This window comes from Gordionus sp. m RMFG-2023, chromosome 3 (genome assembly GCF_954871325.1).
Source record: "Gordionus sp. m RMFG-2023 chromosome 3, tfGorSpeb1-WG-v2, whole genome shotgun sequence".
Classification (NCBI taxonomy): domain Eukaryota; kingdom Metazoa; phylum Nematomorpha; class Gordioida; order Chordodea; family Parachordodidae; genus Gordionus; species Gordionus sp. m RMFG-2023.
In genome coordinates, this window is record NC_088777.1 from 19,182,872 (window position 1) to 19,254,960 (window position 72,089).

Sequence of the window (72,089 nt, forward strand, 5' to 3'; positions counted from 1 at the left end):
GTAAATAAATATTAAACGCTCTCATTATATGATTTTCCAACATTTTTTAATTGTCATTTGATATACAGAGTTTCCCATTCAAAAAAGGAAAAGTCTCAATCAAAAAAGGAAAAGTTTCAATCATAAAAGGAAAAGGTCCGATCAAAAAAGGAAAAGGGTCAATCATAAAAGGAAAAGGTCCAAACAAAAAAGGAAAATTCCCAAAAAGAGAGGAAAAAGTTCGATAAAAAAAGGAAAAGTGTCAAACAAAAAAGGAAAAGGTCCAATCAAAAAAAGGAAAAGTGTCAATCGAAAAAGAAAAATTCCCAAAAGGAAAAGAAAAGTGTCAATCAAAAAAGGTAAATTCCCATTCAAAAAAGGAAAATCGTAATTTTTTTAAATTTTTTAAAAAAATATTATAAATATCAGAGACCTGCAGAGGCACCATTTGCACGGCCCGGCCCGGCCCGGCCCGGCCTGGTTTTAAATTTTTTAGGCCCGGCCCGGATATTTTTTAAAAAATTTTTTTACGGCCCGGCCCGGATTTATAGATTTAAGGCCCGGCTCGGATAAATTAAAAAAAAAATTTTTACGGCCCGGCCCGGCTCGGATTTAAAAATTTAAGGCCCGGCCCGGATATTTAAAAAAAAATTTCAGGCCCGGCTCGGAATTTTTTAAAATTATATTCGACCTGGTATATACAAAAATTCACATATGAGGTATTTTACCAAATTTTTCAGCGAGTATTATCGCTTATTATTTAAAAAATACATGAAAAAAGCTAATATTTTGAGAATATTATATTGAATTTATAAAACTGTTATTTATAAAAATGGATATTTTGAGCATATACTATATTTTTTGCATTTATAAAAATAAAACTAATATTCATAAAAATGGTAATAATATTTTGAGCATATACTATATTTTATATTGCATTTAAAAAAAATAAAACTAATATTTAATTTATAAAAATGGAAAATATTTTGAGAATATAATATATTGTATTTAATTTACTATTTAATTTATAAAATAAAATTAAATCGCTATTTAAAAAAATGCATGTATAATAAATAGTATTTTGAAAATATAATCTAATTGCACAATATTAATATAATTTATTTTATAATTTTTAAATATTTTATATTACATTTATAGGTTGGTTTTTTAGGTGTAAAAAAAAATTATTAATTTTCATGGATTTACCATCACATTTATGTCTTTTTAGATGTGATGGATCATGTTTATAATTATAAGATAATATACTTGAACAATTCTTACATTGTACGTAGCCAATGTTTTTTTTATTTTCATCTATGATGATGTTAAATTTAGCCCATATTTCAGATTTTAAATTATTATTTGTAGTTCTAAAAGAATAAATATTATTTTTAATTTTATTAATTATATCATTAGTATTTTGTGCCATGATATTCCTTTATTTGATTGTTTTGGTAAATATTCTAAAAATTTAGATATGAATTATAAAAAATATATTATTAATACTTGAATATTGGGGCTTATTTAAGATATTCCTTTATTTGATTGTTTTGGTAAAATATGTTGTAAAAATTTAGATATGAATTATAAAAAAATATATTAATACTTTGAATAAATTTGCAGGAAATTAATAATTAGATCGATCTGTGGGTGTTAGGTTTGTTAACCATTACCCAATATTATATTAATCATAACAATAATATAATATAATCTTATAACCATTAACTCATAATGTTAAAATTTTTATAAAAAATATTAAGGCCCGGCCCGGATATAATTAAAAATTTTTTTTTTAGGTATATTTAAAAAATTTAAATACGGCCGGGCCGGGCTTAGGGCCGGGCCTGCAGGTCTCTGATAAATATTATAAATTTTTCTTAAATTTTTAATTATTTTTGTCATTCTTTCTTTTTTATTCCTAACTTTTTGCGATTTCTTTACTTTATTTGTATCTTTTCTCAATTTATTTTTCTTACCATATCTTTTCTCAATTTTTTTCTTCTCATTTTTGATAATTCTTTTGTATTTTTAAAAATAATTGATAAATTTAGGTCCATTTTTTAAACAATTCTTTACGTTTTTTTTTCATCATACATATGTCGTAATTTTTAAAGGAATCATAACTATCCAGGATCTTCACGGGATTTAAAGGGATCCCTTTAAAATTTCAATTTTTTAAAGGATAAAGAACTATACGGCATTATCACGTTTGAACCATGATACAGAAAAATCTTATTTTATCCGCGCGTTTCGTTTTTTAATTTTAATTTTATTGTTATTCATTAATTTTCAATGTTGTTTTTTTTGGCCTTATGAAATAAGATATGTCTAATATAGGGTATCAATCGATAGCTAATCAAAAGATCTATCTGGAAGTCAATCTTTACCCATAATAGGCTGGTCTAGGTCTTAGGGTGTCAGAAATATTTTTATCGAAACAAAACAAATAAAAGCTAATTTTAATATGGTTTGACTGAAAGTCTTCATTTTCTGGATAGGTATGACTTGGTCTGAGGGTGTGTGGGGGGGGTGAATGGAGGGGGGGGGTTGTAAAAAATAATTTTTTTTGATATGGGTATCAAATAAAAGCTAATTTTAATATCTTTTGACTGAAAGTCGTCATTCTTGTTCTGGATAGGTATGACTTGGTGGGAAGGGGGGGGCGGGTGTAAAAAATATTTTTTTTGATATGGGTATCAAATAAAAGCTAGTATAAATATTTTTTTATTGAAATAATAATAATCACTCACAGAGGGCGGGTCTAGATCTTGAGGGGTCAGGAATATTTTTATCACAATATCGATATGGGTATCAAATAAAATCTAATTTAAATATATTTAGATTGAAATTATTCATTTTTTGTCTTGATGGGTATGACTGTCAGGCCCTTGACATATGGGTTTCCCATTCAAAAAAGGAAAATCGTAATTTTTTATAATTTTTTTTAAAAAATTATAAATTTTTCAATTTTTCTTAAATTTTTATTTATTTTTGTCATGCCTTCCTATTTTATTTCTAACTTTTTGCGATTTCTTTACTTTATTTGTATCTTTTCTCAATTTATTTTTCTTAATATATTTTTTCTCAATTTTTTTTCTTCTCATTGATAATTCTATTTTAAATTATATTATATTTTTTGGCAGACAATTTTTACATACATATTTATAATTACAATATTAAATTAATCGTTTGGTAAATAGAAAAATTTATATTTATCGATGAGAGCGGGTTTTCAATATCAATGAGGCGATTATATGGATATTCACAAATAAATAAAAAGGCAATTAAAAATGTTCAAGGGATAAAGACAATTAATTATACTATCATTGCGGCTCTCACAATTGCAGGAATATTTAGATTCGAAGTTCTTGATGGCCCTTGAAATGTTATATATTTTATCAACTTTATAAATGAAATATTAAATCATTTTGAAGAATGTAACATGATTAATATGATTTTTGTGAGGGACAATATTCCATTTCATCACAATCATTCAATTAGGGAATCGATCGAAAGAAAAGGACATACCTTGAAATTACCACCCTACAGTCCGTATCTTAATCCTATTGAGAATGTGTTTTTTCAATGGAAGGATTTTGTCAGAAATAAAAATACTAGTAAGGAGGAAGAATTAATTCGTTATATAGAGCAGGGAGAAAGGGGAATATCTGAAGAAAATGCAAAAAATTATTTTAGAAATATGGAGACATATATTCCAAAATGTAGAAGGGGAGAAATTATTAATGATTAATATAAATTTTTGTTTCGTACTATATTAAATATATATCGTAATTGTAATTAAATAATTTCATATGTAAAAAATTATAATAAAAAAGTTGTCTGCCAAAAATTTAGTGAAAATTAAATATACTTAAAAGAATTATCAAAAATGACAAGAAAAAAATTGAGAAAAGATATGGTAAAAAAAATAGATTAAGAAAAGATACAAATAAAGTAAAGAAATCGCAAAAAGTTAGAAATAAAATAAGAAGGAATGACAAAAATTAATAAAATTTAAGAAAAATTGAAAAATTTATAATTATTTTAAGAAAATTATAAAAAATTACGATTTTCCTTTATGAACGGGAATTATTCTTATAAGATTGAAACTTTTCCTTTTTTAGACCTTTTCCTTTTTTGAATGGGAAATCCTGTATGTTGAGGGCCTGACAGTCATACCCATCAAGACAAAAAATGAATAATTTCAATCTAAAGATATTTAAATTAGATTTTATTTGATACCCATATCGATATTTTGTGGTGATAAAATATTCCTCTACCCCCCCCCCCCCCTCCCAAGACCTAGACCCGCCCTCTATGAGTTATTATTATTATTATTACAATAAAAAAATATTTTTATTAGCTCTTATTTGATACCCATATCAAAAAAAATTTATATTTTACACCCCCCTCCCTCCACCCCTACCCCCCAGACCAAGTCATGCCCATCAAGACCAAAAATGAAGACTTTCAGTAAAACGATATTAAAATTAGCTTTTATTTGAAACCCATATCGATATTTTATATTGATAAAAATATTTCTGACCCCTGATTGGGACTTTTCCTTTTTTGAATGAGACGCGGGGAAAACGCTTTTTAAAATAAGATTCTTCTATATCATGGTTCAAACGTGATAATGCCGTATAGTTCTTTATAATTTAAAAAATTGAAATTTTAAAGGGATCCCTTTAAATCCCGTGAAGATCCCGGATAGTTATGATCCCTTTAAAAATTACGACATATGTATGATGAAAAAAAAACGTAAAGAATTTTTGAAAAAATGGACCTAAATTTATAAATTATTTTTAAAAATACAAAAGAATTATCAAAAATGAGAAGAAAATTAAATTGAGAGAAGATATAGTAAGAAAAATTAAAATAAAGAAGAAAATCACAAAAAGTTAGAAATAAATTGAGAAAAGATACAGTAAGAAAAATAACGTAAAGAAATCGCAAAAATTGAGAAATAAAGTAAGAAGGAATAACAAAAATAAATAAAAATTTAAGAAAAATTGACAAAAAATTTAAAGAAATTACGATTTTTTTGAACGGATTTTTCATTTTTGATTGCCACTTTTCCCTTCCTTTTGGGAATTTTCCTTTTTCGATTGACATTTTCCTCTTTTGTTTGACACTTTTCCTTTTTTGATTGAACCTTTTCCTTTTTTGTTTGACACTTTTCCTTTTTTGATCGGACTTTTTCCTTTCTTTTTAGGAATTTTCCTTTATTGATTGACACTTTCCCTTTTTTGTTTGACCCTTTTCCTTTTTGATCGGACCTTTTCCTTTTATGATTGAAACTTTTTCTTTTTTGATTGGGAAACCCTGTAAATTAAATTTAATATTGGCCAGCCAGGGTTTGTAATTTTTTTGACCTTTAAGTCCGATCTGGATTTTTTTTAAAAATGACCAGTACCGGGCTGGGTTCTCTGTTTAGCCTGCAGGTCTTTGGTATTATGTTTAGTAATTATCAAAATAATAATGAGCATATATCAATTTTTTTAATCTGAAAGCCGTACAACCAGAAAGGAATTTTTCCATAAAGACACAAGATTTAAAGAAATCTTTAACTTCAATTCATTCATTGATCAACAAAAGGACCTTTAAACAATATAAAAAGGATGAAGGAGATGTATGCACAATACTATATCAAACAGAGAAGGTTAATTGAATTAATAAATTAATAAGTATATTTTTAAGTGTCATAATTAGTGTTGTTAAACGTCTCGATTTTTAAAAACGGCTAACCCATTATTTTAGCCAGAAAATATTATTCAATCCTCAAAATTTCTTTCTATCTTATATATGGAAAGCGTGATAGTTTTGGCTGAAATAGTGAATTATTCGTTTAACAACACTAGCCATAATATAAAATGTTGAATATTTTAATCGATTAATAATATATAATAATCGATGCTTCGTTTTCCAAATATCGACAGGGTAGCCATTTTCAAGACTCAGGAGAATAAAAATAATTGGGATTATATTTAGACAATATTTATGCTATCGATATTTGGACCGCAAAAAAGTCGTATTTTTATATTTAACAAAAAAATGAGGATAAAATAGGAAGATAAAAGAAGTCGAATAGATTAAGAAAAAAAATCGGTAATATAATATATTATTACTAGTAGATAGCCCGTCAAAAATGACGGGGAATGAAAATTTTCTTCTTACTTTTATGCATGTTACCTGTTATTTGGAAATAATATCCAATTTTTATTCTTTTTACCCCCTCCCCCCCTTCAGGCCAGGTTCAATCCATTAAAACGAAGTGTAATACTATGGTTTGAGTAAAAATAAATTTAAAGCATTTACTTGATAATACCAATATTATTTGTTAAATATTACTGATTACTTATACCTAATATTTAATATTAAAAAAAATTCCCAGGCAAAGTTCAAAGCCATATTAATTATGAAAAATTCTTCCAAGCCCAATGAAAGTTCATAATAATTTTGGTAGTTAAGAACTGAAATAAAATATTTAAATAATCATAATTAATTTAAAAATACAATCAAAATTCAGATTTTCATGGGCCTTGGTTTTTTGTTCAAGTCAAGCCCAGGCCTGCAAAAAAATTTGTTTTGGGCCAATGTCTGACCTATAATTAATAATAAAAAAAATTCTCAAGCGTCCAAGCTCATAATAATTTTGAACCAGCCCAATATAATTTATAAAAATACTCCAAGCCCAGCCCAACCCATAATAATTTTATAAAAAAATTTTCTCAAACCTGGCCAACCGATAGTAATTTAAATTTTTTTTCAAACCTGGATAGGTAAATCTCTAAAAACATATCTATTTTTTAGTTTATTTTAACCCAGCTCACCCCAACCAAGGCCAACCCATTAAGACTAAGAGTGAATACTATTTTTTTGAATAAAAATATATTTAAATTAGATTTTACCTGAGGACCATATAAAAATTATGTGTTAAATATTACACCTATGCCTAATATTAAAAAAATTCCCAAGCCAGGTCCTCGCACTTGGTTTTCTCAAACCCGCAAAAGACCATAATAATTTTGATAGTTGAGGACTGAAATAAAATATAAAAAAGTCACAATGCATTTAAAAATACAATCAGAATATGAGAGTTGCATGGGCCTTGGTTGATCAGGCCTTGCCATGCCTTCAAAAGAAATTTTCAGGCCAATTTCTAGCCCATATTTAAAATTAAAAAATTTACAGGAATCTTAGACTATAATAATTATGAAAAATGTTTCTCAAGCTATGTCCAAGTCCATATTAATGGTGAAAAATATTTCCCAAGCCCAGGAAAACCCAAATAATTTATTTTGATCCAGAAAAATAGGTCTGATGTAAGGGGTTTATAAGAATTAAATCTGTCTAATTATAGGAGGTAAACTTTAATCATAGTCAAATTATATATAAGTAAAACAAAAAGGTTATACATTTAATCAAAAATATTATATTAAAAATGTCAACTATTAATTAATTTATGAAAGTTGCATGGGACATGGTTTTTTGATCAGGCCTGGCTATGTCTGCAAAAAAATTTCAGACCAATCTATAATCCATATTTAAAATTCAAAAATCTTAAAGTACCTCTATTTTAAATTTTATCCAATATGATTTCCATCACATTTTTAAATTTTGATATTTCTAATACATGCTCACAGTATACATTGCAACAATTTTACCTCTTTCACTCTTAAATTTTAATATTTATATAAAATTTATTAATAAAGTATATTTAATACCATACACACAAACTAAATAATTACCCTTCAACATCTATATAATTAATATTTTAAATTTAATTATATTCAAGTTGGTGTATGCGTGAAACTTTAATATATCTAATTAATAATTTATATTTAAGTTGGTACATGCGGTAAAGCATATGCCTTTGAAACGGGAGGCTCAAGTTCGATTCTTGTAGAGAGCAAAAAATTAACATTACCTATATGGTCTCCTTAAATTTAAAATACATTAGGGAGATACGAAAACGATCGTGCTTTGTTATGGAGATAAAATTAACATTACACTATATGGTCTAAATTTAAAATACATTAGGGAGATACGAAAACGATCGTGTTATGATTATGGAGATTATATATATTAGATTATCAGCAAGTTATGATATAAATAAAAAATTACCCTCTCCCGTAATAATAAAATAACCAATATTGGTTTGTCAAGAAATATATTCTCATAACTTCTTCTTTTTTAAACAATTTTTGAAATAGAATCTTGTCAACAATCATTTGATCGACCATGAAAACAGGGATACAAATAATAAATCTAAATTGACGCATTATATAGGTATATATATATTAAACATTCAAAATTCTTGCAAAAATAAATATTCTAAATTTATTAAAAATCTGTCTTTTATTAATTTTTTATAATGAATTTTAACTAAAAATGATATTAAATGGCAATGATTTATTATTAACATTAAAATCTAGTGTTCGCGAAATACACGGAAAGAGTTCTCCGAAAAGTATTTGAGTGGGTATGGGCCATAGGTAAATTATGTGACTTCAATTATTGCACTGCCTTCGCTATAGTGTTTAATTTCAGTAACTCAATCTTGTGTTTAGAATTGATTCGAAACAAAGAAATGTTAGGTTTAATATATATTCATAACATATTGTTTTGTAAAAAAAAATTTAAGATTATATAACTGGTATTTATAAATGTAATGTGATATAGAAATCTATTGATAAGCATAAGTATACATGATTATGAATATTCGCCTGAAAAATAGAGCCTATGGAGATCAGAATAGCTTCGCATATGATTGTAAGGATTGGGGGGGGGGATATTTCCATTTATGCTGATATCAAGTAATTTTTCAAAATTTTTGATAAGATTACGATCCATTAAGACCACCTGTCCAATATATTTGAAAGATTAAAAGGTCTTCAGTCATTATCTCAGATGAACATAATTCCTGCGTTATATTGTTTATTTCAATATTTATTAGAATATTGAAATCTAAATTTATCATCATTTAGGGTTAAAGTGTTTTCAGAGCCTCAGAGATGAAATGTTAAGGGGTGATATTGGCATTTAATCAGTCCATTTTATATGATATCAATCTACCTATAATTTGTTAAATTGTAAGTTTGTGGGAATGTGATTTGGAGGGGTTGGTATTCACCTAATATTAAGAATTTGATTTTGATATGTATAGAACAGTTGTTAACGCTTCTTTAGCTCCCTTTCCTACCTTCTCAAAAGATGCTAGCTACCACTCCTGCTACTACATTTTTAAAAGGAGCTAGCTCCAGCTCCAGTGACACCAATAACCGTTCCTTTGATTTTCATTTTTCTAGAAAGTACGCGAAACAAAATCATATTTTTTTTATCGAAAAAGTTTTATTTATATTAAATGATATATCATAATATTTTCTAATCTTTTATTAGCTTTTAAAAGTAATAAAATTTATAAATTTGAATCTAACAAATTTCCACGCTTCTACCCTAAAACCTGTTTAGCAATACAAAACAGGCTCTCAACAAGAGCAATAGAGGGAATCGGGGTATTGTGTTTTATAAAAAAAAGATTTGATCCAGGAAATTTATCAAAAATAGTAATTTTGATATTATTTAAAAAATATTTATCTAATATATTATCTTCCTCATGATCAATTTCATGGAATCCAAAAAAATCTTCCAGTAGCTATTTTTGCACCAGGAATTTGTTTTCTTAAAAAATTTATTAATTTATACTTTAGTTCCATATTTTGTGCACATTTTATCCATTCCCAATTGAATAATGAAGGATGGATAATAGCAGCAATGATATTTTCATCATTATAAACATTTTAAAATCTGCAATATAGTTATTTAAATAGATAATTTATTTTTTATTTCGATTTCATCTTCTATGATGTCTGGATACATAATATCAAAAACTATTTTTTATCATATATCTATAAAATGAATATTAATATGACTTACAAGATTTTCCAAGAAATTTTCAATTATAAAAAGAAAGAAAAATTTGGTGTTTAAAATTTTAACTGATTAAATGAAAAACCAATATAAAACTCGGATCAACATTTGATATTGCATAAATTTAAATAAAATAAAATTTCATTTTTTTTGAATTTTTAATTTAATATATACATTAAATTTAAAAGAGCGGTGGAGCGGCACTCATCCACTACACTAAAAGTGGCTAATTCCCACTTCCGCTCTTGATTTTTAAAAGGAGGGGCACTCCAGATGTTTTTGAAAAAGTGTAGCAGCGCTCTAGGAGCACCGCTCTTTAACAACTCTGGTTTAGAAGTATCTATGTTTTTGTTATGGACGAAGATATGATTGATAAATGTAAGGTAGCTTTTTAAGTTGTTTAGTATAAATGATAAATTTATTATTAAAGGATTATTTAAATGAGGTACGGGACATGGGTTAAATTTGATAAAGCAGAGAGTTTCAAGAGATTAAGTTTGCCAGATGATATGGCTGATAATAAGAACCATCTGGGTTTATTTAATTTTTAGGTTATGTTGGTATTATGGAAGTGTATGGGAGGAAGGATATCCTGGTAATAAGAACTAACTGGGTTTATTTAATTTTTAAGATGTTTGGATTATGGAAGGTGTATGGGAGCTCTTTAAGCTATGTCTTAACAAAGACTCTAGCGAGTTTGATTATCCTATTACAATAGGCAATAATGAGAAAAAAAGGCAAGAAATATGATTGTTTGGAATAAAGTTTTATATAAAGAGATTATCCTTTGAACCCATATATTTTGAATGGATTTTTTGACTCACTTGTACCTGGGTAGGCAATAAAACCAGACTTTCTGATTTAATTTGCCTATAAAAAAGTAAGTAAACTTTCGGTTAGAATTCTGGCAATTTCAATTAGGTAAGAATCAAAAATAAGGGTAGATAGATCCTATAATTTATTATTAACACATCTTCAAGAAAGAAAATTAAAATAAAAAATAATCGGAACACTTTATAAAAAATGATTGCAATTAACACTGATTTTCAAACAAATTTTTATAGAAGGAAAATTTAAATATGATACTTAAAGATATCATAGTTAAAAGATAACTTGTTATTCAATCTTTATCCATTTTTTAAGGTAGATTTCAATTTGCAAATTTGGGTCTACCCTACTTTAGAAATCTATATTAAAACAAATAAAAAATTTGGTCAAAATCTTATATGATCAGATGTAAACGTCTTTATTTTGTTTAATTTGATGTGGAATTTATTTATCATATATATGTATTTAGATAATTATGTTAATTCAATAGACCAAGTTTGGCATCATATGGCATCCATGCTTTTACAAGCCCATACTATTTACGAAAGTTGCAAAATAAGTTATGAAGAATATATTTGCTTAAAATTTCTAGTCATATTCTCACCAGGTTATAATCTATATATTATATTCCAAATCAGATTTGTTTAATACTAAATCGCGATCCTAACAGTAAATTACTATTGTCAATTTACAAAATCAGGATTAAAGTACTTTTGCTATTAACTGATACTTCGATCCTTCTGAACATTTAAAAGTTTATCTCTTATTTAAATATGATAAACAAATTAAATTGAAATCTTATTTATTAATTTTTAAATACCACAAATTAAATTGAAATCTTATTTATTAATTTTTAAAAATCTAATACCACAAATTAAATTGAAAATTTATTAATTTTAAAAATCTATAATACCGCAAATCGACTACCTATATAGATGGAAAACGGCTTAGTTATAGCCACGACTAAGCGATAGCTTATAAAAAATAGTTATATCTATTTCTCGTATAATATCTATAATCAATTTTAAATACCCTGATTAGACAGCCAGAAAAATTTCTTTGATCTTTACTTTTTCATGTTTTTTATAGTCATTAGGAATGTTGTTAAAAGTCAAGTTCATTCGACTCCGACTCAGAGTTGGCAGTCGTTCGACTTAGTTCAGAACTAATTATAATTTTATTTTTTTAGAAATAGATAAAATTAAGAATGTGGAAAGGGCTCAGCCTAGCAAATTATTTTATTAAAGCCCTTTTTTTCGGTAAAAACCTTAATTTTTATTATGAACTCGTGTAATTTAATTGAACATTAAAATCAAATATAAATATCTAAATAATTTAGATTTAGAATTCTTTATTTAAACAATTATTTTGCTTTGCTAACTGTATATATTATAAAAAAATACACAAAATGGATGCTTTTACCCAAACCTGTAAAAATCTTGCTTCACTAATTGGCCATTTAAACCCATCAATAGCCTCAGCAGGGGTAGTGTGATATCCTAATTAACTCCAGAAATTCTTTTAGATAAGCTAAATACCCCGGACATTATTCGGTAGGTTATCACATAAATTTTATATAATTCAGGAGAATAAAAATCAAGGTGAGAGGTTTTACTAAAATATTATCTAGGCAAGTCTTCCCGCAATCTATCTAATTCTAAAAGAAAGAAAATAAAAATTAATAATTATTTTTCAATTTAAGGTAATTATGAACTACTCATAACTACAGATTAGAAACTGAGTTCATAACTCGAATAAGTTTCGGGTCGATTTTTGGCTCTAGATGAACAACATTAATTATAATTATGAATCGGATTTTAAAAGGATAATTATTAGCCAGAACCGTTTAAAATTAATGGCTATTAATTATTTTTGTGGCTAGCTTAGCCGGCTAAACTGAGTCGTAACAATTTTACTCCATTTTAATCTTGCGCCATCATATTTTAATATTATACAAACAAATCAAGATCATAGTGATTCGCTTCGTACACAAAAATAAAATATATATAAAAACTTTCCTGAAGATTTTTTAAAATTTAACTCTCAGCAAATAAATGAAGACTAGCTGATTTCCTAATAAGTTTTCGTTCCTTTAAAATGACAGCAATATTATCAAGATAATCATTCATACTAAATTTAAACTTGAAATGACCATATAGCAATTCATGCAACTGGAAGACCAGAAGACAAAGATATAAGCTGATACCACCGAATCTTTTTGTTGCTTGAACAAATGATTGGGCTCTCTGATATTTGGGATACTGATCCTTTTAAGAACTTTTGAGATTAAATTATGTAAGTGAGGCGGCCTTTAGAATATCAGCAATGTAAAAGATGGTGTACTTTAGAATCAGATAGTAAAGAACAGTTAATACATATGGAAGAAGTAATATATCGCGCCCGAGAAAAAGCGAATTAGTGAGAAGGCCGAGATTTTTGTTTGAAATAGACAATAGCCACGTCCGATTTAAAATTCAAAATAGCTTGGCTGAGATATTGTCAGCGTCTACATGACAGGATTTTCACTAAATGCAAACTCCCTTCAAAAACCTATGCCTACCCCTCTAAAAAATTCACACCGCCTTCGGCAGCGATGTTTCCCTATTTTTAATTTTACCCTTTTAATTATATACACTATCAGAAAATTTAAGAATAACTTGAATTTATCGTTACTACCAACTATCGACATCTTGTGAATATAAAGGAGTTATTTTTTAGATAATAAATCAATTAATACCCCCATCATTTACAATGAATTCATTATTATAGCAATATGAGCTTGCTGAAAATGTATAAACCTTTTAAATTACATTTGTAATGATAGCAGAAAGTTTTATTTGGAAAATAATGTCTGATTGTTTGCAATATATAGATTTGGTTGATGAATTGTATTATAATAGGTCTAAAATAAAAGTATTAATTTTTACAGCAATAAATTTTGTCCAATTTGATATCAAAATTTAATAGATAACCCGCCAAAAAAGTATCCCACCCCCATTAAAACCGCCTACCCCACTCAAAATAGGAAACAAACTGCTCCTACCCCCCCCCCCCCCCTTCACGTTCAAGAAGACGCTGGATATTGTGAATCACTCGATAAGAAATCAACGGAGTGAGACCTAGAGGAATAACCCAAGCTTTCTGATCGGTGGATATGGGTCTGCTAATGCCAAGTTTACGACCGGTAGGTATTAAACTTGGCCTGCTTAATCTTGAAGAGATAAAGTAAGAGGAGGGATGGGGTATGGAAAGCAATAAAAAAATATTAAAAAAAACATGTTAACTATTTTTTAAATAAAAAAAAATTAAAAAATATATAAAGACAATGAATTATTAGTTTTCATCATCATAAGATAATGGCCATGAATCTTTGAATAATTTAAAATTAAAACGGATTACCTCGATGCATTGTAATATAATAAATACTGTTATCAAAAGAATATAGGTAAACTTAAAAAAATGCTTCATTGAAAAATATATTGTAATTATCATAGGCAATAAAGTAAAAGTATCGGTAACGAGATTTAATTTCTATGTAATCCACGTTATATGGATGGCGATTTTTAAAGTATCGTTTAACAACCCTGTTAAAGATAGATAGCTTACTAATTTTAGGATGTTTGCCAATGAAACTTTCAATGGCAATATTCATAAGAGCATAACTCATTATCTACCAATTTTATATAACTTCCATTACTCAAAGTATGAGTTAATGATTTATTGTTCTCTTTTATACTTTATATATAGAATGGTTAACGGATAAAAATTACTATGAGATTTTAAAAAATTACTGCTATAAATAAAATTTAATGAATACGTAATTTAAAAAAAATAAAATATTTCTTCTCTTGTTAGTAACACCCCAAGGAAAAGTAAAGTGTCTCGTTATCCTCTTAAAAATTCCTATAAAAGGTATGGTTATGAATAAGGTTAAGAAAATAATATATAAAGGTTCGGTTATGGTTCATTTTGATTCCCTTATTTCTAGAATATTGACTAGGAAACCACCGTCGTTTTACAGGAGGCAAATCAAGTGGTCATCAGTAAATACCTTTTTTTCACAGCTTGCTGGTATTATTTCAATAGGAAGAATTGAGTTACATAGTACTATTTATATTCATAATATTGAATAGTCTATTATTTGAAAAATAGAAATTCGAAGTATTACCCATAATTGATAATTTGACTATATAATGTATATATTTTTTTAAATCAGATCTGCATCCAATCATTCCTATCACCCAAACTCTATATGAAAACGCTTACACAACACTACAAAAAATAAATAATTATGGAAATCCGTATCTATGGGACAGTGAAAGATTTAAAAAATTGATAAATTTAATTTTATATTGTTCCCATATATTTTGAATGTTATGTTAGACAAAAGAAAGATGGTTAAATATAAATAATGTATATCAAATTTGACCTTTATTTTCAATTTGATTGAAAGGTAGAAATCTGCAAAAATATATTTTTTTAAATTTAATTTAGTTCGGGCTGGATCTGGCCTAAATTTTGAAATAAAATTTATGTAAAAAACAAGGAACCAATATTTTTTATTTGTTTGTAGAATGATCAAAAACTCGATTATCAGTGTAAAAATATAAAATTATATTAAAAAAACTCTTATATTTAAATCGGGCCAGGGCGACAAATATTTATTTTGGGTGGGGTTTTTCGGGGCAAAAAAAATTGGGCTTAAAAGATTAGGCCCGGTGCTGATCACTACCTTGATGTGTTGGATATTCGAAATCAGCTTAAAATTTGCTGATTCGGTTCATTCTTAAGGCGTGTGCAGTAAAAATCTGCTAAGCTTAGAGGAGCGAATTAATTTTTAATTATAGTTTTCTGCTAAAAACTCATTTTAACTTTTTTTTGAAATAAAAAAATGATCCCAATAAAAAAACAGCTCATGGTATCGCTTACTAGGCCTAAAAAACGAATTATTTGTTATTCGATATTTGATTCGTATAATCGAATAAGAATAATGAGAAAAAGTATCCGCCGAATAGTAAACTTTTTGTTATTCGATTCGAATTCTTTATAATGGAATTCTTTGAACAATTACCTACCTCATATAACATCAATACAACTTTATTAGAAAAATTTAAGTAAATAAATGAATACAAAGTTAAATATAATATTAATAAATCATCTGATAAAATAATATTCTAATCAAACATGGATAAAACAAAAATAATATTCCAGTAATATGGATAAAATATACAAACGAAATATCATTTCATCAAAATGTGAGGTTGAAACATATCTTAATAAATCAAGAATCGCTTCTAGTAAGAGCCCATTAGAATGGTGGGGATTGCATGGGGATCATTTGCCCATGTTATCGAAAATGCAACTGATTTGTCAATTCAGGGATTTTCGGCTTCATGTGAGCGGTTATTCTCAGTTAAGACAAATATGATAAAATAGAATGTCTTTGAAGGGAAACTAATAGAAAAACTTTATGCTTGAAAAACTGGTTGTTGTCAAATTCGGATAAGGCATAATTATATTTTGATGTTTATAAAATGAGATCATTGTGCATTTTTAAAAATTTTTAATAAAATTTGAGAATATTAGGACGAAGAAATAAAGCATTGACAAGAATTTCGATATTTTTATGAGCAATTCTAAATCTAAAAATCGCAGTTTTTGGCCAATTATTCAGATAACTTTATGAAATTATTGGGTTTTATTTCGATTATTATTTTCCGTAAATTTTATATGCTAATGACAATTAGTCTTAGCAGGATCCTTAAAAGTGTAATTTAAAAACATTCACATCTGTTTATTATTTGCGAAATGTAATCTATTTTTTATAAGCTTTAGAAAAATTTTCGAACTGATTATTCGATTCGATTGCTTACCATGAATGGTATATAATATAGTATATATAAAAAGTACATCTGTAAAATTATTGAGCTAATGATTATGAATTTGCTATGAGAGAAAATAAATTCTCACGCACCCTAAAATTATATCATAATTTTTTATAAATTATATCATAATTTTTTATAAATTATAATATATCCCATCATATACTTAACTTGAGGTATGTTAAATCTTCAAAATGTTATAATTTATATTCGTACCGAGCTCGACGTGGTTGGTAATAATTTAGTTCAGTGGCATATCTAGAATTTTCGGGAGGGATAATCTTTTTATATGGATTAATTACTAGACCCTCTTGAGAAAATTTTGTACAACTTATAAAAAAAATTGAAAGAAAAAAATGGCAATTTTCTTTTTATAGCCATTCCAGTTTTTGGTATTAGCTGATTCACTATCATATTAAGGTACTTTCTAGAGCTATGTAATAAAATTTAAATCAAAATCTTGCCCTAATATATGACTAGTGTTTCACTGAGATCTAAACCAAGTAATCAGTTGAATTGTTGAGAAGGACATACTTAGAAAATCGATCTACTTTTAAAGAACTGGCTCAAGGCAAAACCTCTTTTCTTAAGGTATTCAATTAACTTAGCTAATAAAATATCTGTCGAAGAGTATCAAAGTATTTAGTTTTAAGGTTTCATGTAATCTTAGGGCTATTTTGCCTTTCATGTGTAAAGTAGTATTAAACCCACCCCAAGCTCGGGCCTCAAATTTTTTAAAAATCGGCTAGAAAAATTTCAAAATATTTTTTAAGAGAATATAAAAAATGATATTTTCTCTTCCTTAATCAAAATAAAATAATTTCTCCAGCTCTTATAATCAAAATGAGACTAGCTAATTTATAAGTTATTAAATTAATTCGTTTCACTAAAATATAAGAATATCATTATATAAATGGTATATTATATTTTTATAAATTTCTGAAGAAATAAATAGTTTAAAATAATATAATTGATATAAACATTAGTAAAATTTATTTATTAAAACATTCATGACATCCGAATTTATTATTACTTATAAATGCAAAAGGTGTTTTATAAATTTATCGTTTAAGATAGAAAAGGTTGTACGTTTTTAAAAAAGTTATTCATAAATTATTGCGCAGTTAATTATTATATATTGCTTTCAAAAATGACCATTCTTATTTTTTAAATTAAATTAATCATAATAAAATATATTTGTCCCTTCATTGACAACATTAGAATTATCAGATAAAAACAAATCCTAAACTCTAAGTTTAATTTAAATATATAAAGAGGAAAAATTTTAAATATTAAAAAGGAGATTAATTTTGTGCAAAAAATTAAACCAGAGCAAAAAAAAGATTCTATTGATCCCAATTTTTCCCCCATAATATCTATGTTCAATTTGTTAACAGTTTCAAGAGTGGATTTAACATTAATATATTTTATTTTTTTATTGAGAAATGTTTCCAATTCCTGTCACCAATTTAATTCATAGATGCTTGAATAATAAAACGCGATATAAATATGAAGTTTACTTAACTTTTAGAAAAATATATGGAGTATTTAAATTAAAATGAATTTTCAAGGTCTTTAATAACAAAGTGCGACTTGAATAACAAACCCCTTGGGTATTTTAGCTTGTTCTAGTGTTATTTTGTTACTCAATACTTTACCAGCTAGTAGCCATTTTTGCGCGGAAGCTAAGCTGTTGACACTGAGTTTCGGAAGGGCCAGTCGATCGCAGGTTTCATTTTTGCCTTTGACCGAATCGAAAAGGGGAGAAGAAATTTGAAAATAAGGAAGCAATGCATCGTTGCAATGCCAAACTTTTTGAGATGAATTTGTGGGATCAGTGTGAGAAGTCTTTAATGCGTCAGCTCCGGTTTCGATGTTCTCCTTTTCATCAGACTCGCTGGCTTTAAAAGATGGAATTTAAGCAAAAAATATTAATAATTTAATATATTGGTTACCCTCGACTTCATAAATAACCTAAAATAATTATCTATTCTGTTAAAAAGAATTCTACTAAAAAGGATCTAGTTATATCTGGTAAACAGCCTAGCCATAAAGAGGTACAAATGATCTTATATATTTTTTTGAATAAAATAAAGAAATTTTTTAAAAAAGAGATTATATGTTGTTACATTCTATAAATGATAATATAAACTTTTTCTAAATTAATGTTTGGACATATATTAAGTTATGTGGATTATTTTTCCGAATCCGCGGAAATATACTTCTACAGTGGTGGAGTATTTTCAGCGATGAAGAAAATGTAGATAACAATTTAGTAGATAATTATAATAGTCCTAATTAGAGATCTGCAAAAGTAGGCCCGGCCCCGGGCTTCGGGCCGGGTTTGGGCCTACTTTAAAAAAAAATTAGGGTTCGGGTTGGGTCGGGCCTAATATTTTTTAAAAAAATTCAACCCGGGTCGGGCCGGGCCTTAAAATATTTTTAATATTGGCACTAATATTTTTTGTAAAATAAAAATATTTAATTTTATTTGAAGAAGCTAGACGCCATATGATGGCATGTATCTTTTATTCTTGGTATAAATATATAATTAAACTTTTTTTTAAGAAACAAGGCGGCAACATTTTTTATTTGTAAAATATAAATATTTAATTTTATTTATTTAGAAAGTAGACGCCATATGTCATATATATTTTATTATGGGTAAAATAATTTAAATGTTTTTTTATAAAACTAATTTTAAATATAATTTAAAAATGAATTTAATTTTTTTAAAAAAACAAATACAAAATGGAACATATATTTGTTTGCCCCATTTAGGTAAAAGCAATATATGGGAAAATTTTGAAGACATATTTGATGATAAAAACAAAAAACTTGATTACGTCCAATGTAAAAAATGTAATAGTATATTACAATATAAAAGCACATCTGGAAATTCTCATTTAAGACGTCACAAGTGCGTTAAGAATGACGATTCCTCTATTCCTAAAATAACTAGGTAAATTCAAAAGAAAATAGATCTAAATTCTTCCTTAACTATTAAAAAGAAACTATGTGATACCTTGATCTATTATTGCGCCAAGGACATGCGTGCCTTTGATTCGATAACTGGAGATGGCTTTATAAAAATGGCTCAAAATTTTATTCAAATTGGCTCCATTTACGGTAATATTGACTGTAGCGAAATTATTCCCCATCCAACTACTTTATCGAGAAATGCTATAGTTATGACGGATCAAATTAGAACAAATTTGGTTAATAAAATAAATGTTCAATTATTTGATAAAAAATGCTCTGCTACAACAGACATGTGGACAGATTCTTTTAAAAAGTTTTCCTATTTAACTGTTTCAATTCATTATATCGAAGGTGAAACCTTATATAAACATGTTTTATTTACGAATAAGTTTAAAGAAGAGAAAAAAACCGCCGCGAACATACATAAGGAAATGCTACAAAATTTTGCTGCAATTGGAATAATTCCCGATCAAGTGAAAAATATAATATTTATATCTGATCAAGGAGCTAATATAATTAAAGCCCTAGAAAAATACACCAGATTAAATTGCAGCGCACATCTATTAAATACTGTTCTTCGAAATACCTTTAAGGAACAATCTTTGAAAATTATCGCTCCTAATATATATCAAACCCTTATTTCTGCTAAAAAATTAACCATGTATTTTAAACAAACCGGCATGAATCAATATTTAGACAAAACATTACAACAAGATATCGAAACTAGATGGAATTCAAAATTAAATATGTTGAAATCTATTTATAACCAATATGATGACATCGTCAATTTTTTATCATCCAAGGGAGATATTAATAAAATAGAAAACTTGAAGAAATCTATTTTGAAAAATTTGATTGATATTTTATATCCTTTTGATAAAGCTACTAAAGAACTAGAAGGAGATATTAATCTTACTTTACATAAAGTACTGCTATGCTTTAATAATATTCTTCACGAGGATTTAAATGATTCATTTTATCAAAACAATGAAATAAAAAAAATAAAAACCAATTTAAAAAATTTTTTATTATCTAAATTTAAAATCAATATTTTGCATAAAATAGCGACATTTTTATGCCCCAAATATAGAAAATTAAGAATGTTATCATCAATGGAAATATTAGAAGTAGAGAATTCAGTCAAAAATATAATTAATTCTGAAGAATATTGTCCTTCAATTGATATTATAGATTTGGATATTCAAGGCGTTTCTCAAATTGTGGAATCGCCTAAAAGATCTAAAGGTACATTTAAAATTGTTCTATTTATATTATTTTTATATATCAGGCAATGAATATGAAAGATGGGAGGACAATGAGGAAGAATATGAAAAAAAAGAAACAGATGAGCTTGAAATTTATAAGAATTTAAACATAAAAGAGAATAATGAAAATATAGATCCAGAAAAAGATATATTAAAATGGTGGAATAAAAATGAAATTAGATTACCAAAGATGACAAAATTGGCTAGAAAAATTCTAGCAATTCCTGCAACGTCCACAACTTCAGAGAGAACTTTTTCAAAGACTGGAAGGTTATTAGACGAAAGAAGAAATAGACTGTCACCAGAAAATGTTGATGCTTTGATATTTTTAAATGATATTTATAAATATGAATCTAATATATAGTTGTGTAATTTAACATTATAATTATTTTTGGTTTATAGGTATTTTTGATAGTATTTTAAATAAATAATTAAATACTAAATAAATTTTCTGTTTACTAAGATATTTTTTGCAAAAACAAAATCTTAAATATAAAAAATAAACTAAAAGCTAAAAAAAATATAATTATTACTTTAGGATGAATTAAAAAAAATTCGGGTTCGGGCCGGGCCGGCAAAAATTTCGGGTTCGGGCCGGGCCGGCAAAAGTTTCTAAAAAAAATTCGTGTTCGGGCCGGGCCGGGAAAAATTTTTTAAAAAAAATTTTGGGCCGGGTCGGGCCTAAAAAATTAGGCCCGTGCAGATCACTAGTCCTAATATAGCAGGGAAGTCTGAAATATATTGTGATGATTATAATAAGCTTATTAGTAATGAATTTCGCTGAAGAAAAAAGAAGCAACTTTCGTTTCTCAATTAATATAAAAGCGATTCAAATGCGAATGCTTAATCATTTAGTGGAAAAAGTTCTTAAAAATTAGTTGTCTCTTCTTTTTGCTATGATAATCTCTATTCTTTTATCAATAATGCAAATCAAATGAATAGAATTGCTTATTTATTATTCCAATGATTTATTTTTAAGTGGGTATCGCGATCTTCCGCAGGAACTAATGTTAATGTCTAAGAATATAAACGTATCTATTCCTCTTATCGAAAAACTATATCTTATACAGATTTGAAATATGAAACAAAGTAACTTTAGTTTAATTCTTCTACTGACGCCCTATAAAGCCAAAAGGATTTGGACCAGGAAAACGTAGTCGATTTTTCATAAATTTTAATTTTGTAATTAAATTCGTAAGATGATTTATAAAATTTTATAATTAAAACAATTTTAAATTTTTTTGATGATTTTGATATGTGTAATAGTTTAGGTACCATAGGTATAGCTTATAACTAGAAAACCTGATAAGATATCGGGCTTATATTTTCAGGGTTTCTTATAAGTGTCATTAGTAATAAAACCTAGAAAATTAATTTTCTTTATAAACAGAAAGTAAGAGCCACTGTTAATGGGTAAGTAGTTAATTTTAAAATTGTTAACCTTCTTTCTCATTATCAATCCAAACCCATTTTATAAGAATAATATTAACTGCTAGAGCCTTGCAAGTCGGGGGGTAGAAGCAAAATAGAATTTGGGTGGGGTTTAAGCCTAATTCTTTTTAAATAGGGACCAATCGGGACTAAAAAAATATAGTCATGTTTTCTCTTCTTTTATCAAAATAAAATAATTCTAATTTCTTTGGGATTATGACAAGGCAATTAGTAATTTTTATTTCAGTTAACTTTATAAAAATGCGTATAATTTATATTAATCAATTAAAAAATTTCGTGTCAGGGTTGGGTCTAAAAATAAATTAAAAATAGGGCAGAGCCCTAGCTCGAGCCAAAAAATTGAAAGGATAAAAAAAATGAATAAACTTTTACGATTATTGAAGTTTCGATTGCCGGTCGTGGGCGAAATGAGACTCCTAGCCAAAGCCTTTTTAGCTTCACCAATAGTGCTGTGGGGGTGGCAAACCAATTCTGTGTCAGTTCCACCGGCTCCCAACCTAAGTTTGAGGATGAGAGAGGAGGGCGGAAGATGAATTTTATCCTCATTATCGCAAAGGGCGCTGACGTCTACTACGCCTCTCCTTTTGAGAAATGCTAGAGCTAGGGGAGTACGAGTCAGAAAGGAATAAAGCGGGGTCGGAAGATTCTTTTGAGGGAGGCTTTGATTATCATTATCGGGTATGCAACATTGCTTGACTTAGGATAAAAAAATGAATTTTTTTTAAAATCACATTTTATGAAACTAAAATAATTATTTTAAATTAAATCCCTACTTTGTATAGCAATAGATTACCTTATTAGTTGGTCATTAGTTTAGGAAAGAATGAAAATAATGGTATTTTATTCCAAAAATTCAATTTAAAATGATAAAGCTGAACTTGGTCAGGGTCGGTTAAACACTGGCTGTTACTTATAATTATTATGGTTCGGTAATGTTCCGGTTCGTCATTATACTGGTTTGTTTCAGGTTTCATTATAACAATTTTTAGTATTTGCATAATCCTGGTAGAGCTCTCAAACCAAAAGTCTAAAAAATCAAATAATGTTTAATATTCTTTTATTAAAATAAAACGCTATTCCTATTTCTCTAGGATAATCAATGAATGATTTCTATTTAATTTAATTTTATAAAAGACCTAGCTTTTTTTAAACTGGAAAATTATTATATTTGCAGGGCTATAAATAAGGCAATAATATCCAAATATCAAATCAAAGATTGCATAAAAATAACTATATATATCTTTTTATTCTAATAGTTGAATCTTGAATTTAATGAACCATTTAATTTAAACTAATATATGGTTATTAAAATAAAAATTACACTATAAAAAATCAATATTTTATTTTTGAGAATTTAAATTTATATCTTTCTCTTTTTTTACTTATAAATATATATTAATTAAAATATATCTTAATTTACATTGATTTAAAATTTTGAACCGAATATAACAGTTCGGTTTGTTCCTTTGGGGAAATCCGTGAAGTTTCGGAAATATGATATGACACTTATAATTTATAATGCACTATTTAATTATAATAAAATAATTAGAAAATATGATTAAGTTTAACTAATATAAATTAATGTTTATACATTCAATTTATATGCCAAATAAGATTACGAAAAAAGTATCAAAAAAAATATTTAAAATTGAAATTTTAGGAACTTAATAAATAATCGCATTTAAGAAAAATAAGTTCAAGTCTGTTCGATTTGTTTAAAAAATTCGAGTTGTTTCGGCCAAAGTATGGGCTCTGACTTAGTTAAAAACTAGGATATAATTCGCTTTATTTAAAAAAAATCAAATACGAGGTCATATAACCAAAATTAATATATGACAAACATCATTTAAGACATACTAGAAGTAGGATTAAATGAGCAAAAAGAAAATAAATGATTTATAATAATTTGGATAACACAGTGTTGAATAGTAGGGCTAGGACAGACCAAAAGCAATATTTTGTAAATATTCAAAAATAAAAATGATTTATTTAATAATTGAAGTGGAGATATTATAATATAGATTCGAAAAATTAAATAACTCATTTAAAAAGAAATTAAAATTATAGGTAATTATTGATTTTAAAAAGTGGATTAAATAATATCTTAATGTCAATAGCCTGGTTCATAATTTTTATGTGGCTTATTTATTTTGACAATAAAAATGAAAACATTTAAAAAAATATATAAAAAAAATTTAGGTTAAAAAAAAGTGAGAGTAATAAAATAATACCAATAAAAAATTATATTGTTATGTTTTAGGCAATATATCCGTTTTTTGAGAGGAGTAAAAAATTTAATATCCGTTTTTTGGGAGAAATAAAAATATTATTTTTTAATAATTAAGAGTTCATTTTAGCATCGTACAATTGGTAAAAACTAGATCTTGTTCGTGATAGTTTATACTAATGTTAGTAAAAACATAATTTTATTTTGTAAAGGTGATCCTGTAGATTTGTGGATAAAATTAGAAACAGAATATACCATTAATATAAAGATAAGTGATTTAAAACTAATAAATTATTGAAAGTATTAATTATATATTTTGTATGAAGAAGAAAAATGAAATTTTTTAAAACAAAGTAAAAAAATTAAGTAAAAGGTCATTATGCTAGCATATGAATGTTTCGTTTGTGGTGGGCATCTTTAAGAAATATATAATGTGTGATTTTTATAATAATCCTAAATAAATACATTTTAAGTTACCTATAATTTGACTTAATATTTAAAAAATATATAATACCATACTTTGCCGAGAATCCCCTTTCTTTTCCTCTTGGCACTCTTCGACATTAATTCTATCCTGGTTTCGCGATTGAGTTTGTTTAGAGGAACCGACCCCACAAGGTCCCACGCTATTGTTTTCTTCCTTGTCTTTGAAGGAGGATACGGAAGGGGAGATAAGGTTGAGAGGTGTGGTAAGGCAATAAGCCGGTACCCTATAGCGGTTTCCTAGTTCGTCGTAGCATTCAGATAGGCTTCCTTTAATATTGAAAAATTTAGCTGCAAAGATCGATATATTTTATGAAAATATGCATACATTACAAAAAAGCAGAGTTGTTAAACGCTACTTTTAAAAGTAGCGCGCTACCGCTTACTATTTTTTAAAGTAGCTTTAGCTACTTTTTATAAAAAATAAATTAGAAACAAATTTGTTTTATTTTTTGCTTATAATGTTATTGTATAATAAATATATAAAAATCAACATTTATAAATATTAAAATATAGTTAGTTAGTTTTGATTATAAAAAAATTTATGTAATAAAAATAAATATTTATGGTAATTTTTTGCATTTTATAAGTTTTTACCTTCTGTTATGTGTCCAACCATGGTACACATATATGATATCTCTGATAACTCTACTAGAGCATCTTTCATCACTTTAAAGTTATCTGCTATTTTATTCATTGTTGTACCAGGAGATAAAGTTTTAATTATCATGGTAAATGATGGATTATCAACCAAGGACATTGGCTGAACTGTATCAATTATAAAATCAACAATATATCAGCCAATTTCTGAGAAATATTGGCATTTGTATTATTGATTAATTTGGTTTGAATTGAATTAGTCTTTTTAAATGTAGAGTCGCCTATACCAAAATTATTTAGATGTTTCTTCATTTCCTTAAAACTATTGGCATGAACAGTCTTATAAAATAAATACTATTAGAATGTAAAAATGACAATTTACCTTTTGGTGTTTCTTGAGGTTATAACTGGATTGATTTGAGGAAATATTTTAAACAAATAAATTTGAAGCCAGTTTTGGTTTTTATATTTATTTTAAAAAAATTTTCAAATCTAGGGAATGGGAAATTTGTATTATAGCTATTAAGAACATTTTCTTCCCTGGTATCTTCCATTTCGTTAATATCATTGTCTGAATCACTTTCAACGATTTGGTTGGTTTTAAATTATTAACATGTGATTTAGGTTTATAAATACAAATGAAAATATAAATTACAAATTGAAAATATATTTCAATTTCAAAATTAAATAATAAATCATAAAAATTATAATTAATTATGGTATTATATTTAAATTTCATGTTTATACTTACCTTCTTTATATTTAAGTAACGCGCTACTTAGCTACTTTCAAAAAAAGTAGCGCGCTAAAAAATTAAATAATTACAAAAAAGTAGCCGCTATTAGCTATAGCTACCAAAAAAGATATTGAAGTTAATTATAAATTCCCATTTCAATGTTTAAGAATTATAGTTATCGCAGAACCTTTATAATAATTACAATTATCAGATAGTAAACCTAATTAGTAACTTATTGATTTAAAGTTTGAATTTGATTTTCCCCCTCTTAACAAATTAATTAATAAGTAGCCAATATTATTTACTTTGATAACTCAGTATCTAATTTTGTGTTTATGATAAATTAGATGTTCATTTTCTATGTGAAAAAATATTGTTTGTAAGTTGTAGATACGTTTATTTTCTAAAAAAAATATTTAGTTGATTTCTTAAGAATTATATCCCAAACAAAACTTATCCTTCATTCACCGATGATGATTCTGATTAATTTCGGTTTTAATTCAATTTTAACGTTCAATGAAAATAAAGGTTTCAATTCTCAAAATGCCATAAAAATTAATGGAAAACAATAAAAATCAAAAAGTTTTTTAAAAAATGGCTATAAAAACTTTTCGCTTGACTCGTTTAAAAAAATAAGCAGGCTTGTAAAATGGCATAATTTTAAAAACCCGGCCGGTGTTCAAAATAAATAAAGTAACAAAACCGGGTCAACCCGATTTTTTTAATAAAATATACATTGACTAATTAAACATTTAAAAATCACATGAACAAAATATAGCCATAAATATTTATGTTAAATTTTAAAAGAACGTGAGCTATAAATAATTAAGTTGGGCCGGTCTAAAAATAAGATCCGAGGAAGGCCTGAAGGATACTGTTCGCGGTTCGCTGAAAAAAAAGATTTCTCAGCTTACAAATATCGAAGGAAAACTTCATCTTATAACTAGGGGTGTACCGATACCACTTTTTGGAGGCCGATCCGATATTTCAGATATTAAATTGATATCGGCCGATAACCGATCCGATATCATATCTAATTTTGTATTCTGCAAAGATACCGGTTTTAATTTTTAATATACTTTTTATTAGTACAACATAATTTTACTACACCATAACATATGTCATTTAAATATATTATAATGGTCAGTTATAGTTTATATTCAATTCAATTGCTATTATTTATATAATAAGTAATAACATTAATCTATTTACATAATTAGTAATAAAAAAATATATTATGAAATTTGAAATTAATATTTAAATTTAATATATCGAAGATTTCTTTTTATATCAGAGATATGTCGGCGGTGATGGGGACTGTTAATATCACTAGCATCACTAAAAACAGATACTGAAGAGATTAATTAACACTTTTTTAAACAGAATGCGAAAAAAAAATAACTATATTGCAGAATGTTTATTAACTAATTATTTCTATTAAAAAAATTTAACATAAAAATGTATTTCGATTTTATTTATAAAAATAAATGGTTTTTTAGATATAACTTTTTTTAAATTTTGTTAAAAGCGCCATTTTATATCGGATTGGAAAATCTTATAATATTTGCCGATAACCGATATTTTAAAATGAGCGAAATATCGGCCCGATCCGATCCGATATAAAATATCGGTACATCCCTACTTATAATCATACCACCATATACTCTTTAATTTCATTTTTCTATACAGTACAATGAAACCTTCATAAATTGTTAACTCAAGGAAGGGGGCACACATTTTGGACAACATACTGAACTAGTGGTAGGGATAAGGAGATGACCATCTTTAGAGGTTTCATTTGTATATATGATTTACCTATATTATTCATAAAATCTTAGCTGGTCTCGCCAAAAAAAAGCCCTTTTATTATCAGAAATCATATATGCTTAATTCACATTTCATGCCCTCATTCAATAATCTAACTCCTTTCCAACTTATCTAACATATTAATCAATGTGTACATACCTCTAGGAAGAGTTATATTGGCACCGTCCAGTATAGCTTGGGCCATACCAAAGTCCTTGTTGTTTAGGAGAGCTTCCGACGCGGCCTTAAGAGCGTCCCAAATCTCTTTTCGACCCTCAAAGGCCGGGGCAGTATCCCAAAATTCGTTTCGCATAGCAAGTAGGCTGGAGTGGGTCAAAGATTTATGTGGATGGTGATTATTTTTGTTAGGGACGTATGTGGGCAGCTTTTTACGGAGAGGACGATTTTTTCCGACAGCTAGACATATATATATATAGAATATAAAATAATTTTAAAGAGTGAGAATAATGATGAACCTTACTCAAATTTTTTTCGAGCCAGCGGCTCAACAATTATTATGCCGAATATAAAGTTTATTATAAATATTAGGGATATTCTGATCCACAAATATTTTATCGATTCGATCTGATATTTCCCGATACTACTATAAAACCGATCCGATGACTAATATTTATATTAATTTTTATTTACCATCTATATTTGAACCAATGTTATAAAAATGGATATGTTGAATTCAAAAAAGAACCAACTAATTCATGAATGATTTAGGTGTATTTATTTTTTATTCTCCAACTGTTAATCAACTCATTTAAACTATGGGCAATGTTTATAGCTGAATGTGGTGTTGTTAAGCTCCTCAATTTTGTAAAAATGAGTGAATCAAGATTTTAGCCAAATTATTATTAATTATGCTCGAAATTTCGCCAATAGATATCAAAGCCTATCTATCATCCGTGGGAAAAATCTCCATGCTTGAGCAATTTATTTTGGTCAAAACTTTGAGTTAGCCATTTTTAAAAATCGGCACAACATTAGCTGATGTAAGTTGTTAGATATTTTTAAATTCCTTACTTGATAAAGATAATATATTTTGAGCTACCCTAATAAATAATTATGGATTATTTTTAAACATCACAAATAGATTGAATTTTTGTTCCTTTTATTAGGTTTTTATTAATAAAACAAAAAATATTATATAATTATATATACAATCATTAAATAACCAAAAACAATAAAAAATATCGGATCGAATCGTTTTTGCGAATATCGATCAGATTCAATATTAAAAAAAATTAAATGAAAGAAGATTTTTAAAATTGGCTAGTTACAGTGACAGAACAAAATTGAGTTCAATACATTAATAACAAATCTTAATATTCAACTTTAGGTGTTTTTAGCAGAATTTTGAAATTTGGTTTTACAACCGAAAATGTTAGTCAATTATCTAATTTTATCAATGAGTAAAGATGGATAATTGCTAATATTAAAAAGAGATAGTTTAAAAAAGTTTTTCAGAGGGTAAGCATGAAAAAGAATTGCATTATAATAAGCTTTTTTATAATACTAATTTTTTAAAAATAGATCAGTATTCAGACTAGGGGTGTACCGATATTATATTTTGGAGGCGATCCGGTATTAAAATGATATCGGTCGATAACCGCTCCGGTATAATATCTGATTTTGTATTGTGTAAACAATCATTTTAATTTTTAATGCATATATCTAGTGTTGCAAAATCATTCCATTTGAGTTAAAAACGGATAACTCACTATTCTATCCAGAAAAATATTATGCAAACCTGAAGATTAATTTGGACATCTATTAGCGAGGCTTAGAAAGTATTTTTTGGCTAAATTATCAAGTCAGCCATTTTTAAAAATCAGCTCAATTGGAGCGATTTTGCATCACTGCATATATCTTCTCATCTCATATACTTTTTAATAGTGCTGTAAACAAATGCGTTCAAAAAGAACGCGTTCGTGAACGAAGTTGTTTTTTGAAAAAAATGATGAATGGCGTTCCATTTATTTTTGACGAACTTTGAGCATGAACGCGTTCCTTTTTTATGACGAGCGCGTTCAAATTTAACGTTCGTTTAATTTAAAAAAAATTTAAAAAAAACTTTTTATTTTTATTTATTTGAAAAATTTTATATTAATAAGAATTTTTTAAGAAAAATGTCATATTTTATAACAGGTATGTGAACCCTTCGACAAAAAAAAGGGTCCAGGTTCGGGTACAGTGATAAAATTTAAAAAGGGTCTTGGTTCAGAGTTCGGGTTTAGGGAACAAAAAAAACGATTCAAAATAAGACTTTTTTTCATTCATTTATTATTATATATACTACAATATATACACATTCATAATTTACAAATAAAAAATTCAAAAATGAAATAATTTATATTTTAAATCTTTTATTCAATCACACAATCATAATATCTTCTAAAATATAATCCTTGAGATTTTCACGTATTTAGACAATATATATTTCAAAGATGAAAATTCACGTTCTATTACCTAAAATAGATAGTTATCTTTATAATACATAAATTATTGTACTTGTGTCGCCGGTAGAGCCATGGCTATTCTAGACAAGATATATAATTCTGTCTATATTGAAGAATATACTTCACAGAATATTAAAATATTCGTATCCTTATTTATTCTCTTAACTTCTGAAAACTTTTCTATTAAAGATGAAATAAGTATTTTTTGATCCTCCTTTTTATCTGATGATAATTTGATTTTTTTTTCTCTATCTAAAAGTAAAATTTCAAGATCATCAATGTTGCAATCATTATCATTATTATCACTACAACCAGTAGGTATTATTGTCGTAGCTTCCAATATATTGTAAATAATGGAGTTTTGCGTATGCCATAAATCCTTAAGATGGTCTTTAGCCATTTGTTTTTGTCCAATACTCAAACTTGATATCGAGGGTCTATATATAGAAGCATATACAACACTATTTTGCAAATTTGTTGCTCTCAAATTTTCATGTTTTCTAATATTTCGTATGAAAAAGGACTAGTAAATCTTAAATCTAACCGGCATCTAATCCATACGCCATAAAAATCAGATAAACATAATTGTTCTGATTATAATCTTAATGTTGTTATTTTTAAAGGCACTAATACACTAGTAAGGTCCTTGGCACCAATCATCTTCCGACAAAATGACTTAACATGCTCTTATAATAAAATCATTACAGAAATCTTTCAACCTTATATAATGAGGACCAACGTGTCGTGCAATCTAATATTGCCATTGACCTTTTCATTGATTTTAATATTCTTACAATTGTGGGAGTTCTTAAATATTTTGTAACATCCCTTGCTATATCAATGATAGTTTTAAAGTGATTATTTTTTAGGCAATCATTACTAGTAGGGCTGTGCCGATATTAAATATCGAATCAGATCGGTACCGATATTTAGCGTTTTCCGAATATCGGATCGGGCAGATACCTGCAAAAACCCGATCTGCTTTTTACATTTTTTGTTATTTTATTTTATGTTATGTATATTTATTTTACATTGTTATAATATTTTCTAAATCATTTTTTTTAAACAATGCAAATGCCCAACACCCTCTAAATTTTATTTCTTTTTTTAAATAGATTTATATTATTTAAAAGTTTTTTTTATAAAAATAGAAAGGAATATTTTACAAAAGACAGATAATTTTGCAAAATGCGTTATCTGCGGAATCATCTTGGTCTGCCTTCAGTATGGCAGGAGATATAGATAGTCCATATCTTAGAAGCTTATAGCCAGAAAATCTAGAGGCTCTCATATTTATTTTAAAAAATCTAATATATTAATTTTTTTATTTTATGAATTAAATATTACAATTTTATAATTCATACCAACAGGCGCGTACGTAGGAATTTGGTCTGGGAAGAGGGGGGGGGATAATAAATTTCTTTAAGAAATATTATTGTTTTTTAAAAATATCAAGCATAAATTTATTAGAACTAATAATTATTTCTAATACACAATTTTAAATTAATGTGAATTATAAAAAAAATTATTGTATAAACCGTCATATAAAAAACTATAAACTAAATGTGAATTAAATTAAACGGATATAACTGGCGGTATAGAAAAACTATAAAATAAATGTGAAAATATAAAGTGAATATAACTACTATATGAATCACTTAAATGACCCAAAATAGAAATTTGAATTTTTTGAGCCTTTAAAATTTATATTCAGTGTTGTGATGATCTAATGAAACATATTGACGATTAAATTAAAACCCATCCATATAAAATTATAATCTTTGCAAAAATAATTAAAATATAGACAACGCATTATTGAAATTTCTTTTATTATAATTATTTTTTGCAAAGATTATAATTTTATATGAATGGGAGTGGGTTTTAATTTAATCGTCAATATGTTTCATTAAATCATCACAACACTGTATATAAAAAATTTAAATGTTGGAAATATAAATTAATACACAAAAAGTTTCTTAGGAATAATTGTATTTTGTATGTTATATATTTACATGTAAAATCCAATATTTGTTGGGATTGAGCTAATTTTTCAATTATCTCATCCTTGCTTGTCAGATGCCTATGAATATTCAAAAGATCCAAACCTTTCAATCTACTTTCATAAGTTGTAATTCTTGGTATGTTTTTCAGAGACCTGGAGGCCGGACGTATTTTAATTTTTTAAATATACCGGGCAGGGCCCGAAATTTTTTTTAGAAAACAACCAGGCGGGGTCTGAAAATTTTTTTAAAAAAATATCCGGGCTGGGTTGTATATTTTAAATCGTTATTATTAGCTATAAAAATAAAAAAGATATATAATTTATTTTAAAAAAATCCGGGCCGGGCCTGAAAATTTTATTTTAAAAAAAGCCGAGGCGGGCCTAAAAATTTAAAAAAATTCGAACCGGGCCGTAAAAAATTCTAAAAAAAATCTGGGCCGTGCCCTGCAAATGGTACCTTCGCATGGCTCTGTTATTCTTCTTAAAAAAGAGAATGTTCTCTCATTAGTTTACTAATGTGAAGAGGCTAATATATAAACCCTTTTAATACATTGGGAATATAATCTAAAATGTGTTTGAAATGCAAAGCATCCATAGCATTTTTTGGGACTATATCAACCATAGTTAATTTTATAAACATATTTATTCAGCTAATAAGGCATTCTAAGATACTTTAACATCTTCATGATAAAAATCTAACATATATTTTTTTCTATCACCATCTGAAAAAAGGTTAGTAAGGCTTTTGTGGAAGTAATATCTGCAGATTGGTAAGTGCTGCATGATGAATTAAAAACCATTCATTTGGGTTATAAATGTATCTAAGAAAGGGGACATTTGTTTTATAATACCTTCTACCGATATATTAATGTTTTAACGATGAGCTTGCCTTGCTGCAAATCGAGGGAGACAAATATTGAACACGTATAGCTCTGCTTTTGACTCAACAATAACATATAAAATATGAAATTCTTCTTCAACATTAGCCCTAATTTTCTTGAGTTCTAATAAAATGCTCTCCGATATTCTCATCTTCTTAATCAAGTCAATGTCATGTTTTTGAAAAGTATTACATATAGTTGTATAATTAAATAATACATTCTAATGAGAAAAAAAATTTGGAATAAGCATTGAATCCAATAATTTTCTTGCTTCTGAGGAAATATTTCTTTCAGGCCATTGCGATATTACAGTAATAGCAAATTATCGGCTCTTATAACTCCATAAAAGTTGTAACTGCTTGATGGCGAAGACTCTATTTCGTTGGACAAGCCTGCAATTTCTTTCTTGGACAAGGAGTTAAAATAATTATTATTTAGAAATTTGAAAATGGTAGATAAATATTACGAAATTTGAAAATAGTAAGTAAATATTACGCCGGAAAACTTGAAAACCCCCCGCTGCGTACGCGCATGCATGCCAACATAAAATGGATATATTATTTAATAAATTTTTTTTAAATTATAGTCTTAAATGTTAAAAAAATTATTAAATGCATAATTCGATTTTTTGCATAAAAAATATTGATTTATTAATTATATATGGTTCAAGGGGGGGAGTAAAAAATCAGTATAAATATCGGATCGGGTTCGAAGCAATATTGGGAAATATCGGATCGGATCCGTAAAAAATATGTGGATCGTCACAGCCCTAATTAATAGCCAATTGTAGAGTATGGGCTGCACATCTGATGCAATATAAATTTGTGGGAAAATCTATTAATAAATTTATACAATAAAATATTATTACCTACACTAGAAAATAATTTATGATATCAATCTCTAAATAAAATGGAAGTCCAGGAGGAAAATTGAAAGAAAAACGCGAAGATAAAATAATGATTCCACGATAAAAAGTTAATGAAAGTAAAAAAAATTTTACATTATTTTTTAAAAAAATGTTTATATTTTTAAAAATTTTTTATCACCTAGAACCCTTGGACCTTCCACTTTTAAAAAGGGTCCAGGTTCGGGTACAGCCAAAATATGAGGGTTCAGGGTAAGGGTCCGGGTTCACATCCATGTTTTATAATCAGCTGTCCCTTTTTCACATTTCATTTATTTTAAGATTAGATCACCTATTAAGATTTTTTTGGCCAGCTGCATGAAATGTAGATGAATTCATATTTAAATAAATATAACTTTAATTAGTATTTCCCTTTAATGTTAAATTTATCCTGAATTTCTTAGCTATTTTGATTCTGCCCATCATATTTATTCATTTTAAATTATGTTGTGCACATTATCTATATTAGGGATGTATCGAGGTATTTTATCGGATCGGATAGGGCCAATATTTCATTTTTTTAAATATTGGTTATCGGTAATATTATAAAATTTTCCTATCCGAAAAAATGGCTTCTTAATTTTTAAATAATATATTTCAAATTTCATAATATATTTGTTTGTTACTTATTATATAAGTAGATTAAGATTATTATTATATAAATAGTGATTTATCATTAAAAATATTATATATATTTTTAGATTCATGAATATAAACTAAAACTGTTCATTATATAATATATTTAAATAATCTATGTTATGGTATAGTTAAATTATATATGTTATACTATTAAAAAGTAGTGCTGTAAAACATTTCTAAAAAAATCGAACGCGTTCACGTTCGTTCAAAATTTTACGATAAATTTTTAATTTAATCTAAATAAATGTCTTATATTTTTAAACACAATATATTAGCCATGTTAAAAAATAAAATAGTTTTATTTTGATAATCTATATAATCACCGTAATCAAGAAATGAACGTTTTCGTATAATCTTAATGTTAATTTTTATTTTTCCTATCAACTTTCTTATCATCTTAATGTTAAATAAATCGATGGAGACTATATATCTAATGTTATTTTAAGAAAATTTTTTGTACATCACGGGATTAGAACCCATGACTTAACGTTTTAAAGGCAAACGTTCTTCCCACTCAGCCACTTTCTATATTAAATTTTGTAATATAATCTTTCTTATATATGTTATTAATTTGCTATTAACATATTTTTCGATTAATTTATATAATTTAGATCTTATTGTGTTATACTAAAAAGAATACTAACCTCACCTCAAATTATGATAAGAATGATTATTAAAGTTAAAATAGCAAATTAAATTATATTTAGCCAATCGAAAAATAAACATTTATCTCATATTAATTTTAGCGTAAGTATTTATATTCAATCAAAGTAAAATTTATTAATTTTTATAAATTATTTTTATAGTACAATTTAGATTTAACAAATAAATTTAAATTATTTACCACCCCAAAATATGGTAAATTTTTTTATCTCAACCACAATATGGGAGCTCTGCAAATAGTATAAAATACCTATTTATCAATATCTTCTCATGCCAGAAAATTAACCACCCTCATAATCCTAAATACTTATTATAATTTAGATTAAACAAATAAATTTAAATTATATTTAGCCAATACATAATCAATCACTTTTCGGCCGACCCCTTTCGATTTCGATAAAAATTCGTAGGCTGGTTATATATGTTCCCATTAGATTATAAACAAAATTTTAGCGCATTAGAAACTATATTAGCGGAGATATTCGGGGTTAAAGGTCCAAAAAACGTCTTTTTTTGCTTTTTACTGATATTAAATAATTAGTTTTTAATTTAAAACTAAATATGATCAAATATTGAATCTAATATCAATAGCTAAGTTAATAATTTATAATTATGGCTAAAACATCAAAATTGATTTTTGATAAAATATGGGTCATCTTATGATCAGTTGAAAACTTGAAATTAATATTTCGAAATGTATATGATCTCCGATTTTTAATTTTTTTAAGAAATATTATCCGTTTACTATTTTTTTAATAATTTCCAACAATTAGCATGGCTGGATATTTATTTAAAAAAATATTGCGATTTTTATACTTTTAAAAAATAGATGGCGCTATATATAATAGTTTTAATATGTTAAAATTCATTTTTTTTATTGATTAAAAATATTTTAATGTATATATATCATACTAAATCGATTACAATGTGCATTATATATATTTATTTGTAATTCAGATCATAAATTTTTAAAATCTTCACAAATTTTACCTAATTAAGATAGTTTATAAATTAATTAAATCTTACTTTATCTAAAGGAATACAAAGCCTGGCTAGCTTGTGAGATTCTTCAGGAGATAATATTATGTTCGACTGGTGGGAGTAGAAGGATTGACCAGCGAGAGAATATGAGATTTAGGCAACACTAAAATATTATCTTTCAAAGGAAATTTAAATGAGGCTGAAGGTCCACAAGGGTGCAAAAATCGGATTTTTACTTCTTCATTTGTATAAATTTTATCGGTTATATATCCTAACCACCATTTATCATCATATACACATGTTATATATCCATTAATATTTTAAAATATAATTTTCTCATTTAAAAACGGAACTTGTTTTATATTATATTTTTTGGAATTAGAATATATTTTGGTTTTTAGTTTATTTTGATCAATGGGAATAATCCCGTGAATTTTTTGGGTCCCATGTATGGGCAGTGCAGAATTAAATCTTTTACGAAGAGCTAATTCCTCTTCGATATATTCTTGATTGGATACATATTCAAATTGAATATTAATATTTTCTTTAGCATAATTATATAATTCTAATGGGGTTAGGATTTGATTTTTATTTGGCCTTTGAAGACTAGCTCTGGCAACTAATCTTTTGACAGTTCCTCCGATACCGTCACATGCATTTTTGCCGTGAGCAGTGACAAAGAAATGCCATTCGGCAGGAATATTAAAATCGTATTTATGAAGGCATATGTTCAGAAAATTTTTGCGATTCTTGTATTGAGACGCGGCTTCATCCGAAAAATATATTATTTTTTCTGGTTTAGAATTAAATTTGGCTGTTAAGAATTTAATGAATTTTTTTTGATAAAGGTGGACTGCACTAGTATTATGGCTTAATGATTCGGACAAAATAACAAAATTTATATTTTTTAATTCTTCTCCAGATTTATAATATGCTACAAATGGATGTATAGTGGCCTGCACATTGTTCCAATGAAATCCCTGAACTTCATCTTGTAAAATAAGGGAATAATTTTCAGAATAATCTAGAATTGTTAAAAATTCCTCATCTTTTAAATTTTCTTTGGAATCCTTCAAAAATAAACTTTGTGTTTAGCTATAAACGAGTGAATTCGATGAAACCATCAATGGACTTTATAATAGTTTCAAGATTTGCTCTATCCACCGTGATCCATTGTTTAAACGTGACATATTCTAAACGATTTCTCTGAAACAATTCGTATAATTGGCCCATAAGAGATTCTATACAAGGGCATTGATCACAATTTGTTAAATAACATTTTGGCTGAGATGGATTACAAATAATTTGCGCCAAAAGATTGTTATAAGAATTTATACAGTAATCTTCTCCTGCTGTAATTTCAGCTATTACATTTGTCATTAATTTCACATTCTGATGAATGGCGCAGACACAAACAGTGTGTGTGCCATCCAACTAAAATTCAGTTTTTTGGTCTAAGTTCGGCAAATTTAGGGAATCCAATTGATATACTTGGGTATTCTTCCTTAAACATCTTGAATATTTCTTTAAGATTATTTAATATAAATCTATGCTGATTCTTTCTCGCCTTTAACAGATACACAATCTTTTATTCCAGGCATGAGTCGGCTTATTTCATCAGAACTATAATTTTGTTATTTTTATTGCTTAAAAAAATTTTCAAAATCTTTGAAATTATCTTTATCTCTGGTTATTTTAATAATGTAAGATAATGACAATTTCATAACATTATTGGTCTTGATGAGTATGATTTAGTCTGGGGGGGGGAGGGTTGGGGGTAGGCCTAATAATTAATGTGATTTTCGATTTTTCCCTTAATAATTTTCCTGCACCCCTTTAATCCTGCTTTTTTGTTCGTGTGCTAGTCCGATTTTTTAATTATTTTAATTTACATTGAAATATTAAAAAAATTATTAAAATTTTTTATCCTGCGAATATCTCAGGGGAATAAGGTTTACAAAGTTATATGATCGAATTTTAGGATATATTATACATTAAAATATTTATAATCAATAAAAAAAATGAATTTTAACATATTAAAACTATTATATATAGCGCCATCTATTTTTTTAAAGTGTAAAAATCGCTATATTTTTTTAAATAAATATCCAGCCATGCTAATTGTTAAAGAAATTATTAAAAAAATAGTAAACGGATAATATTTCTTAAAAAAATTAAAAATCGGAGATCATATACATTTCGAAATATTAATTTCAAATTTTCAACTGACCATAAGATGACCCATATTTAAAAAAAAATTATTTTTGATGTTTTCGCCATAATTATCAATTATTAACTTAGCTATTGATATTAGATTCAATATTTGATCATAATTAGTTTTAAATTAAAAATTAATTATTTAACATCAGTAAAAAGGAAAAAAATGCGTTTTTTGGACCTTTAACCCCGATTATCTCCGCTAATATAGTTGCTAATGCGCTAAAATTTTGTTTATAATCTAATGAAAACATATATAACCAGTCTACAACTTTTTATCAAAATTGAAAGGGGTCGGCCGAAAATCTTGATTTTTTTGCTCATTTGACATGGAATGACCCCTAAATGATCAGTCACACTATATATTTTTATTTAAATTGTCATAATTGTAAGGCGATTGAAGAATCTTTTGAGATATTAAAAATTTTTTTAAAAATAGGACAACTTTTTATCAAAAATTTATTTTATATTGTCACCAAAATATTTAGACATGTAAAACTCTTAAACAAGGTGTTTTTGACAGTTATATTAGATAGAACTCGATTTATATGGGATGTAAAGGTATTAGAATATAATTAAACTAAACAAATAAAATAATCAATTGGTGGAATAATTCATAATAAAAATTATAGCCTATCTAGAATTTTGCGTAAGGTAGAGGAGCAAATATGATATTTTTTAGGAAGGGCAAATGCCACCTCGCCTCTATCCTAAATATGTCCATGTATATTACATATTTTTAGAAAATGTTTGTTAAATGCAACCTATGCTAAAAAAATTTTTAACCTTATTTAACTAATTTTTTTTCAAATTGCAAAACTTCATTGACAAAAAAAATAAAATAGTAAAAAAATGTATAAATTATTTATCATTATATTTGAGTAAAATGTCAAAAAATAGAATTTGTTGTAATTTTTTTAAAAAAATTAGAAATGAATTCAACCTTGCAAAAGAGTGAGATTTTTTTAAAAAATAAATTGAAAGAATTCAGAAGAATGATTAATGAACATACTACTTTAAATTTATAAGATATTTATTTAAATTACATTAAATTATAGAAATAATTAATCAGGTATTAATAAACCTCAGATTATAAGTCTCAGATCTTTTTTCGAGGGTCCGATCAATCCTAAAACTATTATTTCTAGAAATAGGTCCAATATCTAACTTAAAATTGTTTATTTTTAAGGAAAATTATGAGGAAGAATGTTTTTTGTCTATAAAATATGATAAAAATGTATTAAAAAAGGATTATGAAAATAAAATGATTTAAATTTTTGCTAGGCCCTGCTCGAAAGCTCACCCGAATCAGGTTCGAGCTGTTCAAATTACATAGCTCTAGTAAAAAATTAAGGTAGAATGTTGGCTTTGTTATTTTATATTTTGTTATAAAATACCAAAATATAGTATAAATTTGGTGAAATTATTCCTGCCATTTATTTGCGATCGATACACCGCTTAATTAGTAATTAAACGTGCACAAAAAAATTAAAAATCATGGAAATTAATAAAATATAATAATATCTTTTATTAAGTCGCCAGAGAATTTTAGTAAATGAGATTTTGTAGAAAAATGCAAAAAAACATGTTATACTTTAAAGGGTTCAAAATATATTATCTAGCGCGGATGCTTAAATTTTGCAACATTATTTATTAAGCCTGTCTTTTTTAATTAAAAGAATCTGATTTTGCCGAAATATGCTCAAGCATGGTATATAATATCTATCCTAAAACAATTTTGTCATGTGATTAAGGAAAAAATTTAGGTTATGAAAAATTTACTTTTCAAGGAAAAAGTAAAAATAATATTACGCTCGAGGCAAATAAGAAATTCTTTTTTTCTGTAAAAGAAGATATTTTTTAAAAAAATAGGTATGTATCGGATAGAGTCGATTATTCCCCCTTTTTTAAATAAAGGTCCGATAAATTACAGCATTGATATTTAATTTTATAATTGATTATTTTTTATTTTATAAACAAATTAAACAAAAATTTATGGATAAACATGTCTAGATTGTTTTAAAAGAGCAAATCATTTCCTGCAGTCTTAATAAAGAAATTTCAAAATCTTCCCTCTTCCTATTGGATGTTAATTTTTAATAAATATTTTATATCCATCCAATAATACGATGGACACAAAATTTAAGCCCTATATTTTATCGTTAGTATGAAAAACCCAATTATATAAAGATCTTGATATATTATCTGGTCCTTGTAATTGTTTGAATCTTTTAATAATTAAATATTACTTATTAAGAAAAATATTAAAAAACGATTCGATTTTGTTAAGTATGTACGATAAAGTAAAATTTATAGGAATAAATAAGGGAAGAAAAAAAAAATTTCTCAATTTTTAAATTTATTTCTCAAAAAAATTTTTGCAACTCTAATCATTAATAGACTATATAAGATGCTACTTTATACATGTAGAAAGGCTTTGGGGAAAAAAACAACGATTTTAATATAGGTATAAATGATTTCTGAAAATTTATATATTTTTAGATTGGCAATTATATAATTGAATAAATCTGCCTGTAATAGGTTAAATAAAATTAGACAGTGTTATATAAATGACTTATGTTATGGTTATGTAAAGGTAGATGGTGTACTATAAAAAAAATGTAGCTAAGTATATTGAAAAATTAAAAAATATATAATATGTAGAGTGAACAAAATCAAATTAATGGATATAAAATCAGTAATCGACTTATTAATATAATATCAGATTGGCCTCCAAAAAGTAGGGTAAACCTCTAAAAAACAACTACTAAATAAAATAATTGGTTCACTCATATAGAATTGACATCACTCCTTAGTGTGTCATAAAAGGGGCTAAAAAGATAAAGACGGGAAGGGCACCCAGGCAAATATATCTGCAAAACTTATATTCAGAACAACAAAAAGAGGGGCATGACCTATAAAAGTAGCAAACATACTGAACAAATTGAAAATAAAATGATTAAGTGAATGAGAAATTGCTGCTCAAAGGGCCAAAAAACTTTGGTCAAGTTTAAAGAGAATGTTGTATAAATTGTGGATCTATTATAAAAACATTTACTGAGATAGGCAGGCCATGCCTATTGCAAGACAGATGTGGGTGGAGTCAAGAAAAAAACACTGCTAAAAACAGATAGTAAGACGTTTAAAGGGGGCCTAAACAAAGCTGTGAAAAGGTGGTGAAAAAAAATTTACATAATAATGTTGGAATGATTAAATCATGATTTATATCAGTAATTTTTTGAATAAAAAAAATGATTTAAATAAATTCTATTTTTTGTTTATATTAAATATATATCCATTTTATAAAGTTAAAAATAAAACATTTTATTATACCTAATTTTACTATATTTTATATAAATTGGAATTAATTGCTAAATAATTTATTATACTGTTAATCAGAAAAAAAAAATTCATATAGTAAGCTCCTATAGAAAATCATTTTATTTCATATTTAATTATATAGAATATCATTTTAATTTTTTAATTTAAGGACATAAAGAATCAACTATTTCAAGATGCACTTATTTAAACAAATATTGATATTCAATAATTTGATACTAAGATATAATTTGAATTCTAGTTTATATGTTTTTATTGGTTATAAATTTAAATAGCCAAACATCGTTAACATTAGAATTATTTTTTAAATATAAATCTTATATCAGAATGTAATGGGCAATTAAATAGACAATTTTATAAATGATAGATATTTTTTTATACAACTTCCTAACCCTATAATAAATGCCATTATTTAAAAAAATATCTTTTTTAAAAATAAGTATAAAATTATTTGAATACAATTTTTTACAAAAAGGATTTTTAAGAAAAATGTAAAAACTAAATTATTTTTATAAAAATGTAACAAGACCAAAAGTCTGCAAAAATTTCAATAAAATTCATAAGCAGGGACACCTATTATTGTTGTGCATATGATTGGATCAAATTTAGGAAAATAATTGCCAGAAAAAAATACCAGAAAATAATTCCCCCTCAAAAATCCCTATTTTTGTAAAATATTTTTTTTAGAAAATTAATAAAATAGGAGGAAAAATTCCCTATAAATATATTCACAAAATAAAATACCCAAATAAAATATTTCAAAATTTTGAGAAAATCAACAAAATAAAAAAAATTCTTGGAATATATATTCCTGAAAAGATTTCTTAAATAAAATAAACAGAAATTATAAACAATAAAAAATAGCTGATATAAACTAAGCTTAATCTAATTTTTAAAATATCTAAGTTTTAATTTAAACGAAAAAAATATTATAAAATAAACTAATGCTAACTATATCATATTCCTCCTTAACCTAAATTACCTGCCAGATACCTAGTTTTTGATAATAAACAAAATATTATCACAAGTTAACATTTAATTATAGTGGTCCAGCCCTGATTTTCAATTTTTTAAAATGTTTAAGATTATTTATGAAAGTTAAAAGCGATAATAACCTCATTTGATGCTTACAATAATGATAATATAACTCAAATTAAAATAATACAAGTTTAACTTATTATTAACCAGTAGTAGATATATTAATAGATATTGATAAAAATTAAAATACCATTATCAAATTATTATCCTTATAATTATACTCTATTATTTTTGGTATTAGTATTGGGGGTCAGACAATAAATATTATGTTGGTGTTTGGGTATCAGTGAGTGCAACTATAGTATATAGCTAGGCCTTATCTAGTAACAAAAAAATAGTATTGTATTTTATAAAATACATATTATATTTAACTATACTATTGTTCTGTCATAAATTAAATATCACTTAACTATCATGGTAAAATAAACTAGGCCCTATTCTTTATTATTAATAATACATTTAAAAAATTAAACCAATCCTTAATTATAAACACTTATAGATATGGCTAAAAATTGTTTTAAAAAGTTTAGTATACAAATTTTTATATATTATTCTTAATTTTTCAATAAGAATAAAGTAGTTAATAATAGTGCATTTTTATAGGCATATTAGTTTTTTTAAAAAAAATGATTAAAAGAAAAATTAATAATTTAATAAAGTGAAAATAATTATATGGACAATAAGTTCCAGTTGGATAAGTTTTTAAAATTTATATAATTAAAATGATTAAACTTGGAAAGTAGTTGTCGTTTTCATTGACACTAGATGTTGGATGTTGCGAATAGCAAGTACCCATGGGTCATAATATAAATTTAAGAGAACTAGTTACATTTCAAACTACAAATAGAAACGATAAAACAATAAGAAAGAATAATATGCCACTAGAAAGATATTTTAGGTGATACGTTATAAAAGCGTTTTCGCCCTCTGGTTGGTGGGTACAACAGAGCTAATCTAGGTTTTCCTCAAAAATCCATCAAACTGAATAGTTAAGGGGAGAAAATGAGAAGCCCTTCACACGTTTGTGGGCAAGCCGCACGTACTTGTACGCGCAACAGTCCGAGAACTGTTGCTTAAACGTCTATAGGCTAATAAACAAAAATAATTGGGCAAAAACAAAAGCCTATACCCAAGAACTGCAAAAATAATTTAATTACTTTAAGGGTGGGTGGTGGCTAATTTTAAGTTTAACATCTTTAAAGCCTTAATCAATAATTGAGAATGTGTTCATATCAATTGAATTTCAAATTTACTCATGAAAAATAAGAAAAAACTAATCGGTTTACCGCAAATTGTTTAAATAGAAATCCAGTGAATAGATTGTTATAAGATAGTCTATCACTCAAGGAAAAAACTCTACCAACAAACAATTACAAACCTCGCCCCCCACTTGTTTCTCCATAAATGAAATAACAAGTGGTCAAAAAAAACTAAAAAAAAACTAAGGGAAAACAAAGCTCCGAGGCTAGATAATATCACAGCAGAATATTCAAAAATTGCACCTACAACAATATCTCGCTACCTATTTGCCCTCTTTCAATAAAATATGGGAGAGCAGAACTACTGCAGTGGGATGGAACAAATCCTACCTAATTAACTACCCCAAAAAACAAAGACCACAGAAATTAAAGGTTTACTGAGCTATAACCTTCACATCCTGTAGCATGGAAAAAAAATTTTTTGGTTCACTCAAAAAAACCACAAGCATATCACCTACACTTCATCTTTTCCCCCAAAAAATACATATGTTTATACAGGACAAAAAAAAATATACTGGAGCCAAAATTAGTTCAGAAAAATAATCATGCAGAAAAGTAAGTATAAACACCATTCTACTTCACATTTGTAGATTATAGCAGAGCTATTGATAAAGTTAACCATGCAGCTTCGTTGTCAGAAAATAGGAAGACCCCAACATCTGATCTAGAAAACCACTAATGCATGTTTGGATACTTCTAAATCAATGACGAAGAATATCCCCTACCTCCAGGGTAAAGAAAGGAGTAAAACAAGGCTAAACTCTGGCCACTCCTAATTAAAAACATAAAAATAAAAACAAAAGAGAAACACTGGGAACGACCGATGTATTGTATGTAGACTCAAATGAGACGTAATGTTTTGAAAAAGAAGAAAAAAGTTAAAGAAATCATAGTTAACTAGCAATAATAAAGAAAAAAATAATAAAATAAATAAACAAAAAACACAGTTTTTCTCCTTATTTTCAAGAAAAAACATGTAACCATTTCAAAAACTTATAGTTAGAACGAGGTAAATGTAGTCGCCAAAGGTCCTTAGGGATCACACTTAATAATAAAAGTAGTTGCAAATAAAAAAAAAAATAAGAATACAAAGGCGATAAGAAACTTTTAAACGTATATAAAAGTATGGAAGTAAGAGAGAAATCAGTATTTTCTAGACTGAGAACACATCCACAATTCCTATATTAGTCTATGGAGAGGACGGACATGTTAGAGAGACCAAAAACTGGGGAAAAGAAAAAAAAATAGAAATAGATGACTACAAACAATAAATGTCTCACAAACAAAAGAAGATATCTTCTACCCCAGAAACATTTCGAACTCAAATCTATGGAAAAATACGAAACATACCCAAAACTAAGTATAATATTAAAAAGAGCCGAAGTTAATTCTAGCCCACAGAAGAAACACGATTAACAAACTATTTCTCAATGCCATGAACATAACTTAACTCATATAATGGGTTAGTATAGGAAGTACAACAACACTTAAGACATTGTATATGTATGTTATTAAAAGTATGGGAAGACCGATTTAAATTAGTACATTTAATCAATGATAAGATAAATAAAAGATATTGTCAGTGAAGAAAGTAATTCACAGAAAAGTTGAAAGACAAAGTCAGGAAATAAATTGAGAAATAAAGAGATTAAATAACCTGAATCCAGGAAAAAAAACAATTATGAGAGATTTAGGTAGTTCGATTTAATTTTTAGTAATTTTTTTACAGATTTTTTGTTTTTATTTAGCCTTAGAAACTGTTTCAAATTTAAGTTTAGATCCATTATGTCCTTCAAGGCTCTTCATAATGTCTTATATTTGCAATATGTTTTCCCATTAAAGGAGTATAACCAATTGATGCATCAATAACGAGGCTATTGCTACTATGGTTTTTCAAAATATGGGCAAAGAAAGTAAGGCGCTCAATTTTTAAAGACACATGAACTTGGGTATGGTTAAACATATTCCAAAGGTTTTCATTCGAGATAATATTAGGGTAGAAGATGACATTTATTATTCTTAGACATTTATTTACGATCGTTTGTAATTTCCTAGTTTTGGTCTTGGTAATCTCCCATGTATCACCGCCACAAAAGAGAATCGGAATGATAGTTGAGTTGAAAATACGGAGTCTAGTAAAAACGGATATCTCCCTAGCTTTTCACAGTTTGAAAAATTTATAAAAAACTGCTCTAGCATTTTGTATACGGATTTTTAGTTCCTCTTTACAACTACCTTTATTGTCAGTGGTTACACCTAAAAATTTAAAGGATTTCACTACCTTAACCAACTTTCCCCCAACCACGAAGAAGCGCCTGAGACGAGGGCATTATCACTGTTTTATCAAAATTTATATCCAAGCCAACCTTAAGACTAAAGAAGTTCAATATAAAGATCAAATTTTGGGTTTCTTCCAAACTTTTGGTTATCAATACTATGTCATCAGCATAACATATCACCCTATTTTCTAAGTAGCACGACTGACTGGACCTCAATTCTAAGAGATTCGCAGTACCCAGCGTATCTACTATAATTTTATTCATGAGTATATTAAACAATAGCGGGGAAAGAACACACCCATGTACCCCTTTCTTTGTCCTAAAAGATGGAGAAACCTTATTAATTATTTTAAAGGAGGCCAAAAGACTGCTATAATGTGTTTTAAGGTTCCTTATAATATAAGAGTCAATGCCACATTCGATTAAAATCTACCATAGCGCATCATGGTTAAAATTATCAAAAGCACGTTTAAAGTCGATAAAAATAAAGTAAAAAGGTAATTTATACTTCTCACATTTCTGCATTATAATCTTTAAAGCTAATATTGGTTCGTTTATATTTCTACTTGGTCGGTAAGCACAAATGTATTTAGATAAAAGGTTCGGTGTAAAGGAAAGAATGCGGTTTTTTAAAAGAACCATAAAAACTTTTAATGCAATAGACGTGAGAGCAATGGCTCTATAACCCTTGAATTTAAATGAATTTGGAATTTTTATCAAGTTGCAAAAGATAGTCATATTCCAATCCGCTGGCATCATTCCAGTAAACCATATCTTGTTAAACAAAGGCAGTAAACCGAGAGATCGCTAAGGGAGCTGCTTTCAGATGTTTTCCTGTAATGTTATCCGTACCCGGAGATTTATTATTATTAGGATTCCTAATAGCTGCCACAATTTAAGCCAATGTTCGCATCCAATTGTCCAACACTTTGACTTGTGGATGGGATTAAGGTAGGCTACCTAGAATCAAAGACTTCCATATAGTGATCCAGCCATAACGCATCTGTTCATCGGGGTCAGTAATTAACTTATTATTATCCAGCCTTATAGTTGGAAGTGTCTTGAACACTTTGGCTTTACAAAAGTAATTTAGTTTCTTGTAGGCGTCGAAAGTTCTATTCTCCCTCATATCTTTGTCTATCTTAAAAAAAAATTTTAGCAATAAAAATTCTTCTATCTCTCCTTAGGAGTCTATAAATTGTGGTCCATAAGTAACCATCGCGCTCTCCTTGTAGCTTGAGTTGAGCTATCATACGAATGGTGTCATCGGATAGTCATTCCTGTCTTCGTGGAGAATTGTTGATGTTAGGGAGATGGTTGCAGGCACCAAACAGGTTGTTTTTGAAAGACGCCCAACATTCTTCAACAGACTGAGACTCCGATGAGGATAAGAAACCTCCCTATCATTTAAGATAAGATCCAGCTATAGCTTGACTTCAGGACGTTGCAGGTGTATTGCATTCCTTTTCCAGGAAAGGTATCTAGGTTGGGGTTGGAGAGAAGGACGCCGAGAGTTTCCCCATAAATTCCTGATGATAATGCTAGCTCTGATTAAGTTATGATCAGAAATATTAATATTAAACATTGCTTTTACATCAATGAACCAGCTATGAATGTTCGAGATGATAAAATCGATCTGAGATTTGGTATTATTTCTTCTGATGGTTAGGGTGTTAGATTCACTGTAGGAGAAGAAAGTATTTTCAACTCTGAGGTTCATACTCCTGCACATCCCCAATATCTTCCTACTGTCATCACTGTTTAATTGAGAGAGAGCTGCATTCCCAATTACCCCGTCTCTAATAAAAGAGTCATCTTTTCCGATCCTAGTATTCAAGTCCCCAAGGATTATCAAATTACGACTCCTAGGAAGAGAGTTAACAATATTTTCGAGGTCATCAAGGAATGGGAGCCGTTCCCTTCTGCTAGGTGGGGCATAAACATTTATTAAAATTGTTCGTCTGAAGCAGGTGTTCAGGTATAGCAGACCGCATCTATCCGAAATGGGCACAAATTTATCCACGTATTTACATAGTCTTTTGCTGATAAAGAAAGCAACCCCCGACCAATTATTGGAAGTGGTGCCAGAACTATACATTAAATATTTAATTAAAACACTTATTGTTGGTAGTGTTGTTAAATGGCTCGTTTTGAGCCGATTTTTAAAAACGGCTAACTCAATATTTTATCCAGAAAAATATTATGCAAGCCTCAAGATTTTGCTCATAGAATGGCAAAAAGGTTGTTTGAACATCTATTAAAGAAATCCAAGCTTTAGACAATATTTTTCCGGCAAAAATATTAGCCATTTTTAAAAATCAGCTCAAATCGAACCGTTTAATAACACTAGTTGTTGGAAAGTCAGCCTCAATTTTTTATCTTTTGTAACTAGAAAATAACCTTATATGAATACGCACTTTATGTTTTTAATGGATAAATATCAACGTTAAATTATAGTTAATTAAGATTGAAGAAAAAATAAACAAATGTTAATTGAAATAAAATTGTGTAAATATATCATTTTATCTAAAAATATGATAAATATTTATAAAAATAATAATGCGAAAGTTTAAATAACATTTGGTTAATGTAAAAAGTTAGAGAGAACTTATTATTATGGTATAATAATTTAAAAATTATTTTTTATGTATTTAAATTTTTAAAATAAATAGTCTTAACAATGATTGTATACATAAATAAATTGGATGAATGCTCCCTATATCTCCCAAGTGTTCCTTCATATATAAATATCTCTTAGAAAATATTTTTTTCTTCTTAATTTCTTTTTTTTTTGCGTATTGTCTCCTGTCTCTGCCGATAAGGATAACAAAGCATTATTATTAGTCACATAAATATTCGGGCACACGCGCATCATGTGGTTTCCTCCACATGACCAGCAATCTATTTTTCTTTTTTTCACCATGTCTGAGTTCCATCTTTTATCGACCATCATTCGTTTTGTGGGTTCATGTAACATTTCTCTATATCTATGTTGAGCCTCTTCCCTTGCTGCATTCTACCAATTCCTGGATTCTACTGAATTATCGATTTCTCTAATCTCTATTTTTATAATCATATTTCCTACTCTAAAATAGGAAGCCATCTAAAACAGAATTAAATTATACGTATATTACACTATAATCATACCACATATTATCTTTACACTTAAATCTGATTTTCTTTTAAAATTTAAACTCTCCACATCTATGATACTCATAATTCTTTCAGTTTTGTTAACACCAAAACTAAACCATTACAATTTAAAATTAAGATTCTCATAATTGTCACTTATTCATCAGCAAATTTATTATATTTATCATCAATTTTAAACACAAAATTATGATTCTCATAATGTTGATATGACCGATTAATACTAACCTTTAAATTGATTTTTTTTTATGTTTATATAAATTGATTTTTTTTATATAAATTGTGTAAATTGATTTTTTTTATATATTAATATGAAAATTGTTATATAAGCCTGATTTTTTAGTTTGATAAAAAAAATGTAAAATTTTAAAATAAATTATATAAAATTAAATTTGTAACTTTGATTTATTCTAAATTAAATAAAATAAACTCGTAACATTCTTAAAAAAAAATCAATTTAAAGGTTAGTATTAATCGGTCATATCAACAGTTCCGCTACATATTTGATTAATTTGAAAAAGTGAAGAATAATTAAAAAATTTTGGGACAATAATAATAAAACAAAGTCCATTGACAAATTAGAAGATTATTTTAAATTTCATGATAGTAAGAATACTCTAAGCTTAATAGGTAATTTACCAAATGAATTATATTTAGTCATGAAAGCTGTGTTTCCAAGAGAGTTAAATTCAAGTTATGATGAAGCATTGTGTACATTAAAATGTTTATGTCCTACAGAAATAAAAAAAATCAATTTAAAAGTTAGTATTAATCGGTCATATCAACACATAATTATCACTTGTTATACCTAAAAATCTATTATGTTTATCATCAATTTTCAAATACCCTCAGTTATGATTCTCATAATTTTACCCAACTTGTTAAAACAAATTAATTATGTCTATCATCAACACTTAAAATTAAGATTCTCATAATTATCACTTGTTATACTAAACAAATACATTATGTTTATCATCAATTTTAAGACTCATTGTTCCTAACCTACACACCTAGGTCTTAATTGTTTAATATGCCTTGCATATGTTCCTTCTTGTCCTTCAATTTCTACTTCTACCTTTTCCTTCCTATATTCTTACTTACTATACCCTTCCCCCATTTAATTGGACCATCAAAAAGTAGAATCCATACTAAACTTCCAACTTTGAATTTCTCTCCTCATATTATAATTCCTTTGCTTTATTTTTTCTTTCATAAAATCTAATTCAGTTCATGTTTTTCTACCTAAAAACATCTCTACTGGTGAATTCCCTTTGCTACTCTTAGTATTGTTATATGCTAATAATAATAACCACCATTTTCCCTCTCCGTATTTTTCTTTTTTAACCAATTTTTAACTATAGCCACCATTCGTTAAGCTTATTATTTCTTGGATGTGGTGGAGATAATAAATGTTCAATCTTCCATCTATCACAAAACTTATTAAATGCTCTGCCTCTGAACGCTGGACCACCATCGGATACTAAGGTCCATTAATCCATATTTACTTACAAAATCTTTTATCTTATCTAAAGCTATTTTTGTTGATAGACCTGATACCTGTTGGCAATCTATCCATTTTGAACCTGCATCTAACATAATAAAATATTTCTTTCTTTCATATTCTAAAAAATCTATGTGTATTCTTTCACATGGCACATTTGTTTCTGTCCATTTATCTTCCATATTTCTTGCTGGTAAATTTGCACACATATTACATGTTTCACAACTCTTAGCTAATTCTTCTATTTCACTATTCATCTTAGGCCACCAAATGTATTCTCTTGCTTTATTCTTCATTCTTTCTATGCCTTGATGTCCTGTATGTATTACTCTTGCTTTATTCTTCATTCTTTCTATGCTAGATGTCCTGTATGTATTACGTCTAATGCATCTTTTCTTAACTTATTGGGTATCACTAATCGATATCCTCTCAATAAACAATTGTCTTCTATATTTAATTCACTTCTTATATTCTTAAAGGCTTTGTCTTTACCGTTCCATTCTGCATCTCCCTTCAAACAAGTTCTAATTTTTATTAATTCTTCATCTTTTTTGGATATCTCCTCTACTATTTAAAAAGTTATAGGTTTTTCTCTTGTATCTATTTTCAAAGCTCTTATCACATTACTATTTAATCTTCTTCTTCTTCTTCTATATATTCTAAACTATTGATTACTGGATCATTGTCTTCAATATCTTTATCAAACAATCTCGATAATATATCTACTCTTATCTCAACATCCAAATTACCAACTAAAATTAATCATTTTTGTAACCTTGGTGAAATCATAGGTTCTTTATTTTCCTTCTTAAATAAATCTACCAAAGGCTTTATGATCGGTATATAAGAAAAACCTTCTTCCAATCAGATATTCTTTGCACTTCGCGCCCGAATTTCACAGCAAGAGCCTCCTTCTCGATGGTGGAGTAATTTTTCTCAGTGCTACTAAACCGTCTCGATAAAAATAAAATCGGTTTCTCAACATTATCTGTCATCTGTAATAAAGCTCCTCCTATACCTTCATTAGATGCATCTATAGCTAATATAATATCTAAGTTCTCATTAAAACAATTTAAAGACGGTTTCTCTATCATCTTTATTTTCAATTTATTCGAAACTTTCCTCCTGTGCTTCTCCCCATTCAAACCTTTTATTTTTCTTTAATAAATCATACAACGGTGCGGCAATCTCTGCAAAATTTTGAACAAAACGATGATAATAATTCGTTGCCCCTAAAAATGCCTGTACTTCCGTTTTATTATTTGGTGCTCTCATGTTCATTAATTAAGTAATTTCATTTCCCTTTATAATATGTCCTAAATACTTTATTTCTTTTACTCCAAAAACACTCTTATTCATATTAGCTCTTAAACCATTTACTATTATTATATCTTACACTTTAACTAATCTCATATTGTGTTCTTCTTCTGTTCTACCACATATTAAAACATCATCTAAATAATACATTATTCCCCTTATTCCTTGGAATAAAGCTATATAGTTCTTTGAAATATTGGAGCTGATACTTTCAAACCAAATGATAAACGGCAAAAAGCAAATAATCCTCTATGCGTTGTAATCGTTAATATCTTACTTGTATTCTCACTTACCTTAATTTGCGAGTAATGTTGCTCTTTTTAAATTAGCCAATAATTGTTCTATTCTAGGTAATGGATATTTTTCCTCTATCAACCACGGGTTAAGCGATACTCTATAGTCTATACATAGTCTTAAACTGTTATCTTATGGGAACTAATGGTGTTGCCCATACACTATGCACTATTGGTCTTATTATTCCTTCTTTAAGCCTTTTGTCTAATTCATAGGCGTAGCCAGGGGGGGGGGCAAGGGGAAATCCCCTTTCCCTTTAGAAATATATCACTTTTCGTAAATATCATTTTAAACTAATAAAAAATACGTTCCTTAGTCCCCTCCAATTCCCTGTCTCTCAAAAATGTATGCATATATTTTCTTAAACAATAATGAAAGAAATAATGAGAGTTACTAATTTTTTAAACTTAAACTATTGACTATAATTTATATTTTTTATAAAGATTTATATATAAATATATATAAAAAAAGTGATACCAAAAATGTATTTTAAAAAATGAAATATGTCATAAGACAAAAGTCAATTTTATATAATTACTATTAATAGATCTATAACTAAGTAAATAAATATGGTTAAATATAATTTTATATAGTGAATTATTTTAATTTATTTTTCTTAATAAAAGTAAAATTTAATTACAAAATTATTAATAAAATTAATTTATAAATTTAATAAAAAATTAACATAACCATATTCCCATTTTTTTTAAATTTCCTTCCAATTTATTTTTAAAATTTATTTTGCAATTTTTTGACCGAGCAACAAGCATTATATTTGTTTTAAAATTGATTTGGACATCAGAAAATATCTTTTAAATAATGTAAATGAAAAAGGTAATTCTATATTTATTATAATAAACATTAATTTCCTATCAAGATCATCATCGCAAAAAATTGATTCAATTTCAAGTAAAAATTGGGTATCAGAAATATTATATAACAATCATGAAAATATATCAAAAAGAAGGAAATTATAATAAATTTAACAAGGATTGATGAACGTATATTTTTTATTTATAATGAATTTATATATCTTTTTTTAGTGATGTTGCTGGGAGATAATAATTCTCTAAATATAAGAGACCTTGATTCAAGTAAGAACTATTTGAATATTAACATAACAATTATTATTAGTTGTTATTGACATCCAGGCAGTCCCAATAGGTATTTTATTTTAATATCATTATGTAATTTGCATTTTTTAAGTTAATGTTGTTGATGAAAGATCTGCAGTAAACTTATACAAAGAGTTCAAAATATGGATAGTAAAATTTCTATTTTAAAAATATGTAAATTTTAGGTACTTTACCATTTGACATAAGCAATTATGTTCAATTGGGTGTAGCCCCCAAAGACTTTAATATACTAGAGAGTATATATAGGTCACCCAATAATTATAAATTTCCAAGAGATCTTTCTAGCAGGAAATTAAAATTTCAATTTAATGTTTAACACTTGGCCTTGGTTGGCTTACTCACCTTCACAAAATGGGGCGTAAATATTGTGTTCTATTTGGACCAAAATATGCTGGTAAAGGTGAACAAAAATTAAAGCGACTTGTGAATTGCCCATATAGACGTTGGAAAGATGCAGGAGAGAATTTTGAAAATCAACAAAACAATTTATACCATAAAAATACACAAAATATTATATCATCTCTTAGAGTAATTAATGCTAATGATAGAGATTCTATCATTCATATAATAGGTAAACCATTAAAAATTATTATAAGAGAGAGGCCCACAAAGCTACCAGTTTAATTGGCCAACCTTTTGGGTTTCATATTTTATGGCCTTATAATTATTTATTTTTTATAAAGATCAAGGTAAAAAGAAAATAGCAAATGAAAATAGACGAAAATTATCTCCTATAATAGATGCAATAATTACATGTGGAAATCAATGTATGGCATTAAGAGGTCATCGAGATTCAGGTTTATTTAAGGATGATACAAATGAAAATGATGGGAACTTTAGAGCTATTCTCAGAAACCGAGCAATTGGAGGATGAGCTCAGGATTAACTTGTTAAATGCATCGAAAAATGCTACGTATTTAAGCCCCACCATTCAAAACGAAATCATTGATGTGTGTAATGATTTAATCTTAAGAAAGGTAGTTGCCTACATTAACAAGTCTCCATTCTTTTCAGTCTTGGCAGATGAATCAACTGATATATCTGGCATAGAGCAAATGTCCTTGTGTGGTCGATATTTATGTTCTGAAAATGGTAAAATTTATATTTATTTTATATAAATTATTATCATTTATATAGATGAAGTTCAAATAAAAGAAGACTTTTTGCAATTTATTCCGATTCAAGATATGAGAGGTGAATGTCTTGATGTTCATCTTAAAAAAATTAATATTAATGTTAATTTTATGCGGGGACAAGGATATGATGGTGCTTCTGCTATGAGTGGACATTTAAATGGTGTTCAATCACACTTAATAAAAAAATATCCTACTGCAATTTATGTACATTGTGCATCGCATTCCCTAAATCTATCCATTTCTGATTGTTGCTCAATTCCCGTTATTCGTAGTACCATGGGTTTATTAAACTTTTATTTTAATTATAATCATATATTTAAAAAGGCACAATAGGCAAGGTATATGATATGTTCAAGTATCCAAAAAGATCTAATGCCTCAAAAATATTCTGGCTAAGGAAGAATTTGGCAATAATCATCATAAACTTGTGAAAATGTGCCCTACAAGATGGGTCCTACGACATGAATAGGTAGCAGTTTTTCTTGAATTAGTTGACCCGATAATTGTTGTATTGGAGGAAATATGTGGATGGACAGATACATCAGTGGTGGCAGAAGCCAATGGAATCTTGAAAGCGATTCAAGATCCTGAGTTTTTATTGGCCATTAATTGCATTAACACTCTCTTCTGCCACACAATATTTTTATGCAGAGCCTTGCAAAGAGTGAACCAAGATATGATTCAGGCATTGATCTTAGCTGAAGATGCATATAATGCTATTTTACCGATAAGAAAAAATGCTGATTGTGAATTTAGAACGATTTTTAACAAAGTTCAAAAAAAAGTGCAATCTTATAATATGATAATAAGCATGCGAAGCATAGTATCAAGACAAGTACATAGGAATAATATTTCCTTACAATCAGTTGAGGAGTATTACAAAATTATTATTTTTATACCACTTATGGACACTTTTTTAACTCTAATTAAAGAATGTTTATTAAACCATAAACTTTTGCTAAGTAACTTTCAAATTTTGTTATCCTCTAATCCATCTGTGAACATTTCGGATGACATTAGAAATAAAATTCAGTATTTATATAATTTTTATTTGCAAGATATGGTAGACCGAATTAGAAGTAATAAGTGAATTTAAATATTGTTTTGCCAATTTAAAAAGAATGGATATAAAGCCTGATAATGCATTAAATGCACTGAATATTTGTAAACACACACTAATTGAATTTCCGAACATAACAAAATTATTTCAAATTATAGCATGCCTCCCAATTACGACATGTACAAATGAAAGAACTTTCTCTAATTTAAGAAGACTAAAAACATACTTACGAAATACTACCTCACAAAATAGATTAAATGGTTTAGCGCTATTAAATATTAATCGGGAATTAACACCAGATAATACTGAAATAATTAATGAATTATCAAATTCTAAAAGAAAATTAGATATAACATTATAAATTATTACCACGTTTTTGCATAATCTATCTTATATTACACAAAACATAAATTATTACCACGTTTTTGTATGATCTATCTTATGACATAACATAAATTAATACCACATTTTTGTGTGATCTATTAACAATAAACTAATAAAAATATATTTGATATTTCTTCCGGGCTTATTATTTTAGGATTAATAACCCAGCCGAAGGCCCGCCAAAAAGGGGGTCTGGGGGCGAAGTCTTCAGAAATTTTGTAATCCCCCCCCCCTTAGGAAAATCCTGGCTACGCCTAAGGTCTAATTTTTTATCTATCTCTTCTATCTAAGAAAACGTTAATCTTCTTATGCCGCAAAATTTAGATCGATAATTTTCTTCTAATCGTAAATCTACTTCAAAATCTTTAAGAGTACCTAATTCTTCTTTAAAGACTTCCTTATACCTATTCAATATATTCTTTATTTCTTTGTTGAAATTATCCTCAACAACATTCAGTTCTACCATATTCTTAATTCCTTGATGTTTGACTTTGACTAAATCTACCTCTATTGTCCTTATATCTCCTGTTTCCTTATTTTCTTCTATGTTGCTTCTATATCTAATTAAAAATTCTGGTACTCGATTTCTCAGTTTATCCAGAACTACTTCCTGTTTAACTACACAAGGTAACTCAGTCTTATCCTTATCCTCATTTCTTATTATCTTATTATCTTTTTAGTTAATTTGTTGTTTTCGCTGACATTTTCAAACAAAGACCACCAATTATAATCAGGACCTATCTTCTTAATGTCATTCCAACCTAAAATCGGCTCGATCTTTAAAGTAGTTATCCATAAAGTTATATCTTTATTAATTCCAGGCAACCTTATCATATAATAACCTAAAATTTTAACAATGCTACCATCTAATTGCTTGGCTCTTATCTTTCTTACCACAAATTCTTCTTCTGGCCAAAATTTATTGAAATCTTTTATACTCAACAGGCTAATCTCCGCTCCTGTATCCAATAAAAAACATAATCTACTTCCTTAATCTTTATATTAATTCTCGGGCATCTATTCTTCTTTAAAAAATCTTCTAATTCTATATTTCGTATTTCTTCACCAATCACATTATTTGTTCTATATATTTTAAAATTACTTTCTATCTTTCTATCTCTCATTTTATCTATACTACCATTATTATTACATGATTTATAATTAAAAAAATTCAAAAATTTATTATTAACAAAATTATCATAAAAATCAAAATTCTTTTCTAGTCAAATCTTACACCTTTCCTGTGTGTGTCCTTCTTGACCACAATTAGTACATCTCATGATCAAATTATTCATTCTACATCTTATTGCTACGTGGCCATTCTTGCCACATCTCGCGCACTTTAAATCTTTGGTTAATTCACACTGTCGCGACATGTGACCCGGCTGACCACAATTATAGCACCTTATCTGTCGGTAATTATCTATAGGTCTTATCTTATCTTCTTCTCTTATTAAATTTCTCAATTTTTCTACTTCTCTACTTTCTATTTTAATATAAGCCGTATTTCTTCCTATTGTTATACCTAATACAAAAACTAAAAACACAAGAACTATTAACAAAGTTATCCATTAAAAAATTCCTCATATTTATCTGTGCAATATACATTACAGAGTACTTAATAAAAATTTAATTAAAAAAAGTTTAATTGAATAAAGAAAAACTATAAATATTAAAAATACTGTATAACATAAATATTTCATTGATTTATATTATTTTTTACCTTAAATTTTCCTTTGTGAACTTTTCCGTCCCTGGTTCAATTTTATTTTATATTTTCCTCTCTCCAGCACCACTTTTAAGATTTGTGTGTGTTAGAGAAAGACTTCTAAGTTGAGAATAATTTATTTATTTAAAGATAATATATAATGAATCTAATTAATACAAAATACAATCGATTAATAAATTAAAGTTAACAATTTCGTATATAAGAAAAAAAAACATAATAATGGTTTTTTGATTTTTGTCATGCTTTATATATCTATGCATAAAATATAATCTTTTTTTCTCAAATTTGAATAATAATCTTTTTAGCTTGCATATTACAAAATATAATTTTTATACTTATTCATATAACAATTCATAAAATATAATACTTTTCTTAATTTTGAATAATCAACTTTTATGCTTCAACTTATCTCTTATAAAATATATTTTATTTTTGCTTAAATATTAAAAATAATCATTATTTGCATAATAATAATCATTTGCATAATACAACAATTAGTATCAATTTTTTTAACATAATATAAGAATACTTTTAAATTTTTAACGTAGCATAAAGATTATATCAATTTTATTTAAGAATTTTTTAAGAAAATGAACATGGGAAGCTGATTCCCTTGCTTATATGGACGCTTCGTTACTGCCTTATATATTTCATTTTTGCGATGAATAAAAAATTTCACACTCTGCCATTTTCCAGGCTGTGCACATTTATATTTATAATTCTAAATTTAAAAACATATTTTATTTTAACAGTATGATAAATATTTTAGCACATTTCATAGGTTTACGCTCCTTTATTTTCATAATAAAAGAGGGCGGTATTCTCCAGCTACTACCTATTATGATTTACAGTTTTCTTAGGGTTAGGCTTGTAGTATTTTACATGGTCTTTTGATATCCTTTACTAAATTTGCTATTTTATATTTATTTTGGATATGAACAAAAATTAACCAAATTATTATTGTCATAAGTCTCGGTTGTAGTATTTTAATAAGGGCTTAACTATAATATTCACATGAGCATTTGCAGATTTTATCCCCCAAAACTACCTAGCAAAAATCTTAGATTATCAACAAAATTGAAAATGATTTTCAAAAGACATGAAATTTTTTTTTAAAAAAATTGACTTGGAAGATTATCCCAATAGATTTATTTTAAAAGATATTTTACAACAAGGATCCAAAATTTTTAACAAAATTCATGCTCGAGTATTCTTATAAATGTTTTTCGTTTTTTATATTAAAATAAATATATATATAAATATTATGCTATATGATTGTCTATAACCCTCGCATTTTCCATTTTTGGAAGTGAAGAGAGCATATAATTAAACTATACGCCTAAAATAACTAATAATATTTCTAAATTAAAAAGGATACAAAAAGATTGATTTTTTAACTCATTTTCAAACACTAGTAGATGCGATAATAGATGGGATTCTTAAAAGTTGACTTATTATTATCGAATCAATTATATATTTATATCTTTTACTATTTTGATATATTATGATCACTTAATAATTTCATCTATAATATATTTTTTGGTTTTTGAACTCAAATGATTGGGTAAAACTTTCACAGAATGAATAATTAAAAATTAACTAGTAACATATTTAAGGAAACTCGTAGAAAACGAAAAAATATAAAAGCTTCAGAACAAAGTCTATTCTAAAATCTCATCTCTTTATGAATGGAAAATCATTGGGAAATTCAGATAGTTGACTAGAGATATTTTTAAACAACATGGATTATTTTATCATTATCAGATCTTCTCTTGATAATATTTTTAATTTACAAATTAATTGTATGGTTTCTTATATTGTTAATAGAGGGCACTTAATAATGTTATTTGTTTGATAACCAAAATATTTTGTATTATATTTTATGATTTAGGAGACATTTTAAAAAGGCGAACGTCGCTAAAAAAATTTTAATCTTGATTTTCTAAAAATTAACTTGATAAAATTTAATATATTTTTATAATATTTCGATGAATAATAAATTAGGAAATTTCATTAAAAAAATGAATAACGAGTTTTTTAGAGTTATAAAGATTAACACGACGTTTTTTAGCCACTCAGTAAATAATCGCTAATAAATTTTTGATATAGGAATCGGAGCTAGTCGGCGCAATATTTTCCATAATCAGCATAAGTCTGAAAATAGGCTGTATTTGAATTCATAAAACACCAGGAGATAGTGCAAATATTTACCTAAATTAATTCATTAATAAATATTTTTATATTTTATACAATTTTTTCAAGATTGATTCTAGTAAAAGCAAATTTTCTTCCAACAATTCAATTATTTTGTTAAGTCTGTTATAGATTATTTAATATTATTATCCCAATTTTCATGTACAATGTTTTTTTGATATAATCTACCATTTAAAGTGATAAAATATGACATTCTTTAATTTAAAAAAATGGCTAAAATTTTTAATAAATATTTTTTGATTTTTATTAATTCTATTGCATTATAATTTAGAATTAATTTAAATTTATTTATATCCAATTATAATATATTATTATATAAATATATTCATATTTTTTAATCATAATTGAATTTATTCGACTACCCTGATTCTGCTAGCTCCTAGTTACTAATATTTAATACCTTCAAAAAATATGTTTAAACATGATGATTATAAACTTTCTGAAATGCTAAAAGAGGGTTTAAATTTCATATAATGTCAATTTATTATTTTTAAACTCTTCATATTTTTATACCGCTTAATATTGTAGTGTAAAACATCATAATTTTACCTAAAAAAACACATTTTATCAGAAAAAAATAAAATACCTGAGGGGAATAAAATATTTATTGCCTCAAATATACATATTATAGAATTCTATTACATTATTAAATTTGAATTTCTAAACATTCCTGGTTTTAAAATAGAATCCCTTGAACTGACAAACCCCATGCACCGACCTTCCCTGGTCTCTCCTATTTATTTTTTCCCCTTTACCAAAATTAATCGCTTATAACTTATTATAATTTATTTTACTTTGATATTATAGGTTCATTTTTTTATTATTTGAATTATATTTTAAAAATAACACCTCATAGAAGGAGGAATAGGATTTTTTGCTTCTGAAATTTCTCGACATTAATCGCAGTTTCCAAAACATAAATTTTTATTTAAAAATGACCGCCATTTTTTTAAACTAGAAATTAATATTATTAGCAATTATTAATCGCACTCATTTTAATCAAGTATATTTGAATCATCAATTATTTTTATAGATGGCTGCCAATGTTTTTGAAGTAAGAAATTGTTAATATTAACAATTGCATTTGCAGTCAATTTTATCCCTTTGCTTTGATAGATATTTTATATTCATACTGTCAAAAACACCGAATTAATAAAATTAGGCTTTAAATTCCTCATTAATTAATACACATTTTGCCAAAGAATAATAAAAATAATTTTCAAAAACCAATTATCTGTTTGGCTCAATGCTTTAAATAAGACTTGTTCTTAATGCCTTGCAAATTTAATTTATTTCGAAGACAGACCCGAAATATTTTATTAATTTTAAGGCCCGAGTCCATCCAAATTTTTATTTAAAGTATGGTCCTGCCCCAAATTTAATAAAAAATATTAAACGTATAATTTATACAATTAAGTAAAATAAAATTCATTTACCCTATTAAAGAAAACCTTCTATTTTATTGCTTGGAATCTTTTTTATATATTTTGAGTCAAAAACAAATGAAAACCCGAGCTCAATTTTCAAAAAAATTGTTTTTAGACCCAAGCCCGACTTTAGATACATTTTCAGGTTTCACTCGGTCTGTCTAAAAACCGATAATTTTAAAAATGTAATTTTCATTAAACTGCATTATTTGATATAGCAACTGAGGTAATTTATTTGCGATAATACATTCATGATAATGCCTTCACGCTGATGCATTTGCGCTAATGCTTTCGCGTATGCATATGCTCTAACATTTTCGCGATAATACATTAGCTGTAAAACATTCGCTGTAATACATTCGCCATTATACATTCGCGATAATGCTTTCGCGGTAGTACATTCGCTATAATATTATCGCTGAAGTATATTTGATAAATGCACTTATGGTATTAATTTAGATGTATTATATTCACGGTAGTGCATTCGCTGTAATGCATTCTCGTAAATAGCTTTTAATGTAATCGACATTCACTGTAAAGCATTTACGATAATGCATCTTGCGCTAAAATTTTCGCATGATATGTAACCTTTTAACACATTATTCATCATAAAATAAATATAATAAATCCAACGGTTAACATAATCATATTATGCAAAATGTATTTTTTATAAACGAATTTGAACGCTTCCGTTTTTTGAACTATTTTTAACGCAAAAGTATTCAGTTTTTTGCGAATAGATGAACCCGAATGAATTCGTTTGTTTGAAAATATTTAAAGCACTATCATTTAAATCTATTAAAAATGTCCATACCCCCGCCCCTTCACGGCCCATCTTCGTTTTAAGGACAATTTCAAAAGACCAGGGGGTATAAACCCTAATATCCATGTTCAAAGGCTCTCCCCTACTCTTGAAATTTGCCATTTTAATTCACATTTAGTTTTAGTCGAAACGGAAAACTTATAACAATGATCCGACCTCCAATATCTAATTTTCATTTTCATGCCCATTCCTACAAAAAAGGTTCTTTCAGTCTAGGTTTTCAATTAATAAGACGCATCAAGAAAAGAAAATACAATACATCCTTTTTCAAACTTATTTAATAAGTAGTATTAATAATCGCATTTTATTACCTTATCCATTTTATAATCCCATTCTTTTTGACCATTTTTAGCCATTTTTTTAAACATCTTATTTTCATTGTTTTGGAATATTATTTTATTTTCTTGAATAGTATGCTTTCATAATAATCATTTACCTTAGAATGTTTTTTTTAAAGTGTTTAAAAAATATATACATAAATACGATTTCCTTTTCTTATGCATTTTTAGCTCAATACTCAAGTTATTGGATTTTCCATAGGATATATTTTGAAGGTTCTTTTTACAATTATAAATGATAATAAATAACCATATTTAAATAAAGATGATAAATTATTATTTTTTTAATTTTAATTTAATCTCAAAAACAAGGTCAGATATTATTGAAGAAAAAAAAATATTTTGTAATGCATTAGACTCATATTGATGAATTCTGTTATTTGATAGAAGTGATAATATATAAAGTATAGTGTTTAATATAACCTCTCCCCAATATTATAAATAGTTATTTATTTAGGTGTTCAACTAAAAATATTTCAGGTTAGGCCTTATATTTTAAAAAAAACATGCGGGTTTTAATAACCAGGGCAACTTTAGCAAAATAATAAAACCGGGCCCGACAACCTTAGTAAAAAAATTAAAATAGGGTCGGGCAAAAACTAGATTCCCACTTAAACAGGCCAGGCCTGAGAATTTTGTCATTTGCAGACTACTGCTAACTAGATTAAAATACGTTTGAACATGATAATTATATGGCTAAAAAGTGATATATTATTATATTTTAACTTACATATGTTCGGTTTTTATACATTATGTTTACTATTACCCAGGAATGTATTGCGAGAGGAGTGGGTACGAGGGTTAATCTTCCCCCTCCCACCCCCACTAATTTTTCCTTTTTGCCCCTTTTTCAAATTTGTAAGGGTTGAGCCACCTTGCCAAAATTTTTTAATATTTCTTCAAAAGTGTTAAATTTGAATCCTCCTTTTTCTTTATTTATTGTTATAAAAATTAAATATATTTAAATAGTCTAAAATAGATTTTTTTAACTTTCTTTTTCATGAAGCAAAAGGTTTTTTCAATATTTTACTTTTATTTTCATTAATTTTATCATATATTTTATTATCAACTAATTTAAAAAAAATAAAATAATTTGATTTCTCTCATTTTTACAATTTTTATGGATATAAAATTTCAGGATAATAAAAAAAGATTTCCTATATAACAAAGGCTAATAAGAAGATGCAATAGCAATCAACAGTTACCTTATTTCATTGGAGCAGGCTCCATGGATGCGGCGAAATTCATGTATATTTTTTTCAAGAGAGCTATCCTAAGTTTAAACCTCGATCGAGGCAGATGATAGTATTCGCATAAAGGTCTGGTCTAGCCTTTTTGAGTAACTCAAAAGCTGCTAAAATGGAGTCATTTAACACCACTACTTTCTAGTAGTGAACCTCACTCTACCTTAAAGAAAGTAGAAGCTGCATTTGAATTTCTGAGGGGGGGGGGGGTTATACTTTTTTTCAAAAAAAATTGATATTTAAAATATTAATGCATCAATAATATATATTTCATAGAATATTTCAATGGATTCGATATTTTTTTCATACTTCTTATTCTGATGATTTATTTATTTTCTTAAAATGACTCCTTGTAAAAGATCGTCAATTCAAGGAAATTAATTTTATCCCATGACCTGTCAGATTTGACAGGTTATTAATAAATATTATTAACTTTAATAAAAATCATTTTTAACATAGCTTAACCCTAATCCATATCTTTTAAATCTTTAATTAACCATTATACGTCTCTAACTTTTAATCCTACATAGATATTTAACTTTAAATATATTTCATCTAATTAAAAAATTTCCTTGAGTAGATTCCTTGACTGGTAAAACTGTAAATAAAAAATATATGCATAAATTAATGAAAAATTTTCCTTAATATAAATTATTCTTTTCAAGGTATAATTAATAAATCTAAGAACTCGACTTCTTCAACTGACAAATTTAAGAAACCCATATAAGACAACAAATGTTAAAGAGGGTAATAAATTTAAAAATAACAATACACAAGCGGAAAGTCGATTATTTAAATAAAACAGTTTTCAAGAAGGAGAATTTAACAGTAAGCTAAAAAGCTCCACGCTATTAATTATGATCCAGAAAAATATTAAAAGGTTACAATAGGCTCTTAAATAAGGTAATTAGATCCCACACCCACTAGCCATAAAAATGGGTAAATCCAGTTTTCAAATGAAATTTGGTAATGTAGGGATAATTAAGAATGAAGCATTTCATCTACTTTGTGCGTTATTTAGCATTTAAATAAAAAGAGATGAGAGGAACGGGGAGCTGAATCCTAAAAGGGCAAACGTCAATAAAATTAAAACTACATAATAATATTGAATAAATAATATCTTCTCTCCCACTTATTTACTTTTATACAACATAAAAATAATTTTTTTAATAAATTATACTTTATTACAGTATTAATATTTCCGAAAATTCTTTTGGGAGAGGATGAGCTACATTCATAGAAGGATGAGCTTTCCCATGAGACGCTTTTGAGCTGCACGCTTTTGAGCTGCACGCTTTTGAGCTGCAAATATCAATTATTTTAATTATAAACATGATATATATTATTGCAACTACATTATTGAAAAATAATCCATAATGGAAAATAATTATAAAAAATTAGTGAAAATTATTGACAATTTAAACAAATAAAGAATGGATTAAAATTGCGACAGAATCCAAGTGCACCAAAAGATTATTTTATCTGGGACAAAGACCCTTTAACATTGATGTATTTATTAAATAATTGTATAATATTGTTTCTTACTCTTTCTTGAATATTTGTCTTGATGTAGAAAATTTAAAATCTTGTTGTTTCATTAATCTTGATTTATATCTTTTTACTGTTGCATAATCGTTTGTTATGAGGGCTAGCAATGACGGATTTTCATTAAATATATTAATAATCTCATTATTTATTAGTTGTTTCTTCTTTCTAATATGACTTTTACCATATTTAAATTTCAATAAGCAAAAATAAATTCAAAAAATAACGCTCAAAAAGCTCATATGAACATCTGAAAAGTAAATACTCCATATCTTTGAAATTTAATTTTATGAGTTTAACCAATTGTTTGTTCAAATAAAAAATAATTTATATAGAATAGGGGTTAATCTTTTATATAAGATTATTGAATAATTAAAACCTTTATTATTTTAGATTTTTGATAAATTCAGCTTTCAAAAAAGTTACTTTTGATGATACAAATCATATATTGTGTTATAAAAATTTATGTCCGATATAAAAAAATTATAGGGCATATGCATAATGTAGTTATACATATTTGGTTAAAAAATTAATCATTAGAATTGAGTAATCTAAAAAAAAACTCAAGGCTCACAAGGCGGTCTAATAAAATCCCTGGTCTACCCTATTCAGAGCGGCAAAAATAGAAAGGAATTTTTTTTAAATATATTTTCAAGAACAATTTAAAATATTTTTTCGAGTTGCTTCTGCCAAAGGAAACTTTTGAAGGGTCACATATATTTAAGGTCAACTATAAAACCGAAAATTCCCAATCGTATAGTTTATCGATTGTTTCAATAGAGAATGATTTGAAGCAGAAACCTGCAGGTTTGACCCTGGATGGGCTGAATTGTATGATTTTACAGACGTGGATGGAATTAAAAGGGTAAAAAAATTAAAAATCTGGGCGGGGCCGATTTAAAAATAAAAAAAATTAATTATATCCATTAATCAGTTGGAAAATCATATATTGGAGTCTTTATTAGTCATTGATTGATCATATTATTAATTCATTGCTCATATTATCAATTCGAAACAATCTATAAGACAGAGATAAACTTATTCAAAATAACAATTTTATTTCCGGGTAGGATCGTAAAATGATTAAAAATATAGATCTGGGCTAAACCAAATTCATAAAAATCTCGGGGCGGACCCCGCTTGAAAATAATTATTTTTTAAATCCGGATAGGTCTATTTTAATATTTAAAAGTTGATAAAAATTTTAAAAAAGCCTATTTTGGGTTTTTAAGAAAAAAAATTTAGCTTCATTTTCTAATCGCTTTATAATATGAATAATGAAAATAAAAAAAAATAGATTTATTCTAAGCGGAAGGTAAAAACTTCAAAACTATTTTTTTTGAAACTTCGAGAAATTATAAAATTATTCTGAATTTCCAAAACTTTGAAATTTCTTTTTCAATTTTTCGATACTAAGAAAATAAATATTTTTTAAAAATTATAGGGACGGGAGGTAGGGTGGTTAGGAACTGTGGCCGGCCCTGACTGGATTGATATTTCTATTCGAAATTAAAGATTTATTTTTTACCTTATTCTCTATTTTTTATATATAATACATTTTAACTTTTTATTATTTTATAGCAGCATAATATTAAATGGCTAAATTTGTCCAGGAATCTTTGAATTATTTACCATTATAAAAACTTATTTTTTGTTTAATTAGGTCTTAGAGACTATATATTTCGGACTCCTTTGACTAATAAGTTTGAATAATGATCTGATCCATTATCCAATGCTGAATCAAGTGTTGGGAGGAAAGATAAGGATACGAATTTTGAGACCCATCAAACTAAATATCCTTCTCTAATGAATTTCAGGATTTTATTATATTTGATATTCTAATATTAAATAAAATGCGCTGCACAGCACTACTTTTTAGTGTAAAAATGTTTTTGTATGACTAAAAATGTGTTTAAGGATAACTAGGATACCTTGATATTTTGAGAATCTTTTATTATTAAAAGCTATCAATAATATTTTACAATCATTTGTATATATATTTTATATAAATAAAATATGAAATGTAAAAAATGATTGGTTCACTTCAAAATTTAAAATTTAACTTAGCTTTCAATTATGACATTATGCACACCTTACATAATTTAAAATATATTATATCTTGAAATATATTGTATCGTTATTGTTAGAGTTTGTCATATCAAGGAAGTTGGAACCTAAAAAATAAAATAAAAATATATACTAAAATTATAGTTTTGAATCCTTTATTAAATGCTAATACCAAAAAATAATTATAAATTATATAAATTAATTTTAGGGAAAACATAACCAAAAAAAAATAAAAAGTAAAAATATAAAAATACCGACATATATATGTCATTGAAAAATACTAAAAATTATATGCGAAAAATTAAGTGAAAATAAAAAAATTAAAAAAAATGGAAGTTCTTTAAATTATAAAAATTGTGTCTTTTATATAAAATTAACATCATCCGATTATAACATAATAATTTTCGTCTTATTATAATCAACTTTAAATCATTATCCAAATATCTTTTCTTTCTATAATATAATACTCATTATTAACAATGTACATATTCAAATTTTAAATGAACTCTAAATATTCAATTTTATCTATAAAAAAAAACTATTTTCCGTAAATATTCTAATTTATATACATAAATAAGTTCAAATCAAAATAATGCAATCACAACACCCTTCCACTTAAGTTAGTCCTCTCATTCTGTGAATGACCTACTTTTTTTCGATCTTGACTTTACTGATCTTGTATCTCCACCAAATAAGTTCTAACGATGGTTATCCATTGTCTAGTATTCTTCACTTCTAAGGACTGTTTGTATCCGATTACAACCTGAAATTCTTGAATCTTTCTGTTTCTTGTCAACCCCTGGTAAACGATTATCTCTTGATCTCTATCGGCAATTGACGAACTCGATTCACGCCTGCTATCACGATTCACGCCTGCTATCACGATTCACGATGAATTCTTCTAGTCTCTTTTTTAATTATATTCCGTCTTGATTCTTTTGGTAAATTATACTAGTCTTTGCTTGTTTCTAACGGTTTCTGGTAATTAATGATTAGCATATTATCTGGTAAACGATGACGACCTTTGTTAACAATTGTAGCTTAACAGCATTGACCTGTTGTTCTTTCTAGTCACCTATTTCTAACGTTCTTTTGTATTAACCGATTGTCTCTAACTCTGTAAACGTCTGACGATAATTTGTCTGCTAATAACGATTGTTTCCAAGAATTCTGGTCTCTATGATCGTCAACTTACGTATCTTAGACTAGAGTTTCAGTAAACACTTGGCTATATTGGTTAGCGATTAACCATTGCAGCGTGAACGTCTTGAACATCTGTTCTATCTAGTCTCTCGTTCTCTTGCAATTGTTTAGCTCCTTTCATCTAATTTTTGTAACTGTATCGATCTTTTAGATTTCCGAATCTTCTACGACAGTTTGCACTTTCCAGGATATCGACTTTGTCTTAAGATATCTATAATCTCATTGATCTTTGTTTTAAGGTTTCGGGTAATCGCATCTAATACATCTACCTAAAATTATCTATTTAACCCTTTATAACTTCTGAAATATTTTATCACTTTTTCTTACATTCATTCTCAAATTTAAAATACATTCAATATATCAATAAAATATATAATATGTTCACTTAGTCTTAATGTATACGGTTATCGCCTCTAATCTAATTTTCCTTACATAATCTATTAAATAGCTTAACTTCGATATACCTTTTTTCTCTCTAAATTAAATCTTAAAATTATAATACATAGTCATACGCTAAATGAATTATACAATTATGTCAAATTCCATCACCCCTCTACCCTTAATGAAGCCCAAATCCATATCTTCAGGCCTTTGCTTGTAGTTGTCCTTTAAATCTAAATTTCTCTTGATAATCTTGAATCTAAAAAAATTCTACATATTTTCCCAAATATCTTCTTTTTTTTTAAAAAAAATTGTAACTTTATTTCCTCCTACTTTATACACCTTTGGGCGCTCACGTCTTTAAAGCAAAATAATATCTATTTATTTTCTTCTCCACTATATTGTTTACATCCTTTGATAAAAAGAACTGCTGAAATATATAATCTCTTTTCCCACACACGTTGTTGAAAAACTAATGAAGTCTAATCATTATAGTTTTCATACCTACGTTGTTGAACAACCACTGAACTTTATCATTATGGTTTTACACCTATTTTGTTGAACAAACACTGAACTCTATCATTATTGTTTTTACACCCACGTTTTTGAACAATCAATGATGTCTAATCATTAAAGTTTTCAACACCCGTTGTTGAAAAGCAAGGGACACATATTTCTAAAGCATGTTTTTCTTTCTGCTATTATTAGAATATTGTTGATGATATCAAATCTTATTACTGATCAAAAAAAATTAAAATCCTATCTCTAATTGAGCTCGATTGCGGCATAAATTTTCTAATGACAAAAGCCGTTTCTTTTTATGAAGATTTTTGGTTAATCACTAATATTATACTACATTTCTATATCAAATCCTTAAGGCTATTTTATCTCTCGCAGCCCTTAAAATAAAAGTTAAACGTAAATCTTCAATAAGAATTTAATTACAACATCAACTATTTTCTATCAATAAATTTATATTCTAATCTTATTCGCCGAATTTTTAAATTATTATATCTTAGCAAACTATTAGTTTAATTTTAATCTTCGCAATTTAAGTTTCTTTTTCATTGTCATAGTTATTTCTAGTGATCAATTTATAATAATTCTAAAATCTAAAATATCATAGTCTCTATTAGTTTCAAAATTCAAATGGTTTATAGTTTACCAGTAACTTCCATATATAAAATTCCTAATTATCACCTTTAAATAACTAAACACAAACTTCTTTATATCTTATCTACTATGAATGCTACCTTTATAATTCTTTGTTTTTAATTTTAGATATTATATTCCTACATAATTTTGTAACATAATCTTATCCAAATAATTTTTCTTTTTCAACCTACATCTTTAAAAATAAATCTAAATCTCTTTTTTATCTAATTTTTATTTTAAAAAATAAATTTTCTGACACTTCTCCTTGTCCCACTGTATCCGTTGATTTGTATTAGACTGAATAGTTGTAATTGCCCTAGCACACTGTCCCATACAACACCACTGTTACAGTTGAGATTAACTGTCATATCAAGGAAGTTGGAACCTAAAAAAACAAAATAAAAATATATACCAAAATTATAGTTTTGAATCCTTTTATTAAATACTAATACCAAAAAAAATATATAAATTATATAAATTAATTTTAAGGAAAACATAACCAAAAAAAAATAAAAAAGAAGTAAAAATATAAAAATACTAAATATATATGCGAAAAATTAAGTAAAAGTAAAAAAAATTAAAAAAAATGGAAGTTCTTTAAATGATAAAAATTGTGTCTTTTATATAAAATTAACATCATCCGATTATAATATAATAAATTTCGTCTTATTATAATCAATTTTAAATCATTATCCAAATATCTTTTCTTTCTATAATATAATATTCATTATTAACAATGTACATATTCAAATTTTACATGAACTCTAAATATTCAATTTTATCTATAAAAAAAAAACTATTTTCCGTAAATATTCAAATTTATATATACACAAGATTTTAAATAAGTTCAAATAAAAATAATGCAATCACAACAATTTTTGACCCCCAAACCTGGCCCCCAGAAAAAATCTTTGGCCCCCATAAATTCCCCCCCCCCCACCCCCTATTACAAAAAAATGTAATATATTATTTTTATATTTTTTAAATAAATTATATTTAAAACATGTCTAGTTTGTAAATTTCCTTCTATCCTGTTTTATTTTTATCCAATAATAAATCATCATTCATTCATATTTTATTATTTTCATGTGTGTTCGTGTATGACATTATATAGGCGCTTAATCACGTTTAAGTTGTACTTA

The 72,089-nt window shown here is 26.8% G+C and overlaps 1 protein-coding gene and 1 long non-coding RNA gene across 3 annotated transcripts; one reads left to right on the forward strand and one right to left on the reverse strand.

Annotated features, from left to right (window-relative positions):
- Positions 1-18,060: 18,060 nt before the first annotated feature.
- LOC135925659 (uncharacterized) lies at positions 18,061-44,177 on the reverse strand. Of its 2 annotated transcripts, none has more exons than XM_065461075.1 (5): positions 44,038-44,177; positions 28,333-28,590; positions 25,068-25,301; positions 22,694-23,017; positions 18,061-18,523 (listed from the first exon to the last, which is right to left on the reverse strand). In XM_065461075.1, exons 1-5 carry the CDS (start codon positions 44,099-44,101, stop codon positions 18,198-18,200), a joined length of 1,206 nt encoding a protein of 401 aa, XP_065317147.1. In that variant the 5' UTR covers positions 44,102-44,177; the 3' UTR covers positions 18,061-18,197. The 2 variants fall into 2 exon arrangements, with proteins under 2 accessions (XP_065317147.1, XP_065317146.1); XM_065461074.1 differs by having other exon boundaries at positions 22,688-23,017.
- Positions 44,178-54,751: 10,574 nt separating this feature from the next.
- On the forward strand, positions 54,752-55,154 carry LOC135927556 (uncharacterized). The gene is made up of 4 exons (XR_010572118.1): positions 54,752-54,769; positions 54,813-54,881; positions 54,925-55,038; positions 55,082-55,154. It is a non-coding gene; the product is annotated as an uncharacterized LOC135927556 (long non-coding RNA).
- The last annotated feature ends 16,935 nt before the right edge of the window (positions 55,155-72,089 follow it).

Bases quoted from the DNA above. Each gene is read 5' to 3' on its own strand.
- LOC135925659 (XM_065461074.1), bottom strand. From the start codon at position 44,101: ATGGGTACTTGCTATTCGCAACATCCAACATCTAGTGTCAATGAAAAC. The intron at 28,591-44,037 runs GTTTAATCATTT...ATATATGTCTAG, and splicing joins AAACGACAACTACTTTCCAA to CTGTCGGAAAAAATCGTCCT. The intron at 23,018-25,067 runs GTATGGTATTAT...TTTTATCCTAAG, and splicing joins GAAAGGGGATTCTCGGCAAA to TCAAGCAATGTTGCATACCC.